The sequence below is a fragment of the Triticum dicoccoides genome, chromosome 5A, assembly GCF_002162155.2.
Source record: "Triticum dicoccoides isolate Atlit2015 ecotype Zavitan chromosome 5A, WEW_v2.0, whole genome shotgun sequence".
NCBI lineage: Eukaryota > Viridiplantae > Streptophyta > Magnoliopsida > Poales > Poaceae > Triticum > Triticum dicoccoides.
Genome location: NC_041388.1, coordinates 200,171,513 through 200,243,601, shown reverse-complemented (window position 1 = coordinate 200,243,601; position 72,089 = coordinate 200,171,513). Strand labels below are relative to the sequence as shown.

The 72,089-nt window shown below is 49.4% G+C and overlaps 1 long non-coding RNA gene across 1 annotated transcript; it reads left to right on the top strand.

The window, feature by feature from the left end:
• Window positions 1-34,740: 34,740 nt before the first annotated feature.
• LOC119297134 lies at window positions 34,741-36,334 on the top strand. The gene is made up of 3 exons (XR_005145543.1): window positions 34,741-35,076; window positions 35,156-35,609; window positions 36,218-36,334. It is a non-coding gene; the product is annotated as an uncharacterized LOC119297134 (long non-coding RNA).
• The last annotated feature ends 35,755 nt before the right edge of the window (window positions 36,335-72,089 follow it).

Genomic DNA, 72,089 nt, shown 5'->3' with positions numbered 1-72,089 from the left:
ATCACCCCAAGAATGGATTATGTATTTTGATGGTGCTTTTTCCCTACAAGGTGCAAGAGCTGGCGTGCTACTTGTTGCCCCCTTCGGGGAGCACTTGAAGTATGTAATCCAAATGCACTTTGCCCGGGAAGAAGCCACCAACAACACAACCGAGTATGAACGGATCCTTTTCGAGTTCGGGATTGCAACAGAATTGGGAATCAAGAAGCTGGTCATTCAAGGAGATTCACAGTTGGTGGTGAGACAAGTCAATAAGGATTATCAAAGCCCATTGATGGAAGCTACGTTGAGGAAGTATGGAGGTCGGAGGAGCGCTTTGACGGGTTGCAAACAGAGCATGTACCCCATGTGGAAAACAGCATAGCTGATCACCTGTCAAAGTGTGCTGCACAGAAGCTTCTTGTGGAACTAGGAACTTTTGTTCTCCACCTGTGTCAACCCTCCGTATCACCAAACACAATGGCCCAGAAAAGGAGAACGTTGGACTATGGCCTATCCCTATCGAGCCATCCGCTCCCGACACAGACCATGCCGTAAACAACTCCTCACAGCCTGTCGGACCACCCCCTCCAGCCGGGCTTACGGACCCCGCGAACAAGGCTGGAGTGCCGGTTGTCCTTGTTGCCAAGCCTCAGGCTCCAACTTTTGCAAGGCACATCATCCGCTTCCTCCAAACCGAAGAACTCCCTAGCGACCCAGATGACGCTAAGAAAGTAGCCTGGAGGGCCAGTATGTATCAGTTTGTCAATGACACTTTGTACAGAAGGAGGCCAAACAGTGTGAAGTTGAAGTGTGTCTGCCGGGAGGATGGTAAGGAACCGCTGGCTGAGATTCACAGAGGAATGTGTGGCTCACACATTGGATCAAGGGCATTAGTTGAGAAAGCATTCCGGCAAGGATTCTATTGGCCCACAACCCTCCAAGACGCAGTTGAGCTCATCACGACATGTGAAGCCTGTCAGTTCCATTAGAAGAAAACACACCTATCTGCACAAGCTCTTCAGACAATCCATCTGTCATGGTCATTTTCAGTCTGGGGGCTTGATATCCTTGGCCCCTTCCTTCGAGCAATCGGGGGCTTTGAATTCTTGTTCATTGCCATTGACAAGTTTACAAAGTGGCCGGAAGTGACTGCCATGCGGAAGGTGACAACGCTGTTCTACTTGAGGAGAACCGTCTCCGGGCCGCTACGCGTGCTGCATGCTATCAGCAAGCCCTGCGTCGCTATCACAGCCACATGGTTCGTGCCCGGTGTCTTGTGGAAGGTGACCTTGTCCTTAGCCATGTTCAGTCCGCCAAGGGTACACACAAGTTATCACCGAAGTGGGAAGGCCCTTACCGGGTACGACGAGTCTCCAGACCCAACGTAGTCCGTCTAGAGACCGGAGATGGCACACCATTGCAAAACTCATGGAACATTGAGCATCTCCGTAAGTTCTATTCGTAAGGCGCAGATGCAGCCGTGCCCTGCCCGGCAGCCACCCATTGTACATGGCATTGCCGAAGTTGCATGTAACCCCTTGTACAAGTCGGGGCGATTACCCCGTGCAAGAGAAAATAAAGAAGCGCTGAAGGGGGCCCCAACTAAGATTGCATGCATGCACAAGCACACCCAGATCATTGCATAAGCATTTTGTGAGCACTTGCAATTGCATATAGATAAGGTTGCATCCTGCATTCATTCTCATCTACATGGAGTTACAGGTTCTTGCCATGAACTTGACTTCGACAAAGGACGAGAAGATTGCACGGCACGGCGATCCCCAACAAGTCAAATAGATAAGTTCACCTCTTGTCCATTAGTATTCTGTAAAGCTACTTTGCATAAGAAAACCTCGCCTCCCTGTTTGAAACTTAGGTGCTCCTATCCATGACTCGAACGTTGATTCGGTTAGGGTGGTCGCAATAGACTTTGGGAAAAGGAGTTGGCGGGGGGCTGGCCCCTCTGTCTGTTCCTCGGCAGGCAAAGTTCTCTGGCAGACAAAGAGGGTGCTGGCAGGATATCTTGCCGGGGAAACTCGTTTATTCTATTAAAGAGGCACTTTGACTCTGCATGTACGTACACATGCATGAGTTCCCGACAAGATTCATCTTTTTCATTCATATGTAGTTGCAAGTACAAGCATTATAGAATACAAATATGGACTTGAGAGATTACATTATTTGAATTAAAATTTGGCAAGTGTCTACAGATTTAAGATTGAAAAAACATAACTGCTCCGCGATGCCCTTTCTTGTCCCTCTCCTCCTAGGTATGGCCGTTGAAGGTGAGGAGGGCAAAAGGAGCGTCAAGGCGAAGGCCCGGCCCCTCTCATAAGGCTCTAGGAGAGGTAGCCCGGGGGCAGCAGAAGCACGAGGGAACGCCTGGATGGAGAGAACGATGGAATGCAACTCCGTCAACCACCGTCACCAGGTCCAGCAGGACTCAGCAGGGCTAAGAAGCTGCAGCCCAAGAGGAAGCCTGCCGGGGTCCGGCTGGAAGACTGCTGGAGGAACCCGGCAGCACCATCCACACCTCTGCATCCAAGTCCCCGGCAAATCACATTGCTGGGAGGAGATGCGGATGTAAACGATGGTGCTGCCGTCTGATGAAGATGGTGCGGGCGACGATCAGCCAGAGTCCGAGTCGTCGCTGCTTCGCCTGCTCCGTCGTCATCACCATCACTGTCCTCCTCGTCACTTTCGCTCGAGGAGGAGCTTCCATTGTCGGTCGAGCTCTCCACGCAGCACCCTAAGTGGCCTCCCGAGCGCCCAAAGATCTTGACGGAGAGCAGGCCGCTCTCCATTAATTTGAAATGGAGAATGTGCCCCTTCAAAAAGCTATGAGCATGAGCAAAGGTCTTCCAGCCGCAACAGAGGTACATGACATGAGGGGCAGGGATGTCGACGTCAACCCTCGTGCTCCCATATCCACAGCCCCTCATGTGTAGCCTCAGGGCACGCGGCTGCTCGAGCTCCATCTCCCGTGCAAAGAAGGATGGAAGACGAAGGCGACTACATAGGGGCTTATATAGCCTAATGATGAACTCTCGAGGATCGTCCCCGACATGGCCTTCCATCGGGGGTGGAGCCACCGGCGGAGGCACCACCGGGGTGCCGTCCTGTCCTCCTCCTCCTCCTCGAGCACCGTGGCAACCACGGCCACACCCCCTTCCTCCCCTCCTTGCGGATGGCTCCACTACCTCAAGATCCAGGAGAGGAGGGGCGCGCTGTCGAGAAGAAGCCCTCGTCGCCGCCACCGGAGCTCCACCACACCCTCGGCCTCGCACCATGACTAGATAAGAAGGATTACAGAAGAGAAGGAGGAGTGTGTGCTAAAGAACACTGTCCCAAGCTTTTTATAGGGAAACGGAGCAAGGGGCTGACCCCTCCTATAGGAGACGGCCGCCCCTATCCTCCAATATGGCCTCTCTGCACCCATTATGGCTCTAGGGCCGAGGCCGCCCCTCTGCCCCAACCATCGACACTCGGTTTTTCATCTACAACACTCCTCCCTGTGTCCTCTGCATCCACTGCCTACCATGCCCAATGCATGCGGAGCACGTTGCAAGGTGCGTGCAGAACGGGGGGGCTAGTGGGATGGCAGTTTTCGCCCCATGATCGTGGGGCGAGGAGAATCTGAGGGCCACGTTCCAAGTTCTTCCACGACACCATGCACCACGCGCGTGGAAATTGGAAACCACCCCCAAGATCAAGACTAATGAAGCAGCAACGGAAAACTTCAAAGGGGCCAACCCCTTCAGCAGCCCTACCTGTGCACTTATTAGGCCCTACCCCGCCGACGCTTCGCAACGTGATCGGGGCAGGCCCGAGGGCTTCTGTCGGTGCAACAGACCTCGGGTATGTTTCCCAACTATGCATAGGCACAAGATCAAGATTGGAGTACCAGCTTAAGTCGGAGGTTGAAGAAGCAAGAGACTTGAAGAACCAACATGCAACTCAGAGGGATCGAGATCGAGCCAAAGGAACATGATATCGGTAAGAGAAGGGCCTCCCTCGCCGTGCAGGAGAGCCCGGCAAGGGGCCAAGCCACCTCCAGAAGCAAGCAGCCAAGGCTCCCCGGCAGCACATGCCGGGGCTTGCGGGGCCTGAACCACCTCGCCAACCACGCAAGTATGACCCACGTCGTCAATCAGTGCGGTGTCAAGCCGCAAGGTGATTAAGTGGTAGCATTCGCCACATGGCAGCCATCTCCTACGGAAGAAACCCATAGGTGACACCCGTCCAGCATGTGTCAAGAGAGCAGGCGCGGAGCTGGCAAGATAAGCCCGGCAGGCCTGTATGGGCAACTAGTGATGTGACACTGAGCGGTGCATTTAATGCACCCTGCCAGCCCGTAGAGTTAGGTATGATAGCACTATTTGCTATCATATCAGTAGGTAATGACTATTTTGCCACTATGGTGACCCCTTAATCTATAAAAGGAAGCCCATGGCAGTCGTAGAATGGGGTCAGAGGATTGGAAACTTGACAAAACCCAAGCCGCCATACGCTTGTGGTCACCGTAGCCTTGAGGCGTGCCTTGCCGGGCCAGTGTACCACACACCACCATGTTCATTTCCACCATCAATCCACCAAAGCAGGAGTAGGGTCTTACGCCTCACGACGGCCTGAACCTGGGTAAATTGCTTGTGTGCTCTATGCAGTGCTACCGCACGCTGTTCTGCTCTTTGGTGCAACGTGACGTCCCCCGCCGAACCAGGAAGGGGCCGCCCGGCCCCATAGGTGGCTGCAGATATCCCGCGACACCCAAGCTCTTCAGACAATCCCTTTATCATGGCCATTTTCAATCTAGGGGCTCGATATCCTCGGCCCCTTCCCCGGAGCGATCAGGGGCTTTGAATTCTTGTTCGTTGCCATCAACAAGTTTACAAAGTGGCCGGAAGTGACTGCCGTGAGAAAGGTGACCGCTCAATCAACTATCAAGTTGTTGAAAGAGCCGGTGTGTCGTTTTGGAGTTCCGGCAAGAATCATTACCGACAACTGCGCCCAGTTCATGAGCCGCGCCTTCATGCAATATGTTCATGCCCTCGGATGCAAGATCTCATTTGCCTCTGTGGCACAACCCCAGAGCAATGGAGAAGCTGGGAGGGTGAACGCTGAATTGTTGTGGGGAATCAAGACAAGAACCTTTGATATGCTGCAGAAGCACGGTAGGAGGTGGATCGAGGAGCTGCTAGTGGTTCTCTGGTCCCTCAAAACAACACCAAATCGAGCCACTGGGCAGACTCCCTTCTCCCTGGTCTACGGGGCAGAAGTAGTTATCCCCACGGAACTCATTTACGGGTCACCTCGAGTGCTTGCCTATGATGAAGTAGCGCAAGATCAGTACCAGCATGACGACGTTGTGCTACTTGAGGAGAACCGTCTCCGGGCTGCTACACATGCTGCACGCTATCAGCAAGCCCTGCGTCACTATCATAGCCGCAAGGTTCATGCCCGGTGTTTTGAGAAAGGCGACCTTGTCCTTAGGCGCGTTCAGTCTGCCAAGGGTACAAACATGTCATCGCCGAAGTGGAAAGGCCCTTACTGGGTAGTACAAGTCACCCGACTCGCCGCAGTCCGTCTGGAGACCAGAGATGGCACTCAGTTGCAAAACTCATGGAATATTGAGCATCTCCGCAAGTTCTACCCGTAAGGCGCGGCTGTCGGGCCCTGCCCAGCAACCACCCTTTTGTACAGGCCTTGCCTCAGCTGCATGTAACCCCTTGTACAAAGCCAGGGCGATGACCCTGTGCAAGAGAAAATAAACGAAGGATTGTGGGCCCCCCGACTAAGTTGCTTGCATACATGAGCATTCCAAGAGCACTGCATAAGCATTTCATGAGCATTTGCATATGCATATAGATAGGATCGCATCCTGCATTCATTCTCATCTGCATGAAGCTGCAGGTTCCTGCCATGAACTTGGCTTCGACAAGGAGTTGAGAAGATGGCTCAGCACTGCGATCCGCGACAAGCCAAACAGATAAGTTCTACCTCTTGTCCATTAGTGTTCTGTAAGATATAACTTGTGCATGAGAGAACCTCACCACTCTTTTTAGACTTAGGTGCTCCCATCCTTGAATTGAATGTTGCTTAAGTCAGAATGGTCGCAGTGGTCTCTGGTAAAAAGAAGTTGGCGGGGGGCTGGTCCCTTCACTTTTGCCCGATAGACGCAGTTCTCCGGCAAGCAAAAAGGTACCGGCGGGATAGCCTGCCGGCAAAACTTGTTTGTTTACACTAAGGAGGCATCCCACCTCTGCATGGACATATACATGCATGTTTGCCCAACAAGGTTCATCTTTTTCATTACTATGCAGAATACAAGCATAAGCATTACAGAACACAAAAATGGACTAGAGAGATTACTTTATTGAATTAAAATTTGGCTAGTGTCTACTGATTTAGGATTGAAAAAATATAAGTGCCCCGTGATCTCGTCTTTTCGTTTTCCCTCCTTCAGGCACTGCGGTGGAAGGAGGAAAAGGCGATAAAAGGGCACCAAAGCAAGAGCCCATCTCGGTCCCATCGCGACCCACCCAGCGCAGCCTGACAAGACCGGGAGTGGTGAGGCTGCGAAGGAGGGGTACAGAGGACATGGTGGTGCCCTCTGGTCACCACCTCCAGAGCCAGCAAGAAGCCCCGGCTTGAGCACCGGTGGATTCATCCACCAAAACTCAGCTGGAAGAGTACTGGAGGGGAGGCGAAGGTGCCAACAGAACATCCCTCCCCGGCCATCACCCTAGGAGGCTGGTGATGATGATGCCGGGGAGGGAGGGGAAGAACGGGAAGATGAGGCGGCATGTCACCGGCCGGAGGCGAAGGCATCCACTCCATCGTACTCCGACCTGACCCCCTGCCACCCACCTTCTCCATCTTCCCTCGTTTTCTCCTCACCACCGTTGCTCCCGAGAAGCACCAAGACCCCCGTCCGGCACCTTCTCCGGGGAAACAGCAAGCAGCTAAGATGTCCAGGGGGCTCGAGGCGCACCACTCCCCACCTCGACAGGCAGGAAGGCGCGCCTCTCGTCGACATCAACCCCAAGACCTCCGGGAGGAGCAGTGCTGGGATTCCCAACGATCTCCAGCCCTGCCTCCTGGGCGGTCCCCGAAGACGCCAATAGATTCACCACAGCAAGGACCAGGCTCACTCCCCCAAGCACCATCACCATCATTTTGCAACACTAGCCTCGACCAAGAGCCCGGGGCTGGCCCCAGGCTCTTCTCTTGAGCATAACCAACAAGAAGCAGGAAGCAGAGGAGGGCGAGCACATGGAGGGGAGACTCCGCCCTTCCTTCGCCCCTCCTTTTATAGGTAGGCCGGGGAGGGGATCTGCTCCCTCAACGGGCGGCCACCGTCCTCCTCCACCAATTCAAGGAGACCGGGCCCTCGCCTTGATGCTCTTCCATGCCACGCGCCTCCGTTACCTACCCCGCGCGATGCATGCCGCATACATGGCTAAGGATAAGGGCGTGGTGGGAAGAGTGAATTGGCAGTTTCTACCCCGTGTATTAAAGTCATTCACGGGCCATTACAAGAGTGGCCCCACCACTATTGGCGAAAAGCCTCCCTTGCTGTGAAGGAGAGCTTGGCAAGGACCGGGCCACCCCCGGAAGAAGACATCCAAGGCGTCCTAGCAGTGCTTGCCGAGACTCGCGGAGGCAGAACCACCTCACCCAACCACTCCGCCACGGGCCACGTTGTTAATCAGTGCGGTGTCAAGCCGCAAAGTGACTAAGTGCTAGCCATTCGCCACATGGCGGCCTCTTTCTACAGGAGATGCCTACAGATGACACCCGTCCTACAACGTGTCAAGCGAGCAGGCGTGGAGCTGATGAGATAGCCCGGCAAGGATTGCCGGGCACCCAATGATGTGACATTGAGCGGCGCATTTAATGTGCCCTGTTCGCTTGCAGAGTTAGGTATGATAGCACTGTTTGCTATCTTATCAGTGCATATTGACTACTTTGCCATTGTGGTAACCCCTTAATCTAAAAAAGGAGGCCCATGGCAACTGTAGAAAGTGTTAGAAGGTTGGACAACTCACACCCCCATACACGCGTAGCCACTACCGCCCCTGCCGGGCAAGTGTACTACGCTCCACCACCTCTCTTCCACCAACAATCCACCAAAGCAGGCGTAGGCTTTTATGCCTCACGGCGGCCTGAACCTGGGTAAAATTGCCCGTGTGATCTCTGACGCGCTTCCCCACGCCGGTATGCTCTTTGTGCAATGCGACCTCCCCCTACCAAACCAGCAAGGGGCCCTTCTGGCGCCATAGGTGGCCATGGTTTCCCGCGACAATGAGCACATGGAGGCATACCTTGAGGAGGTACACAAAATTGAGAAATGATTCTTAGGCTTGGAATTGCAGCACGTGCCATGCGGCACGAACAAGGAGGCGGACGACGTCGCCAAGAGGGCATCCCAGCATCAACCTCAGGAGCCTGGTGTCTTTGAGGAGCAGCTCTTCAAGCCATCAATAGCTCCCCTCGCAGCGGGACCAGCATGGCCTCAGGAGGAGCTTTCCCCGGCGCCCCCTCGGGCGCACCAGCTTGTGGCCCAACCTCAGGGCCCCGCCTGCTCCTTGCGCTCGAGCCTCAGGAGGGGTGCTGGTCCGAGACGGAGGAAGACACGGAGCGTGTGGCCCGCCAGGCCACTGCATACTACATCAGGGACGGTGAGCTCTACCGAAGGCGCCCGAACGATGTTTCTCTATGATGCATCTCTAGGGAGCAGGGATGCGAGCTGTTGGCCGACATACATGGCGGGGACTGCGGGCATCACTCCTCGTAGCGTATCCTCGTGGGCAAGGCGTTCCGCAGCGGATTCTACTGGCCCACAGCACTCAATGATGCCACTGACTTGATAAGATCTTGTGAGGCCTGTCAGTTCCATGCCAAGCAGATCCACCAGCCGGCTGAGGGTGTCCAGACCATCCCGCTCTCGTGGTCGTTCGTGGTCTGGGGGCTAGACATCCTGGGCCCGTTCCCTTGAGCGCCCGGGAGCTACCGCTACCTCTACATCGCCATAGACAAGTTCACCAAGTGGGCGGAAGTGGAGGGCGTCCGCACCATCCCAGTCGACTCGACCGTCAAGTTCGTTAGGGCCTCGTGAGCTGTTTCAAGGTTCCTAACCACACCATCACTGACAATGGCTCACAGTTCATGAGCAACCTTTTCAGAACATATTGTGCTAACCTTGGAACACATATATGCTATGCTTTTGTGGCACACCCGCAAAGCAATGGCCAGGCTGAGTGCGCCAACGCAGAGGTCCTAAGGGGCCTCAAGGCGAGGACCTTCAAGCAGAAGCTCGAGGCCTGTAGTAGGGGATGGCACGATGAGTTCCAGTCTGTGTTGTGGTCCATCCGCTCCACCACAACCAAGCCCACCGGCAAGACTCCATTCTTCCTCATCTACGGAGCCATGGCGGTCCTCCCTCACGAGGTCAGGCATCGCTCCCCATGGGTCTTGGTGTTCGACGAGGTGCGCCAGGACACCATGCGGGGGATGGACCTCATGTTGTTGGAGGAACGTCGCCGCCAAGCCTCGCTCCGTGCAGCGAGGTACCAACAGGTGCTGCAGCGGTATCACTATCGTAGCATCCGCTCCCGGACTCTCGAGGTGGGTGACCTCGTCCTGAGGCGGGTGCTCTCCAGGGAAGGGCTTCATAAGCTCTCACCCATGTGGAAGGGCATGTTCAGGATTGCCCATGTCTCCAGGCCTGGTGCTGCACGCCTGGAGACGTAGTACAGGGTCCGCATCCAGAACGCCTGGAACATCCAGCACCTATGGAAGTTCTACCCATGCCCAAGGCCCAGTGCCTGTGAAGATCTCCGCTCGTGACTCTCTCAAATAATAATGAGTTGGGGTTGTACACACCCCGAAGTCTCTTGAGTGCCGCCCCTGGGCCTCACGGGGGCTCCCACCCACGTCCTAGTGGAGGCCCCATGCTCCGCGCTGGTGGGAAGACAAGAAGACTAGACTAGGTGCCGGACACGGCTGCACTTTTGCTTTCTTTCTGTAGCTGGTTTTCGACTTCTAGAATGAAATTTGGAATTTTTGTGTCTTTTATTCGCCAGGGTTGGGAAGTTTCTTTCTTTTCTCTCCCCATAGTGTTCGCCCTTTGAAACCTTGTTTTAGGAAGGGTGACAGTTGCCCGTCGCTCTTCCTCACGCATCCCGCGCATGGGGGCTGGGTACGGTGTGTGTGCCTGGGCTCGCCTACGCCACACCTCGCCAAAACCTTGCTGCCCCAGCTTTGGTGCCTTAATCCTCATGGGACGCTCTCAAACGAGCTCACGGGCAGGCGCGCCCTTTCGAGTCCATGCCTCCGGGCATGGCGACATGGCATTCTAGCCGCAATTAACCCATGCTTGGGGGCTTGCGCGAGGTATGGCACCTCATGAGGTTTTCTAACCCTGCAGCCACCTGGGACCTCCAAGGGTTCGACCATCCTCGAGTTTCCAAGAAGGAAGCCCTTGGAAGATTCTCCTGAAAGGGCATGCTCTCCCGGCATGGGAGTCTTCCGCAAGCACATCGATAAAAGTCACCCTAACCACACCCAGTAGTAGCACGGATATCACGACATAATATAAAAATAATGAGCATAGCATAACGGTGCAAGCGCCATGGTTCGTTACACGCCCCAACATGGCATTCTACTTTTTTGATGCAGGAGAAAGAAAGAAACAAAAGTAAGCTACACGACTGCAGCGGCTCCTGAGGCCTGGATCCAGCGACGCTCGAGCTCAGTCGGAGACTTCCTCCTGCTTCACCGGGGCATGATGGCGATGCGGCTCATTGTCCTTCCCGGTCCAAGCCCGGTGGCATGGTGGCTCATCGTAGTTGCCATAGCTCTTGCTCTGCCCAGAAGAGGAGCCTCCGCTGCTGGAGGCGGCGCGGCCATCGCCAAGGGCAAGCTCACCGCCAGCGGCGACGCCGATGTTATTGTCCTTGTCGCTCTCCGGGCAGCACCCCATGTGCCGGCCGTCTCCCCTGAATAACCTGACATAGAGGGTTGCGATGCGGTCATACCTGAAGTGGAGGGTGCACCTCTCATGGAGGCCACACATGCGGGCAAATGATTGCCACCCGCGGTTCAGGAACACATTGCCAGCAGCGGTAACTTAGACATCCACCCATGAGGCCTTGCTGCAGTAGCCTTCATCCTACATCCAGAGGCCACCGGGCCCTCCGGTCGGCAGCGCGCTCACGAAGGAACGCGGAAGTTGGAACCAAATGCCCACTGGCCTCCCCGACCACACGACGAATTCTGGAGATGTGTCGGCCGAGTGGGAGCACGGCCGTGGTGGCCGAGCGAGCGCTTCCCCCAATCGCTGAGGTCGCACCATGCACGGCAGCTCCTACCACGAGAAGAGGCACCACCACGGCTGCCAGAGGCAACACCGCCCGTTGAACGGGCGCCCCCGCGCCCCCGAGGGGCCGCCGCCGGAGTCGCCGCGTGCTTTCGGGGCCGCCCACGACCTCTCTTGGGCAGCAGCGAGCCTGGCCCCTCCTTGGGGGCCTTCCCTTTCTCCTCCGCGGAAAACCTCCTCACCGGTGCCATGGATGCATTGACAAGATGGCGGGACAAGAAGGAAGAAGGAGGAGCAAGCAGCGAGAAGACAGAGATGGGCAGGGGGCTTCCGCCCCCTTAATTTATAGCCAGAGGGAGGCCAACTGCCGGCCTCTCACGATCCCCAGTAATGATGATTTTTTGCATGCAGCAGGGTGTTGTCAAGTCGAACGGTTGCCGAGGCAGCGTGGGGAAGTGGAAGCGCCCACGTCCCATCAAGCGCCACGCGTTGACTCGGTCCGCGGGTGATTGGGGCCCGCGGCGCTTCGCCCTTGCCCCTTGGCATCGACAAGACGAGACCCTCCCGAGGGGCCAAGCCTCGCGAGGCGGACGACGTCAAGACCCCCGGAAGGAGCGGCTTCATCAGGCTGGCTCCTGAGGAGCGGAGATTCCTATGAAAGCGCCCATCTGATGAGGTCCGGATGATGCAAGCCATGACGACCAAGGCCACGCGGGCACCAGCGGGCGCAATGCGGTAGGTTTCCTCTTTGGTGCTAAGGAGGCAAGCACAAGCGTGAAGTCCCAAGGAATCACCCAAAGGTTTCCATTCCCGTACAACAAGACCAAGAGTGCCAGGATGGATGTCATCGCCGAGCCCACCACGGCGTCACGACCAGAAGCTTTGCAGGAGAAGACCACCTTTCGTCACGATAAGATGTTGTCGCTGTCCTAGGAACGGGGGTACCCAGACTTACCTGCCTGCGGCCCACGGTGTGGCTCCACCAGCGGCCTGGTACGGCCCATCGTCTACAACAACAACTGAAGACCCTCGCGAGGGGCCAACCCTCGCGAGCCAGACGATGCCAAGACCTCCCTGGGGGTAGCCTCACTAGGCTGGGTCCCGAGGAGCGGAGATATCTATGCAACGAGCACCTCGCGAGGTTCACGTGACGTGAGCCATGACGACCAAGGCTAGGCGGGCTCCAGCAGGCGCAGTGTACCAGTTTCCTCTTTGGTGCTAAAGAGGCAGGCACAGGCGAGGAGTCCCGAGGCATCAGGCAAAGGTTTCCTTTTTGGTGCAACAAGACCAAGGCCAGCAGGACGGCAGGATGGAGGTCACCACGGAGCCCACAACAGCGTGACCACCAGAGTCTTTGGCAGGTGAAGACCACCTTTTGTCAGGATAGCTTGTACTAGTTGTCTCCCTTCAACTCGGCCGTTGTTGGATCCCTTCCCGCCTTACATTTGGAAAGAGGACCGGCCTCTATAAATAGGGCTGACCAGCACCATAGCCAGGGGATGATATTCGTACCATCCGCACACACACTAGCTCATCGAGCTCAAGAACACCTCTTAGTTCATCCATTGTACTAGTTCATCCCTAGACCTCGAGGCAATCCACCACCACCACCACACTGGACTAGGGTATTACACCACAACGGTGGCCCAAACCAGTATAAACCTCTGTGTCCCGTGTTCCTTGGGTTCGTCGAGCTAGGCCTTGAGATCGTTGTGCGAGCGAGCGAGCGAGCTAGAGAGCGAGAGAGAGTTCTTCGTGCGCACCCCAGTGTTCGATCCTTAACGGTTTGCCGGAACCCAGAATCCGACATTTGGCGCAGTAGGTAGGGGTGCGCCAAAGCCTTTCCTCCATTGATCCATGCTCCACTACTCCGCCGCATCCATGGCTGACGCTCGCCGAGCCCTTGCTGAGCACCGGGCCACCCTTGCCGCTCGTGTCGCTCAGACGACACCCGTCGGCGGACCTCCCCACCGTTCCCCATCACTCGCTGCCAACGCTGCCACTGGCCCGGCGGTGAACGAGTAGCAAGCTTCATCGCTACACCCCTCTGTGCGGCGGAATGGACGCACCGCCACCCCGTCGCTGACTCCGGCCGGCTCGTCGTCCTACGCTCGTCGTGCGGCCATGGATGCGCAGGCCGCGTTGCTCATGCTACGTGAGCTCCTACACTACCGCCCCATCTACGACCTCTACGAAGACTAGCTGGACCACATCGTCGAGCTCGTCAGCGCTGCTGGGGGCTCCCCCGCACCATCCCTCTCGCTGCCTCACCCACCTCCAGCTGCGGGCGATGTGGCCCATGGCGCGCCTCCGCCACCTCCGCATCAAGAGGTCACCCTCCCACCAAGACGCGTGGTCCCGTGACACGACCCACCTCGCAGGGCACCTGCACATCAAGAAGGAAGCTGCCAAGAAGTCCCTCGGCTGCAACAAGATAACGCCCCCGCGCTCCCAACACCACCGCGTCAAGACCGTGCACCGCCCGCGGTGGCGGCGCGCGGATACCAAGACCAGGCTCCGCCCCTGCAACGGGCTCCAGTGACTATAGCAGGCTGCCGTGCCCTCACTCCTGAGCTGCATAGCGTCGTCATGGCGAACTAGTTTCCCATGGCCCTCAAGGATGGCGCACACTCGTGGCTCCTCAGCGTTCCTGCAGGATCGATCTCCTCCTGGGGCGAGATGCGCGAGCGCTTCATCACCAACTTCCAGGGCACTCCCGATCGCCCCCGGCCGCGGGTGACCTGCGGCGCATCAAGCAGCAGCCAGGGGAAACCCTGCAAAAATACATCCAGCACTTCAACAACGTTTTCCTCAAGATCCCCAAGGTGATGGACGAGGCCATCATCTCCATGTTCTCTGATGGCGTATGCTACAGCAAGATGAAGGAGGAGCTCACAATCCACGAAGACCTGTGCACGGCTCTGGAGATGTTCAACATGGCAACTAAGTTCCCAAGAGCTGAGGAGGGGCGTCTCTCCCTCCTCGTGCTCCTAGCTACCGACCCAGAAGACAAGAAGGCCAAGGGCAAGGATGTGAAGCGTAAGGGAGCGGTTGTGCTAGCGGCCGAGCTAGAGATGAAGCATGGTCGCGATCACCTGGAGTCTTGGAAGGGCAGCCGTCAGTTCTGCGCCTTCCACAACATGCACAACCACAACACCAATGAATGTCAAGAGCTCAGGGCTATCCGCTATGGGCATTTCGGTCAATGCCCCGAGCGCAACGATCGAGGCTACGGACGAGGAGGAGGACGAGGTAGAGGACGCTGGGATGACCGCGGCCCTCGCCAGGAGTGGCGTGATCAGCCTCGTGAGGACTGCTGGCAGGACCAGCCTTGTGAGGGTGCCTGGAGGGACCAACCTCGTGAGGACCGACCTCAGGGCAAGGTTGGCCTCCCTCCGCTGCCGCCACCACCAAGGAGGAACGACGACCATCATCAAGACGAGGGGGCTATGGGCTTCCAAGAGCCGCACGCCATCGCCTGCATCCTGGGTGGCGCCGAGGCCCCAGCCTCCCAGTACATCTTCAAGCAGTTCGCCAGCGAGGTGAACGCGACGCTCCCCAGGCTCAAGGCCACGCGCCCGCTCAGGTGGTCCAAATGTGCCATTACCTTCAGCTTGTCAGACCAGGTCAAGTGCGTAGCAACTACCGGTGCCCTTACGATGCTTTGTTTACCCATCATCAGCAACGTCCAAGTCACCAAGACCCTCATCGATGGTGGTTCAGGGCTCAACATCCTGTCCATCGAGACATTCGACCGCCTCCAAGTGCCATATGATTAGCTACAGCCTACCAAGCCCTTCTCAGGAGTGACTGACGACTCTACCACCCCGATAGGGCAGATCTGCCTCCCTATCACCTTCGGCACCCATGATAACTACCGCACCGAGCTTATCGACTTCGATGTTGCCCACATCCGCCTGCCGTACAAGGCCATCCTTGGATACCCAGCCTTGGCCAAGTTTATGGCAGTGACCCACCACGGCTACAATGTCCTCAAGATGCTAGGGAGCGGCTACGTCATCTCAGTCGCCTGCGAAGAGTAGAACTCGGTGTGCTCCCTTGAGCGCGCTTACCAGGCTGCGGCGGCCGAAGACCCAGACAACGAAGGCAATGTATACCCCCCTGAGGACATTCCCAATAATAATAATAATAAGAAGAAGCTGCTCCACCAAGGACCTCAGGAGGGCGGTGTCTCCAGTGGCACCACCTCAGGACCTGCACCCGCAGATGGGACGCCTCCCTCCCTCGCATAGGAAGGCGCGCCCAGTGCACCACTCAGGCTAGGCCCGGGGGCTCTCTTCTAGAGGTCCTCAAACCTAGCCAGCGTCACGAGGGAGGAGCTCGAGCACCATGTGGAAGCATGCTTCACCGCACGTTTCCCTCAAGAGGACACAAGGCGTGGAGCGCCTGGTGCTCAGGAGTTCATCACCAAGGCGACCGAGGAGCTTCAAGAAGCAAGGACCATGCACGGCGACCGCCACCCACCACCTAGTGCAGCTCCGCGTCCTGGCGAGGGTGAAGAGATCCGTGTCTGCGTCGACATTCCAGGGCTCAACAGGGATGCATCTCAGAGGCATTTCTAGCCTTCGCGCATTGGTCAGTGCGAGGGTCCACCTCATAGCTATGTTCGCATGCCATTCAGCTTGACGAACATAACTATCACCTTCCAGCGCCGCTTGCGGTGCATTCTAGTGGCTCAGGAGGCCAGGCATCACGCAGTCCTGGTAGAGAGGGTGACGGTTCTTCATGATCCAACCGGGCCCCAGAGCCTCCCGAGGCTCAGGACCCTGGCGACTCGTGAAGGACAACTTCTTCAGCATGCATCTTCAGCTACTCCAACACCTCTCCAACAACGGTATCAGGTGACTCTTTCTAGTTCATTCAGTTGGGAGCGCCCCTCAGGCAACATTATCCCCAGGTCGCATGGGTTTGTCCCTACGACGCGCATCCTTTCGCATCTTTAGCTTACTCAATTGGGGGCACCCCTCGGGCTGCATCATCCCCAGGCCGCTCGGGTCCGTCCCAATGGCATGTATCGTTCTTGCATCTACCCGAACTAGCTTGCTTCCTTGCATGAATTACTTTATGATCATTGCTTACATGATGATTGTTCATCGCAGCCTCCTGCGTTGCTGATCGTTCACTTGCTCATCCCGCAACGGGAGTCTCACATGCTGGCACGACGCTTGTGCTCGGGTCCGTCCCTGCAACACTGATAAACCTGTGTGATCAAGCTCTGGCTCGCGGCCCGCTCTGCGCATGTCACCTCACCAGATCCATAGTGCCTTTATCTTCTCACGGAAGGAGCAATGGCAGGGCGGCAAGCGCGGCTATGGGCTACTCTCTCTCGTTGCACTAACCCGCAGGAATCTCCAGAGCCTAGCTATAGGTGGCCCTGCCAGCTGCTCCCTTTCATGCTTTTAGCTTGGGCGTTAAAGGGAGGGCTCCTGAGCATCGCACCTCAGGAGCTCTTACTGACACTCCAGCCCTCGCCCCTGGCCTTGACCATGACATCGCGAACTGGCATACCAGCGGCGGCAGAGCTTGCTCGAGGTCGGGACCCGAGGATGTAAAGCACCCAGGAGAGTGTGTAAGGGGGGAAGCTAGCATGGATACAACTTGGAAGCATCGCCATCAGCGGCGCATGAGTCGGGCCCCATGCAAGGAATCGACCTAGAATCGCTAAGATAAGTCACGTATCCAAGGCAGCCCAGCTCACGACTTAGGATTTTCGTCTCCTACAGCCTTGCTCCGGCAATGTCGCCTTCCTTTTCGACCTTTAGGGTGCTTCTTGCACGCCAAGGGGGAACTCTTGAGCATCGTGCCTCAGGAGCTCTTACCGGACCTCGGGTCGCTCACCTCCTGGCCTTGACCACAGCATCGCGACCTGGCATAGCAGCGATGACTGAAGCCTGCCCGGGGACTGGGACCTGTCGGCGTAGAGCACTAAGCTGCCGCGAGGACGAAAAGGGGGAAGAATGCTGGAGAAAGACATGCAATCATGAATTTCATAATAGGAATAACATCGCTACAAAAGTACTACACATACTTTACACAACCCCACGGGGTTCATCTCGATTTCTTGCAAGGAACAAAAGAAGAAGATTTCCAGGAGCCATATCTATGGGCGTTGCTACCGACGCCATCATCAACAGTGGGCCATGAGGGGTCGGCGCCAACCCCATCCAGCTCAGCGACGATGATGGGCTGACGCTGCCATTGCGCTCCGGGCGCGGCGAGAGCTCGGGGGCATGTAGCTGTCGTCGCTCATCTCCGGAGTCTCGTCGGGCTCGGGAGAGTCGCTGGACTCCCAGGAGCCGTCACTGCTACTGTAGGAGCTATCAGCAGGGCCAATGGTGGTCCTGACACCAGCTGTTGCATCGTCCTGGCGACCCCCTCTAGGACAACACTCCAGGCGGCGGCCTTCCACGTCGAAGACCTTGAAGAACAGTGTGGAGGCGCCATCATACTCGAAATGGATGGCGAGTGCCCCCTATGCGTGATAGACGTGGGTGACCTCGCCCCATCCACGAGTCATGAAGATCTTCCCCGGGGAGACGGCCTCGACCTCTGCTCCAGTTGCCTGGGTGCTGCACTCGGCGTGTTGCAGCCATAGCTCGAGCGGCCCCCTCGGCGGCATCTCATCGGCAAAGAACTACGGGAACTTGATCCAGGTGTGTGGTGGCATCGCCGCCCACACCACGAGCTCGTGCGAGGATCCCTCGGCGTGAGTTCGCGGGGCGGCGGCGCGTGCCACCATGGCTTGGCTACCGCGGCCGTGGCGCGAGCGGCGCGAGGTGCTGCCTCCTCCACCGAAGCCTTGTGCTTAGGCGTACAAGGGCAACGGGTAGCCGGGGGGAGGCCGCTCGTACCATGGCCTCGTCACCTCCTGCCTCGCGACGACGTCACCGGAATGGGCAAACCTCTTCTTTAGCGGAAGAGGCCCCTGCTCCTCACGGGGGGCCTTCCCTTTCTCGGTGGCGGAGAATCTCCTTATCGGAGCCATGGGTGTCGCAGCCAGATGATGAAGTGAGGAGGAAGAAGAAGAAGCTGGCGAAGTGGAGAAAGAGATGAGCGATGGGGGCTCCGCCCCCTCCTCGTTTATAGACTAAGGGGGCCAACCGCCGGCCTCCACGATCTAAGGTAATGATGGTTTTCTTCTGCATGCAGCAGGGTCTCGTCAAGTTGAACGGATACCAAGGCAACATGGGGAAGAGGAGACGCCCACATCCCGTCATTCGCCACGCGGTGACCAAGGCCGCAGGCGGTTGGGGCCCGCGGCACTCCGCACTTGCCCGTCAGCTTCACCTCGAAGCCAAGTTCGAGCGTGCCTTGGGCCCGGGGGCTACTGTCGGCGTCCTGCGAATGGGGGTACCCAGACTTGCCTGCCTACGGCCCATGGCGTGGCTCCACTAGCGGCCTGGTACAGCCCATCGTCTGCAACAACAACTCAAGACCCTCGTGAGGGGCCAAGCCTCGTGAGGCGGATGACGACAAGACCTCCCTAGGGGCAGCCTCACTAGGCTGGCTCCCGAGGAGTGGAGATATCTATGCAAGGGGCACCTCATGAGGTTCACGTGACGTGAGCCATGACGACCAAGGCCAGGCGGGCGCCAGTGGGCACAGTGTACCAGTTTCCTCTTTGGTGCTAAAGAGGCAGGCGCAGGCGACGAGTCCCGAGGCATCAGGAAAAGGTTTCCTTATCGGTGCAACAAGACCAAGGCGAGTAGGATGGCAGGATGGAGGTCACCATGGAGCCCACAGAGGCGTCACCACCAGAGTCTTTGGCAGGCGAAGACTACCTTTTGTTAGGATAGCTTGTACTAGTTGTTCCCCTTCAAACTCGACCGTTGTTGGATCCCTTCCCGCCTAATATTTGGGAAGAGGACCAGGGCCTCTATAAATAGGGCAATCCACCACCATAGCCAGGGGATGATATTCGGACCATCCGCACACACACCAGCTGATCGAGCTCAAGAACACCTCTCCTCAGGAGGTAGTTCATCCACTGTACTAGTTCATCCCTAGCCCTCGAGACAATCCACCACCACCACCACACTGGAGTAGGGTATGACACCACAACAGTGGCCCAAACCATTATAAACCTCTGTGTACCGTGTTCCTTGGGTTCTTTGAGCTAGGCCTTGAGATTGTCGTGTGAGCAAGCGAGCTAGAGAGAGAGAGAGAGTTCTTTGTGCGCGCCCAAGTGTTCGAACTTTAAGGGTTTGCCAGAGCGCAGAATATGACAGACATACTACTTGTCTCCCTTCAAACTTGGTCATTGTGGGATCCCTTCCTGCCTTCATTTTGGAGGAAGAGGACCAAGGCCACTATGAATATAGTTTAGCCACCACCATAGGGGGGATCCGTATCCGATCCAACCAAAACCATCACTAGCCTACACCAACACAAGAACTAACCTCCTGAGGCTTATCTTCCTCTGTACTAGCCCTCCGCGAGGCTAATCCACACCAAAGCAGGAGTATGGTATTACACCGCAAGGTGGCCCAAACCTGGGTAAACTGCCTTGTCTGTTTCCTTTCCCGTGCATCAAACTAGGCCATGAGAGCAACAAGTTGATAGGCTGGGAGATCGAGTTCTTCGCACGCACCCTAGAGTTTGAACTTTCCATGGGTCTACGGATCCCTTAATCCGACAGTATGTCTCTGTATAAAATGGTTTATGGAAAAGCATGTCATTTACCTCTTGAATTTGAACATAAAGCTTATTGGGCAATTCAAGAGATCAACTATGATTTCAAACTTGCCGGCGAAAAGAGGTTGTTTGAAATTAGCTCACTTGATGAATGGAGAACCCAAGCCTATGAAAATGCAAAACTGTTTAAAGAAAAGGTTAAGAGATGGCATGATAAAAGAATACAAAAGCGGGAATGTTAATGCATGTGACCAAGTTTTGCAATACAATTCTCGTTTAAGAATTTTTGGCAGAAAACTTCTCTCCAAATGGGAAGGACCCTACATTATCGAAGAAGTTTATTGTTCCGGTGCTATCAAGATCAACAACACCGAAGGCACCAACCCGAGGGTGGTGAATGGGCAAAAAATTAAGCATTATATCTCAGGTACGCCTATAAATATTGAGACTAATATTATTCATTCTATAACACAAGAGGAGTACATAAAGGAAACTTTTCAGAATGCTCTAGAGCCCTCAAAAATGAATAGGTATGTGATATGGTAAGTAAACTGACTCCAAAAGTTCCATAAAAGCAATTTTACTCTGTGTTGGAATATATGATTTTTTTTGAAAATAATAAGTAGTCCGGAAAGTGCACGAGCAGGCGAGAAGCCCTGGGGCGCACCCTAACCCACTGGGCATGCCTCCCGAGCTTGTGGGGCCCTCGTGTGCCCTCTGGATTCCGTTTCTTCATAGACTACTTGTTTTGCACGGTAAAAAGTCATTATATAAACTCCCAAAGGTTTTGAACATTGTATCACGACAATATCTCTTTTCTTGTTTCGAGCTATTTTTCTGACAGACCTAGATCGCCATGACAATCCCAAGTTCACCCAATGACAAGTTCTATGAGAAGGTCATCATCCCCTACCTTCCGGAGGTGATGAAACACCCTCAAACCATTGAGATGCGTTGGGGGTGCTTCACATCCGGGGTGTTCAAGGGCCAAAGAAGACCGGAAGCGCGGAGACCAGGCTCAAAGCAATGGAGCAGGAGATCTTCAGGTGCCAAGGTATGGTGGGACACAGACTCAACACCAACCACTCCATGATCATGAAATTCACCCGTGATCACAAGCTGGACACCAATAATATTGGAGAGGCCATCTTCAAGCTTCACGAGCGAATTGAGCACCTCCAAGAACAGATCTATGACCTACAAAACCAAAACTGTGAGTATGAGTCCAGATTTAAGAGGCTGAGTTTAGGTGTAGATTTCAGGATTCCAGAGACTCCTTCATCCTTCTATGATGGGGAGCCTATGACTTGGAAGACGGAGGATAAGCCCCCCACATCATGAACTTCATCATCACCACCTCCAAAGGAGACTTGAGTACACGGGTATGGGCACTCCCCTTGGCTTGTGCCAAGCTTAGGGGAGGTGCCTCAGTATCGTATCACCACCTTTATCATTACCATTTATCTTAGTTCGATCTTTTTGGTTAAATCGTGATCTAGTAGAATAAAAGTTTTAGTATGATCTAGTCTTTATGTTTTTGCTTCGTGATCTATCTATGTAATCGAGTATGAGAGTTATATTATAAAGATTAGTTTTGAGTTGAGTGCTTTGCTTTCTTGCTTTGATTTTAGAGATGAAAAAGAATAAAGTAAATAAAATATCATATACCAATCTTACGAAGAGTGATGACTTCACATATTAGAAGTATAATGTATGAAATTTATTGAAGGTTGACAAACATAGTTTTGGTCATGGTTGCAATTAATAAGAAGTAATAAAGAAAGAGAAGTTTCACATATAAATACACAATCTTGGACATCTTTTTATGATTGTGAGCAATCATTAAAATATTATATGATAATAAGTTGATGTTAGACGAGGAAGGCACCTTAATGAGTTGTGTTTACTTCTTTTAGAATATAAGTTGTATTGGCATGGATCCTCCAACATGTGGAGCTTGCTTTCTCCCATGCTAGCCAAAAAAATTCTGCACCAAGTAACTAGTTGTGCATACAGAACTTTTAAACCCAGTTTTTCCATAAGAGTCCATTATACCTACCTATGGATTGAGTAAGATCCTTCAAGTAAGTTGTCATCGGTGCAAAGGAATAAAAAATGCTCCCTAAATTTGTATGCTCTTTTAGTGTGAGGAAAATAATCGTTGTACGAACTTGTGAAGGGGAAGAAATAAAAGAGACAGACTCCATAATAAAGGTCACTATCACAAGTGGCAATATAAAGTGACGTTCCTTTGCACTAAGAGTTTGTGCATCTAAATAAAAAGCGCATGACAACCTGTGCTTCCCTTCGGCCATCAAGGGCCTATCTTCTATTTTAATTATCTACCTTTATGCAAGAGTCATGGTGATCTCCACCATTCCTTTTTAGCTTTTCTCTTCTTGGCATGCATCATATGTTGGGAAGTTCTAGACACACATATCTAGTCGAATGTAGGTGATCATGAGTTATTATTGTTGACATTACCCTTGAGGTAAATGGTTGGGAGGCAAAGTTATAAGCGCCTATCTTTCTATGTGTCTGACTGAAGCTTTGATCTCATAAGTATCACGTGAGTGTTAGAAATTGTTAAAGATAAAATGATCTCATAAGTATGTGAACTTGCTAAATAAAAAGCTCTCATATGGACTCTTTCTGACATTACGATAAACTGCAATTGCATCAATGCCTAAGATAATAGTTTGTTAATTTTCAATGAATTTTATGTTTCATACTTTACCATGTGAATGAATTATCACTTTAGAATAAGAAGTTATATGACAATATATTGTTGTTCTAAATATGATCATGATACCCTCATGTCCGTAGTTTGTTTTATCGACACCTTTATCTCTAAACATGTGATAATGATTATCGATTTTGGCTTTCGCTTGAGGACAAGCGAGGTCTAAGCTTGGGAGAGTTGATACGTCCATTTTGCATCATGTTTTGATGTTGATATTTATGGCATTATTGACTGTTATTACACTTTATGATACAATTCTTATGCCTTTTCTCTCTTACTTTGCAAGGTTTACATGAAGAGAGAGAATGTTGACAGCTGGAACTCTGGACCGGAAAGGAGAAAATCTGATATACCTATTCTGCACAACTCCAAATGTATTGAAACTTTAAGAATTATTTTGGAATATATAAAAAATATTGGGCGAACAAATACCAGGAGGGGACCTGATACGTCTCCAACATATCTATGATTTTTGATTGTTCCATGCTATTATATTATCTATTTTGGATGTTCTATATGCATTAATATCCTATTTTATATTATTGTTTGGACTAACATATTAACCCAGAGCCGGGTGCCAGTTTTTATTTTTTCCTTGTTTTTGAGTTTTATGAAAAAGGAATATCGAACGGAGTCCAAACAGAATAAAAATTTCGCAATGATTTTTCTTGGACCAGAAGACACACGTAGGACTTGGAGATGAAGTCAGAGGAGTCCCGAGGCGGCCACAAGCCTTAGGGGTGCGCCCTAGGGCGGCGCCATGTGGGCTTGTGGGCCCCTTAGAGCTCCTCCAACCCTAATTCTTGGCCTATAAATTCAGAAAGATTCCGAAACCAATAGAAGCGTCCACGAAAATACTTTTTTGCTGCCATAAACTTCTGTACCCATGAGACACAATCTTGGGGCCTTTTCCGGCACCCTGCCAGAGGGGGATTCGATCATGGAGGGCTTCTACATCAACTCTATTGCCCTTCCGATGAAGCGTGAGTAGTTCACCACAGACCTACGGGTTGTTCTCCTCGATGTTCTTGGAGATCTATCTGATGTAATATTGTTTTACGGTATGTTTGTCCAGATCCGATGAATTGTGGATTTATGACTAGTTTATCTATGAATATTATTTGAATCTTCTCTGAATTATTATATGCATGATTTGATATCTTTATATTTCTCTTCGAATTATCAGTTTGGTTTGGCCAACTAGATTGGTTCTTCTTGCAATGGGAGAGGTGCTTAGTTTTGGAATCAATCTTCCGGTGTCCCCACCTAGTGACAAAGTAGGCGTAGCGAGGCATGTATTTGTATTGTTGCCGTCAAGGGTAAAAAGATGGGGTTTTCACCATATTGCTTGAATTTATCCATAATGTCATCTTACTTAAGGCGTTACTCCGTTCTTATGAACTTAATACTCTAGATGCATGCTAGATAGCGGTCGATGTGTGGAGTAATAGTAGTAGATGCAGAATCATTGCCTTGGATATGCGCTTTTCTAACAATTGCTCGACAGTAATTTTTTCACTCATCGTATTATTTTCCTTTAGGAGAGAAGCCTCTAGTGAAACCTATGGCCCCCAGGTCTATTTTCCATCATACATTTTCAGATCTATAAACCAAAAAACCCAAAAATACCTTGTTGCAATTAATTTACTTTTACTTTGTTTGACGTCTTAGTAATATTTTATATCTATCTCTATCAGATCTCACCTTTGCAAGTGACCGTGAAGGGATTGACAACCCTTTATCGCGTTGGGTGCAAGTGTTTGATTGTTTGTGTAGGTGCATAGATTGGATACTTGCTTGTATCTCCTAATGGATTGATACCTTGGTTCTCAACTAAGGGAAATACTTATCTCTACTTTGCTGCATCACCCTTTTCTCTTCAAGGAAAAAACCAACGCAAGCTCAAGAAGTAGCTGGAAGAATTCCTGGCACCGTTGCCGAGGAGATCTACATCAAGCCTACCAAGTACCCAGCATAAACTCTCATCTCTTGCACTACATTATTTGCCATTTGTGTCTCGTTTTCCTCTCCCCCACTTCTAAAATGATTTCAGAAAAATACAAAAAGATTTGCCTTTTTATTCGCCCTTCTTCCGTTCGTCTTTTCGTTTGCTTTTTGGTTGCTTGTGTGCTAGATTGCTTGCTTTGTCATGATGTCTCAAGAATATACAAAGTTGTGTGACTTTTCCAACACTAATAATAATGATTTTATTAGTACTCCTATTGCTCCCGCCACGTGTCATGGGAATGGATCTGATAGTAGAGATAGGGGGTACGTAGGAGAGGGCAGAGTCCTAGCTACGGCGAGGTTGTACACTCAGATTTACGAGTTCAGGCCCCTCTCAGAGGAGGTAACATCCCTATGTCTCGGTGCCACGGAGGCTCTGTAGATTGGAATGTTGAGTTATAGGGGGTGTGAACCCTTGTGCAAGAGGGGAGGGGTAGCTTATATAGAGTACGCCGACCCCTCACAACCCTCGGTTACACAGGGGTTCAATGAGAGAGTAAAGTCACGTACGTTACTAGTAAGGCCCATATTTAATGACCTTTAAGGTGACGGAGTGAATGCCTAACCGTTGCCATCCAGAGGTGGTTCTAAGTCTCCTGTCCTTTGAGTGGATTCTTGTTTCCCGAGTGAATAACGACGGTCGAGTGGAATTGGTATATCCGAGTGGATCTTCTGTTGAGTGGATCACACTCCATGAGGATTCCAGCTGATATCTTCTGTTTAACTTTGTAGGCCTTGTCCTCTTGTGCAGTGTCTTTAGGTAGGGCATACAGGCCAGACCCACGACCCTACCCTAGGTACATGTCATCGTCATTAGCCCCCGAATGGATCGAGGACCGAGTGAAGAAGGATTGAAGTTGACTTCGACCTGACTCAATGTCTCTGAGACACCTTGGAGGTTCGACAGTATGTTAATAATTTACCCCTTCGTTAGTTGCCTTGATCAATTCAGGCCTCGGGATTTTCCGAGTGAAATATGTAACATAGTATTGGGCAGATTGGATTTGGCTATGTTTGGCGCGATCGACTGATTCGCTAGACCCAGATTTCACGGGATTCGAAATTGGGAGAAGCGCACGAGTGGGGAGCAGCACAGTAAACGGGGCAAGTGGGGAGGGACTCCTCGATCCTTGTGCCACCTTTTTTGCTACGTATCGGGCTAGCGCTCGTTATGGGATGTGCTGAGATTGCATGGGACCATGAGCCAGTCACTCGGACGTGCGGGTATATAGGACGATGCAACTGATGTGTGCAATAGTGCCCACCATTTTTTCCTTGCTCCTCCACCCCTCTCCCTCACCCCTTCCAGCATAGCGCCGCTCCGCTCGTCCTTGTCGACTATCGCAGAGATGGCGAAGGACAAGACGAGGTCCCTGGAACGCGTGAAGAAGACGACGACCAAGGAGAAGAAGACGGCTAAGGGGTCGACCTCGCGATCCGCTCTGCTACCGTGCTGGATCCAAGAGGATTGGATCCCCTCGTCGGTCTCGGAGGAGGATTTGGAGGGGCTCGCAGCTGACGACCTGATTGCGCCTGGATCCTGGAGGATGCCGGAAGGAGAGTTCGAGCCTGCGCCGCGCGATGGAGAGCGGGTTCTCCTCAAGACTCATGTGGAAAGAGGTTTTCTCTGCCTCCGCATCCAATCTTTCACAGATTCTTGAATTTCTTTAGTGCTCAGATCCATCATTTTCCTCCAAACACCATCTTGTACCTTGCTGCATTTGTTTCGATGTGTAAAAACTTCCTTGGATGTCACCCTCATTGGGGCCTATTAGAGCACATCTTCACTTGTCGATCTCATTCGGTTAATAAAGCCAATCCGACTAATGAGAGGACCCATGTGATCCAAATGTGTGGAGGATTGGGAATCCAAATGAGGGGTAGGAGCTCTTTTCCTCCCATGACCTTTCCTGAGTCGGTTAGGTGTTGGCAGTCGACCTAGTTTTACTACAAAGATGTCCCGACCCTAGGCCAATCGACTGGTCTTCCTCCTTTCTCTCTGGAAAGACTCTGCACCCCTCGTTCATTGACTGTAGAGGAGGAGGAGAAGGGTGAGGTGGCTATCCTAGTTGACGCAGTCGTAGTGCTGGTTCGGGGCGGAGTGACAGGCATGGATTTGTTGGAGGTGTTTCTTAGTCGATGCATCCAGCCCTTGCAAGCTCGAGACCACCCTATGTGGTTCTACTCAGGTACATAGGACACTTCCTGGACCCACCCAGAGGAGGTCAAAGAGGATATAGTGGCGCAGTGGCTTCGGAGCATTACTGGAAACAAGGACAACCCGCGCGGAGCAAAGCGGATCTTGCCATTCGACGTCGAGCACCTTCCAGGGGATGTAGGACAAAACTTGTCGAGTGTTTCATCTTTTACTCTCCTGTACGCAATCATATTGGAAACCGGCGGATCTTTATAATTTGTATCTTGCACGTGTTCACAAAGATGTACTCGCCCGTGCCGAACGGGGAACAGTTCGCTGGAGGAGGAGAAAGCGAGGGCGGGAGCGCTGATATTGAGTACACCGACAATAGTGAAGATGACAGCAATGACTCCGGCGACAGTGAAGAAGTCGAGTCACCGCCACACACTGAGCGCCGCACCAAGCAGACACAAGATCGTGCGACTGTCCAAGGTAGATCTACAACATCGTGTGCCAGGACCCAGAAGTGCACTCAGACGTCAACTCCTGAACCAGCTGAGAACACTACTACGCAGGCCAAGGTCGTTCCACCTAAACCTCGGAAGGCTTTGCCCCGGATCAAGGTTACTGTGCCTATCGCTTCGACGTAAGTGCTTCTATTGCAGACCGTTTCACTTCTTGTCGTATCTTTGCAGACCTTCATGTTTTTGTTAACCGAGTGAAATTCTGAATATCAGGGCGGGTACCTCTGCGACATCTCAGATGGAGATCGATGACGAACGCTCGGACGTAGTGTAACACCCCGAGAATCATGCTGCAGTAACTGCACACTAATGGTGCCAAGTCATCATCATTATGCCCATAAGAAAAACAATTAAGAAATACTTCAACCTCGAATTCAATTTTAAGTTAAAGTCAAATATTAATTATCCAAGTAGCAAAACATAAGTGTTCATAATATTACAAAAATTCCCAAACCTGTTATAAAAATAAAACCAACATTATTTGAAACTCCAAAACGCCCTAGATAATTTTGAATGACCACACAACAACCATCCATCACATTGATATTCATAAAGAAATTCAAATGAAACTGTCATGCCACCAAACCTTTTGTGGCAGTGCAAAAATATTGATTAGTAATTGTTTTGACAAGTTACACTTTTTTTTCAAAATTCATTTGGTGCACTAAATAAATGCAACTCCGTGGTGGACTAATAAAACAGAAAAAAAGGAAGGAAGAAAGAAACAACTACAGTGCGCTGGGCCCTAGTGGCCACAGCACACAGCCCAGCACGCACAGCGCAACAGCCTAGCCCAACTACCCATGTCTCCTTCTTCCCTGTTCATCACAGGCGCCGTGGACTCACATGCCGCGTCCATGGTTTCGATTGCCACACGTCAGCCATCCGGTCCTCCCCGGCGACCACAAGACCTTCCCTCACCCCCTGCTGAAACCCTATCCCCCTCATTCTGCTCTCGCATTGTTCTTTCTCTCCTGCAAGAAGCCAAGTCACCGTCGCCGTGAACCCCGTCGTCCTTGCGCCCACCCAGCTCCCCGATGCCTGAGAATTTGTCCAACTACTTCTCCTTCCTCGCTTACGTCGACTGCATGGTGGGATTCGGCCTCAGAGCCCCTGCAACGAGTGGATCGAACTTGTCTTCCACCTCGACACCCAAAGCACGCTGTCGTCAAATTCGTCTCTGTCGAACCCTCCCCGACCATGCCGTGTACTCCTCTCCGACTGCTGTGAGCTGCCCTTCAGTTTCCCCTACTCCCCATGCTCGTTTTCTTCCCGTAGTGTTGCGCCCGTGATTTTGCCGCACCACTATCCGCCAAGATCAGGCCTCTCTCCGCGCGCACCTTCCCCATGGTACCCACTACCTGGCCTCGCCTCCGGCTGGCGCCCAACCACACGAGACCGCGCTCACCCCTCCCCGGTCCATTCCCTGGCCGCGGCTACGCGCGCGTCCTGGCTGTGGTGTAGCCTACTGCTGCTCCCGCCTACGCTCTGCCGCCCAGCTCGCCCCTGTCCGCATCCGACCATGCACGTTGTCACCTGACCACGCCCTACACAGCGTGAGCGCCCATGCCCCGTGCCCTATGCTTGTAATATAAAGCTTGTATTATTTTAATTTTTGTCTGGAATTGTGTTGTGATATCTTCCCGTGAGTCCTTGATCTTGATCGTACACATTTGCGTGTATGATTAGTGTGCGGTCAAATCAGGGGCGACACAAGTTGGTATCAGGGCCGACTGCCTGTAGGAATCCCCCTTCCCCACTCCTTGGCCGAAGTTGAGTCTAGTTGATGAAAATTGTTTTACTAACATGGCTATGCAGCCCATGGGCCCACGACACCATTGGGTGGTATTAGGATCTTTTATTCCTTGTCTATACTCTGGGACTCCGGTCTCTCTTCTATTCGGGTTAACTGAATTTTACTAAATCTAACATTAGGATCTCGTGAACACTTTCACTTGGAGAGCAACTTATTACCGATGATTGTCTGTTGCACCAGAGGATTCCGAGGTTACTCTACGATGTTCTCCCGAGACACTTGTACCCACCGCCTTTGCAAATACCATACCACTGTTATATCCTTATTGATAACTGCATACACCTGCCATTCTTACATTCAATCCCATTTATCTTCTCATGCATCCTGAGTCTGAGGTATCCTGATGCCAATCGGATCTGAACCTCGGTCAGATATGATGGTTGGAACATTTTCCAAGAGTCATGAAAATGGTCTTTATATAACCCAATAAGGTGATGTCATGCCTAGCGCCCCTGGCGGGAGGACCTATTGTTATAGTTTCCTTATTAGCAAGGTTATCCATTATTGCATGAGGAAATTGTAAGACTTATTCTACATGTTGTTCCTGATGGGTCCTTCCTGTATGCAAAGTCTGACTTTTTGCTTAAAGACCATGTCAATGCTATCTCGAAGCATGTCTGTGGTAATCCGATTTTCAATAAGAACATTTAAAGCACAATGCTAAATTTTCCTTATCCATTGTCCAAACACCTTTGTATGGGTAATATCATGAGATTCCTCCCCCCTTTCCAAAATGGTTTTCTACTTTCTATCCTGTCATGGATATCATGCTCTGATTGTCCTTGTGAAGGATAACCCTGAAATATGTGTTTAAACACATTTTCCTTTCCATTGTTCTGTTCAATCTGGAGATCACCTTTTCCTTTCCATTGTTCTATTTAACCTTTATGGTGTTCTATATGACCTAAGCAGTAATATTCTTCTGCTTATGTAAACACCTAGGTGTACAATCGTGTCGGTAAGACCTTGTTACTATTGTTGATAACATTCTGGTAACTACCGATGGACGAGAACTTTGCCTACAGGTCTGCCTCGTTTCAATGAGCAGGAAAATGGTTCTCTTCACCCCTCGCCCTTGGTACCGACGTTGTTGCCGACATAACTGACAGGTCATCCTCTCACATGCCTTGCTATCATTACCGTGCAAAATATCGCTCCCCTTTCTACCTTTAACCCACATGGTGGGCCCATCACCCATAGTTCCACATGATCGAAACCTGACTCTCCTGTATCCCCTATTTCCAAACGTATTCCTCATGCTTGGCTTCGTATATAGATCACGAGCCACCTTCCGAGTGATCATCAATTCTGGTATCAGACGCAATACTTATTCTCATGGCCCTGAAACCCCTTTCACCTTCTGTCTAGGCATTGAACGATTGCCTGGCCGATTCCTTATTGTACCTTCTTACTTTGCTCTCGATGTTTTCCTAAGTTACAACTCTAGAGATACCTTGGGCCAAAATCCTTGAGCTAATTACCGAATGTCAGACCATGTAGACATCTGTCCTTGTAGTTTTCCCTCATATCCTTTCATAAATACAATGGAGTTCCTGAAGGAAGGGTGACAACTTTGTCATGATGACCTGAAGCAAAGAAATGAAGACATCAATGTAATGGATCGACCTCTTTGAGATGAGCAACCAGGACCGAGAAGATTCGTTAGAATTTCATAATCAGATCTTTCTCCCTTACCCCACCTCCTAAAAATCTCGAGATGAGATTTCTTGTAGTGGAGGAGATTTGTAACAACCCGAGAATCATGCTGCAGTAACTCCACACTAATGATGCCAAGTCATCATCATTATGCCCATAAGAAAAACAATTAAGAAATACTTCAACCTCAAATTCAATTTTAAATTAAAGTCAAAATATTAATTATCCAAGTAGCAAAACATAAGTGTTAATAATATTACAAAAGTTCCCAAATCTGTTATAAAAATAAAACCAGCATTATTTGAAACTCCAAAATGCCCTAGATAATTTTGAATGACCCCACAACAACCATCCATCACATTGATATTCATAACGAAATTCAAATGAAACTGTCATGCCACTAAACTTTTTGTGGCAGTGCAAAATATTGATTAGTCATTGTTTTGGCAAGTTCCACTTTTTTTCAAAAGTCATTTGGTGCACTAAATAAATGCAACTCACTGGTGGACTAATAAAACAGAAAAAAGGAAGGAAGAAAGAAACAACTACAGTGCGTTGGGCCCTAGTGGCCATAGCACACAGCCCAGCACGCACAGCACAACAACCCACCCAACTACCCCTGTCTCCTTCCATCTTCATCAGAGGCACTGTGGACGCACATGCCGCGTCCATGGTTTCGATTGCCACACGTCGGCCATCCGGTCCTCCCCGGCGACCAGAAGACCTTCCCTCACCCCCTGCTGAAACCCAAGCCCCCTCATTCCCCTCTCGCATTGTTTCTTTCTCTCCTGCAAGAAGCCGAGTCGCCGTCGCCGTGAACCCCGTCGTCCTCGCGCCCATCCAGCTCCCCGACGCCTGAAAATTTGTCCAACTACTTCGCCTTCGTCGTCTACGTCGACTGCATGGACGGATTCGGCCTCGGAGCCCCTACAACGAGTGGATCGAACTCTTCTTCCACCTCGACACCCAAAGCACGCCATCGTCAAATTCGTCTCCGTCGAACCCTCCCCGACCACACCGTCTACTCCACTCCGACCACTGTGAGCTGCTCTTCAGTTTCCCCTACTCCCGATGCTCGTTTGCTTCCCGTAGTTTCGTGCCCTTGATTTTGCTGCACCACTATCCGCCACGGTCGGGCCTCGCTTCACGCGCGCCTTCCCTGTGCTACCAACTGCCTGGCCTCGCCTCCAGCTAGCGCCCGACCACACCAGACCGCGCTCACCCCGCCCCGGTCCATTCCCTGGCCGCGGCTATGCGCGCGTCCCGCCTCCGCGGGGTTGCGCCCCGGCATGCAGCCGCCCACTCCTGATGGCTGCGCTGCAGCCTACTGCTGCTCCCGCGTACGCGTCTGCCGCCCAGCTCGCCCCTGGCCGCATCCGGCCGTGCACGTTGTCACCTGACCGCGACCAACACAGCGTGAGTGCCTGTGCCCCGTGCCCCGTGCGCGTCCCTGGCAGCGCTGCGTCCCGCTGCTGCTCCTGTCTCGCGCGCATGTGCGCCATGGCCTCACCTTGTTGTTCCTCTTGTGTCGCTGCTACTGATGCCCGCCACTGCCCACTACTTCTGCTGTCAGTAGCTGCCGCTACTCTTAGTAATTGCTTGCTACTGCTGCGTACTACTGCTGCTGCTATGCTACAGTAACATTCAGTTACTGTAGCAGTAGCTAGCTTTTGTATTTCTACAATGACTAGCCCACTAAACAACCCCTAAACAGCGATAAGATAGGTCCTAACATGGGTAAAAATTATATGAACGGAAAGTAGATGTAACAAGCTTCATTTTGTTCCATTGTACCTACTTCAGATAATGCGTGGATTAATTCCGATGGAAATGGCAAATATCTATGTTCTGTTAACGGGAAGAACTGAAAAACAGATTCTGAAATTGACATCCAATAGCACTTTTCAAACAAATATTTAAGCAATCAAGTGGACAATAATGTAGATGGACCTGAGACTGCCATGTAGATCACAGCAGAGTGCCAGATTTGATATAAGGCACTAATTCAAAGGATGTATGGAATGCTAGCAATAGCCTCTGCAAAACAACTAAGTGATGTTTAAAAGTGAGGACTTAGCCAATTTTCAGGGATTCCAGAAAATGCTTAAAACTTCGGAAAATTGTAGAAATTCATCCGTAGCTCAGATCGAAAAACTTTGTACATTAAAGTTGCTCAGAACGACGAGACGAATCCGAATACGCAGCCCGTTCGTTTGGCACACATCCCTAGCATAGCGAACATGCAACTTTCCCCCTCCAGTTCATCTGTCCAAAAATGTGAAACACCTGAGATACTTTCCCGGATGTTTTCCCCCGTCGCCGGCATCACGTCCTATCGCGTTAGGGCACACCTGGCACCGTTACTTGTCATGTCATGCATCGTTATGCATCTGTTTGCATTGTATTCATTGTTTCTTCCCCCTGTTCTCTCCGGTATACTACGAGACTGACGCCGCTGCTGGTGCCCCGATCGACTACGTTGTTGACAACCCTTCCTTCTTGCCAAAGCAGCCAGGCAAGCCCCCCCTTGATCAACCCGATATCGCCTATTCTTCTCTCTACTGCTTGCATTAGAGTAGTGTAGCATGTTACTGTTTCCGGTTAATCCTATTCTGTTGCATAGCCTGTCACTATTGCTGCAGTTGTTGATACCTTACCTGCAATCCTGAATGCTTAGTATAGGATGCTAGTTATCATCAGTGGCCCAACATTCTTGTTCGTCTGCCATGCTATACTATCGGGCCGTGATCACTTGGGAGGCACGGGTATATACTTATACATAATATGCGATACAGGTGGTGACTAAAGTCGGGTCAGCTCGTAGAGTACCCGTAGGTGATTCCGATGAGGGGGCTGAAAGGACAGGTGGTTCCATCCAGGTAGTGGTGGGCCTCAGTTCCCGACGGCCCCCGACTATTACTTTGTGGCAGAGCGACATGGCAGGTTGAGACCACCTAGGAGAGAGGCGGGCCTGGCCCTGGTCGGCATCCGTGGTTACATCAATTAACACGCTTAACGAGATCTTGGTATTTGATCTGGGTCTGGCCACTGGCCTATACACACTAACCAACTACGCGGGAACAGTTATGGGCACTCGACGTCGTGGTATTAGCCAAAGCCTTCTAGACATCAGCGACTGAGCGGCGCACGCCGGGTTGGACCGCGTAAGGCAACTTCCTTTGTAATGGAGGTTGCTAGGTCTGCTCACCGGCCGTGTACGCAACGTGCGGGTGTGTAATGGACGATGGGCCTAGCCCCCTGCGTGCATAGGATTTAGAACGGTGTGCTGACCTCTCTATTAGGCCTAGGTGGGGCTGCGATGTGTTGATCTTCCGAGGCTAGGCATGACCCAGGAAAGTGTGTCCGGCCAGAGGGATCGAGTGTGTTGGGAAATGTGGTGCAACCCTGCAGGGAAGTTTATCTATTCGAATAGCCGTGTCCCTCGGTAAAAGGACGACCCGGAGTTGTACCTTGACCTTATGACAACTAGAAACGGATACTTAATAAAATACACCCTTTCAAGTGCCAGATACAACCCGGTGATCGCTCTCTCACAGGGCGACGAGGGGAGGATCGCCGGGTAGGATTATGCTATGCGACGATACTTAGTTAACTTACCATCTACTCTCTTCTAGTGCTTCAAGATGGAGGCTGCCAGAAGCGTAGTCTTCGATAGGACTAGCTATCCCCCTATTATTCTGGCATTCTGCAGTTCATTCCACATATACTACCCCTTTCATTGATACCAATGCATATGTAGTGTAGTTCCTTGCTTGCAAGTACTTTGGATGAGTACTCATGGTTGCTTTGCTCCCCCTTTTCCCCCTTTCTATACCTGGTTGTCGCAGACAGATGCTGGAGTCAAGGAGCCAGAGGATCCCGAGGATGATTCTACGTGGACTTCGACTTCGAGGAGTAGTTAGGAGGTCCCAGGTAGGAGGCCTTGCCTTTTCGATCATTGCTACTTTTGTGCTAGCCTTCTTAAGGCAATCTTGTTTAACTTATGTCTGCACTTAGATATTATTGCTTTTCGCTGACTCTTGTATTTTTTGAGCTTATGTATTCGAGCCCTCGAGGCCCCTAGCTTGTAATATAAAGCTTGTATTATTTGAATTTGTGTCTAGAGTTGTGTTGTGATATCTTCCCGTGAGGCCTTGATCTTGATCATACACATTTGCGTGTATGATTAGTGTACGGTCAAATCAGGGGCGTCACACGCAGCCACTTCTCGGGCAGGTATAACCTACTCACACCTTGTTCTATTCCTCTATTTGTTCTGACGGTCGACTGTGATCTGACTGTCGAGTGACCGCAGCGCCAACCAACGTCATCACCCTTCCAGACGACGATGAGGAGGAACCTCCGAGAAGCAGAGGGGGAGGAGGCAGGTCGACTCCCTCATGAAGGTTGATAGGAGAACACCTTCAGGTTAGACATCTCATACGCCGCCTGAACTTGCCTTTCAAGAGCCTGGTGGTTCGTCTCAGACCGGTGCTATCGCTACTGCTCCACCATCAATTACTCTGCCATTGGTGTCAACTCCTCCAACCTTTGAGCCTGCTGGCCAAACTCAAGCGCCAATTCTTCTGACTGCATCGTCAGCTCCATCGCCAATTGTATTCGCTCTGCACCATGTTCCATAGGACCAGACCAAGGCCAGCAAGGAGGCTACGATCCAGGCCGGTTTGATGATGCAGCGCCCAGAGGAGGTGTATGAAAGCATCAAGCTAGATTATGATGTCAGCACAACCATTCAAGCTAATGTCCTTGTAAGTATGATAGTAAGTTGATTTCCGATTGGATTTTCTCTGTCTTGATTCTGCTGAACTTGTACACCCATTGGATGTTTTTTTCTTTTGTCCTGTGTTCCATCCACTCAAAACGGTCGGGCCGCGCTGAGTGGGGAATCGATCCAGTGGGGGCACGCTGAGTGCACCCACAGGGTGTAGTCCCCGAGGCTGCCATCAAATGTCTGATTCGGCGGGGGCCTTAGATTTTTTTTGCTTGAAGCTCCTCCACTCGGGTCGGGCAGGTCGTACCAAGTGGGAAATTGATCCAGTGGGGGGATGCTGAGTGCACCCACTGGGTGTAATCCCCAAGACCGTCGTCGAATGTTTGATTCGGCGGGGGTCTAAGAACAAGTTTTTTTGACTCTTTCATTCGGGCCGGGCAGGCCGTACCAAGTGGGAAATTGATCCAGTGGGGGCACATTGAGTGTGTAGTCCCCGAGATCACCGTCGAATGTTTGATTCAGTGGTGGTCTGAGAACTCTTTTGATAGTAGCAATCTGGATTTGCTCTTCTCCTCTCGGAAGTAGAGGACCTGCTTTTGAGAATCTTTCTCTTCATCGACTGAATTGTTTTTTTGTTGATCTCAGAAATCTTGTGAACTTGGGACTCAGTATGTTGCCCTAGAGAGGGAGAAGATCCAACTCCAACTGGATCTAGAACTCTCCAAGAAGAATTTGAAGGATGCTCAGGATGAAGTGAAGACCATGGGAGGTAACACTTTGCTGACTATGTGCTTTGTCATTTCTTCTTTTTGTCCTTTCAACCGAGTGACTCCACTCGAACAAATGTGCGTAGTGAAAACCGCCAACTCCAAGCATGACTAAAGAATGTTATTTCTTTAGACACTGTCGGTGTCAAAACCGGCAGATCTCGGGTAGGGGGTCCCGAACTGTGCATCTAGGCTGGATGGTAACAGGAGGCAGCGGACACGACGTTTTACCCAGGTTCGGGCCCTCTTGATGGAGGTAAAACCCTATGTCCTACTTGATTAATATTGATGATATGTGTAGTACAAGAGTAGATCTACCACGAGATCAGAGAGGCTAAACCCTAGAAGCTATCCTATGGTATGATTGTCTGTTGTGATTGTTGTCCTACGGACTAAAACCTTTCGGTTTATATAGACACCGGAGAGGGTTAGGGTTACACAAGGTCGGTTACAAAGGAGGAGATATACATATTCGTATTGCCTAGCTTGCCTTCCACGCCAAGTAGAGTCTCATCCGGACACGAGACGAAGTCTTCAATCTTGTATCTTCATAGTCTAACAGTCCAGCCAAAGAATATAATCCGGCTGTCCGGAGACCCCCTAATCTAGGACTCCCTCAGTAGCCCCTGAACCAGGCTTCAATGACGATGAGTCCGGCGCGCAGTATTGTCTTCGGCATTGCAAGGCGGGTTCCTTCTCTGAATACATCACAGAAGAATTTGAAAACGAGGATAGTGTCCGACCCTGCAAAATAAGTTCCACGTACCACCGTAGAGAGAATAATATTTTCGCAGATCTAATTTGCTGGCTTATTTTGTCAGCATGACGTTATGTCATGGCCCGGTGATTATCTAAACCGTTTCCTTTAACTAGCCCCGCAAATAACGCGAGGCAGTTTTTCGACACGTCTTGTCAAAGCAGAGATCGTGTCCCGTTATTACGGGATTCTCATCAATACGGGCGTGGGTAACCCAACCGCGCCATCAATTATGGCGCTTGGGAGATAAGCGAGTTTTACCAGGCAAGTGGGGACGCTCAGCTTCATCCGCCCATATAAAGGGATAAGGATTCACCTTTCTACCCACGCCTTCTTCCTCCTTTGCTCATCCGATTTCGCACACTCGAGCTCTAGCGCCCAAGTCCACACTTCCCACCTCAACCTTCTCCAACCATGTCCGGAGCGGGAGGCAGGTGGATGGTCTCCTCCGTCACGGAGGGAGACATCAAGAAGCTGCGCGGAGCCGGATACTTAGCCGCGAACATCGCGCATCGGCTGCCCGCTGTGGGGCAGGTCGTCCCTACCCCGGAACCTCACGAGAGGGTAGTTTTCCTTCACCACTTCCTCCGGGGACTAGGGTTTCCCCTCCATCCATTCGTCCGTGGTCTCATGTTCTACTACGGGCTGGACTTTCATGATCTGGCCCCGAACTTCATCCTCAACATTTCGGCGTTCATCGTCGTGTGCAAAGCCTTCCTCCGCATTAAGCCCCACTTCGGCTTATGGCTGAAGACCTTCAATGTCAAGCCGAAGGTGGTGGGCGGCCGCTAGGCGGAGTGCAGAGGCATCATGCTGGGCAAGATGCCCAACGTAACATGGCTCGAGGGCTCCTTTGTGGAAACCATAAAGGGGTGGCAATCGGGGTGGTTCTACATCACCGAGCCGCGCGACCCTGTATGGGCAGCGGCCCCCGAGTTCCGATCCGGCATCCCCACGCGGCTCACCTCCTGGAAAGAGAAGGGCCTGTCCTGGGGTAGTTCGGAAGAGCTGACCGGACTCCAAACATGTATTCAAAACATGGTGAACAAGAAGCTCAGGCTTGTCAACATAGTCCAAGTTATGCTCATCCGCCGGATCCTCCTGTGCCAACAACGGGAGTTCAACTTGTGGTAGTTCGACCCGGCGCAGCACCGAACTCTGAACAGGCTCTTCGACACGACTCATGAAGATGCCTGGAGGGTGCTGTTCAAAAGTGCCGAGGGTCCCCCTCCTATTACCGAGGATCGCGGATTCAGCGTGAAGCGCCAAGCCAGTGCGGTAAGCTGCTTTACCTTTCACAGGATACTTGTTTTTTATAGATTGACTCTATGCGGGATCTAAACTCCCGTACCTTTGACAGGACTTGCAGAAGATGGCCGGACAGATCGACTATCCGGCTCCTTTGCCCGAAAGCCCCGCTGACGCTCTTCTGGCGAAGATGTTGACTCTGGCCCCTTATACGGTGCCGGAGAAGACCAAGAAGGCCAAGGGAACCCGAAAGAGTCCCCGACGCCAGGCGTCGTCGGACTCACCGTTCGATGACTTTGCGGCGCACTCTTCCCCCGAAGACGAGGAAGAAGAAGAAGATGCTCCCCCACCGACTGGGGGAGACAGGAAAAGGAAGGCCGCCCCAACCGGGGAGGCCGGAGGGTCCAAGAAGGGAAGGACTCTCCTTCCAGACAGTTCCACCGCCGCCGACGAAGGCGGAGACGAGAGATTTCCCAGGGCCAAGCCCCCGGGAGATCGTAAGTGTTCGGATACCAGAGTAACTCATGGAATTCCTTTGTCGCACTATTTTCCCTAATCAGCGAGCATAATTATGCAGGCCGCCATGAGCCAATATCGAGGTATCATCGGACGGCTCCTTGGGCTTGTCGGACATGGATAGCGATCCAGTCCCGACCGCCACCTCCCCCCATCATGCCGACAACGCCGAGGTGTTGTCTCAAGAGGCATCGGATCGAGGGGAAACAGTCCCGGAGGCGCCTCAAGGCGACCTTCCGGATTCCGACAGCCGAGGGGACGGGGCCCCTGAGAGCTCCGAATTTGGCCCTCAACCGAACACCGCACCAGACCCTCCAGCGGTTCCGGGCTCAGGCAGGCGGCCTCCTTCTAAGAGGGGCAAGACGCTTGTGCTGCACATCTCTGTCCATCCAGAGGCACCAGACAATCTGCTGGAAGCGCTTCGCAGCGCTTCGATCAACGAGGAGCACCGCACTATCATGAGTGTGGTGATCCAGAAGGTTTAGTCCACTAAGAGCGGATTGACTGAACCCTGTTGTAACGCCCTCGATGCGGCTATATCTCCCACGTGTCGAAGCACGACTTAGAGGCATAACCGCATTGAAAGCAATGTCGCAAGTGAGGTAATCTTCACACAACCCATGTAATACACAAGGGAAAGAGATACATAGTTGGCTTACAATCACCACTTCACACAATACATGAATAAAGCATTACATCAACCAGATACAATCAAGGTCCGACTACGGAACCAAAATAAAAGAAGACTACCCCAAGTGCTACACAGATCCCCGATCGACCCCAACTGGGCTCCACTACTGATCAACTAGAACGAAACAACACAAAGGATAAGATCTTCATCGAGCTCCTCCTTGAGCTTGGTTGTGTCATCTGCACGATCCAACGACACCTGCAAACTGGTTTTGGAAGTATCTGTGATTCACAGGGACTCAGCAATCTCACACCCTCGCGATCAAGACTATTTAAGCTTATGGGTAAGGTAAAAGGTATGAGGTGGAGCTGCAGCAAGCGACTAGCATATATGGTGGCTAAACATACGCAAATGAGAGCGAGAAGAGAACGCAAGGCACGGTCGATAAAACTATGATCAAGAAGTGATCCTAGAACAACCTACGTCAAGCATAACTCCAACACCGTGTTCACTTCCCGGACTCCGCCGGAAAGAGACCATCATGGTTACCCACGCTGTTGATGCATTTTAATTAAGTTAAACTTCAGGTTTTCTACAACCGGACATTAACAAATTCCCATTTGCCCATAACCGCGGGCACGGCTTTCGAAAGTTCAAAACCCTGTAGGGGTGTCCCAACTTAGCCCATCACAAGCTCTCACGGTCAACGAAGGATATTCCTTCTCCCAAGACAATCTGATCAGACTCGGCATCCAGGTTACAAGACATCCTCGACAATGGTAAAACAAGTCCAGCAACACCGCCCAAATGTGCCGACACATCCCGATAGGAGCTGCACATATCTCGTTCTCAAGGCACACTCAGATGAGACATCCTACGAGTAAAACTAACCCTCAAGTTGCCCCGAGGTGGCCCCGCAGTCTACTCGATCGGACCAACACTCACAGGAGCATTGGCCTGGGGGGGTTTAAATAAAGATGACCCTTGAGTCCGCGGAACCCAAGGGAAAAAGAGGCTAGGTGGCGAATGGTAAAACCAATGTTGGGCATTGCTGGAGGAGTTTTATTCAAGGGGAACTGTCAAGGGGTTCCCATTATAACCCAACCGCGTAAGGAACGCAAAATCCGGGAACATAACACCGATATGACGGAAACTAGGGCGGCAAGAGTGGGACAAAACACCAGGCATAAGACCGAGCCTTCCACCCTTTACCAAGTATATAGATGCATTAATTAAATAAGAGATATTGTGATATCCCAAAAAAATATCCAGGTTCCAACATGGAACAAGCTCCAATCTTCACCTGCAACTAACAACGCTATAAGAGGGGCTGAGCAAAGCGGTAACATAGCCAAACATCGGTTTGCTAGGACAAGGTGGGTTAGAGGCTTGGTTTAACAATATGGGAGGCATGCTAAGCAAGTGGTAGGTATCGCAACATAGGCATAGCAAAAGAGCGAGAAACTAAGCAAGCAAAGATAGAAGTGATTTCGAGGGTATGGTCATCTTGCCTGAAATCCCGCAAGGAAGAAGAACGAGTCCATGAAGAAGACAAACGGAGGAAGTCGAACGAATCCTCACAACACGACGTTACCAGATTACCGAGAAGAAGTACACCGGAAAAGGAAGCAAACAACATAGTAAACAACCACCACATAAGCATGGCACAATGCGCAAACAAGTATGATGCATGTCCGGTTTAATGAGGCATGGCATGGCAAAGTGGACAAGCAATTCTACAAATTAAGTGGAGCTCAATATGCAACGAGTTGCATATTGACGAAAACACCACATGAATTATTTAGTTCTCTCTCGTTTATGTACCCAACAAGATTAAATGTTGTTAGCATGGCAAGAGGTGAAGCATGAAGAAACTATCTAATCTAGGCAAGTTTAAATGAGGCCGGAACAACAAAACAACAAGTCCAGAAACTCCTGATGTGCATAATAATGAATTAGGTACTGTTTTTCCCTAAACACAATTTCAGGGTTGTTAAGCATGCAAAGTGATGCCACCATGTTAAACTAGGCATTTTTCTACCCCATTTACATATAAAGTTTATTAGAAACCGATCTACGGTTATTTAGTTATGAATTAGTCATCTTAGCATGGCATAGGAGCAAATTAATGCAAACAGCGGGTTAAACAATTTGAACATGGATGAAAGTGACATATTACGAAACTAGACACAATTTTAAGCAAGTTTCATATATTAAGTTTTTACATATGATGCATAGTTTGTGAGTTATTAAATGAATGAAGTATGAGGGCTTTTCTATAAAACAGGCAGCCTCTGGTTAAAATGGCAAAATTCACAGGACCAGGAAAAAAACAATATGGGCCGAAACTTGTTGGACCCAACAGGAGGAGGAAAAAAAGGAGGGGCGCTGCTCACTTCGCTCCAGGGAGCTGGGCCTTGGCGCCTGTGCAAGGCCGGCCTTGGTGGATCGAATGAGGGGATGGAGGGGGCATGGTCAACGCAGGCGATGGGCTTGACTGCTGGTCGTCTCCTCATATGGATGCAGAGCAACGGCGACAGAGGGGGTTCAGGGAACGGCAGCGTGAAGCAGAGGAGCGGCGGGGATGGCGAGGCTCGGCGCGGATCCATGGCGTCGAGGCGCGGGGTTCGCTGGACGGAGTGGACCAGGCTGACCCCATCCTGATCAAGTGGTAGAGCGGCTCGCTGGCGGAAGCTCGAGGTCAGGCGTTCATGGCGGGACTTGGGGTGTTGTTGAAGGCTCCGGCGACGGGGACGACGGGAGGCGTCAGATCCGGGGGGGAATCCATTCCCGGTGACAAGATGACCTGGCGCAGCGCGGGCTTGGAGATCCGGGCGGCGACGATGAGTTCCAAGGCGGCAGGGGCCTCCTGCTGGTCCTCGGAAGGAGCTTGTCTCCCTGTGTCGACGAAGAGAATGGGGAGGCTGCAGAAAACGAAGGACGATGGCGCGAGGTGGTGCGGCAGCGAGGCTGATCCGACGCGGATCCAAAGGGTGGCGACGAGGACAATCGGCGGCCATGGTAGGTCGGTTCCCTGTGAAGAAGAAGAGAGCAAGGGGAGAGTTGCGCGTAAGAGAGAGAGAAAGAAGGAAGGGAAAAGAGCAGGGGGAGGAAGGGCGCAGGGCACGGCCTGGTTCGGTGGTGGTAGTCGCCGTTGGCGTCTGGTACTCGGGCAAAAATCTAGGGAGTAGTCTAGGGTTGCCACTATATATAGCAAGCCGGATAGGTTTAGGGGGTATAAGGTCCCTCCGATCGTAATCGTACAGACGGGAAAAAATAGCTTAGATAGCCCAAATATGGAAACGGTGATATTTTGTAGATGTTTGGGGATTTTCTGAGTCCAACGGTGACAACTGCCCAGGTCGGGTCCGGGGAAGTTTCGGACGCGCATGTGAGGGGGTCGATGCACCGTGCAAGGAGGGGTTTCGAGGCCTGGCGGTTGACAGCGGACTATGCAGAAAGCTTTGGAATGAGAGAAGAGAAGAGAGAGAGAGACCCGACGACTGTTTCCGGAGACCGAAAACGTCCGACGTTAGACCGGCTATATTGCCGCTATAGTTTAACGGTTGGGCTTTCAAACGAACTCCGAATGCGATGAAACTTGACAGGCGGTCTATCTACACTATAATAAGACCACACGCCAACTTTCATCCCATTCCGAGAACATTTTCCGGCCACTTATAAAATAATAATCCGGACATGCCGCGGGCGCGTGCAAGTGTGTCTGGGATCAAAACGGACAACGGAGGGAACGAGGAGGCCGGGACGGATGAAAGTTTTGAAAACATGATGATGCAATGCACATGATGACATGAAAAGATGCAACACGCAAGAAAATGACAAGCCAACAACAGCAAATAAGCGGAGGACACCTGGCACATCGGTCTCGGGACGTCACAACACTCCACCACTACGAGAGGATCTCGACCCGAGATCCTAGGGATGGTACCGGAGGGGAAAGGAAGAGGAAGAGGTGAGGTGAAACTATGTTGCTTATTTGACAAATGAGTGAAGCCAAAGAACCTTGCGAGGTTGAACAAATTCGAGACAAGAATACAACGAAGGTGAACAAAGTCGAAAACACTCTGTTAGAAAAGAGAGACAAAGAACATTACGGAAACCTTGAGATTGCAAGGCTAAGAATGACGAGCGCAAAAGATAAGAAGGAATTGAGACCACTCTAGTTGAAATGAGATAAACAAAGATCAAAGAAGAATAATCTCGGGCAGAACTCCGGTTGAAAAGTGATATGAAGCTTGATTAGATAAAAAGAACTTGAGCAGCGGGCACACACTTCGGCTAAATGGATAAGCATGAAAAGAATAAGGTCCTGACAATCCGAGAAGATGGGTTGAGGAGAGCAACATCACAATGCCAACGGAACAGAAGAATAGAAGGTAGATAGTTGAAATAAAAGAATGGAGAATAAGATGCCAACTTCTGCCACAAAAGATCTTGAAAAGGCATCCTTAGGCAAAGGGTCGAACGGAGTTATTGGAAAACAACAACGAAAAGAGTAAGCTTGTAGTGGGCTTATGAAAAACATCTCAAAACTACGAGTTGAAATTCTGCCACTAACGAAAATGATAAATTGGATTGATATGAACAATGAGACGAGAAGATTATTTCACCGGGAGGATAAATGAAGAACTTGGGTCATTGATAAACACCATAAGAGCAACAATCCTTAAAGGAAAGCTTTAGGTGGAATATAACCCAAGATAACTCCAACGAAGAGGTAGATGGATTTAAAATACCTCATTCTTAACAACATGTGATTCATGAAACATGAACTCAAATTATCAAGAATGACCTACTACCACCTCAATGATACGGTAGAAAGAATTGCACTCCGGATTACAATATGAAGAAAGCTTGAGCCCCTTAGAAATGAATCTCGATGAAAAACTTCGAGAAGGAATTAAATCCTTTATCAACCATCATGTAAAGCCTCCTTGAAGAACTCCGGTAAGAAAAGAATGAACAACCAAAATGAAGGATAAAAGAATAAGGTTGAAGCCTTGCAATGATTTAGATGGATCTTTGTTATGATATAATGCGGAAACCATGGAACTCCGAAAAAGAAAAGATGAAACAATTGAAACCGAGAATTGATATGATGAACCACTCCGGAAAACAGGAATTGAATAAACTCGATGAAACAAGAATAATAATTACATTATGCTTATCCCTCATCAATTAAAATTGATGACAAGCAATGGATTTGGCATACTACTTATCCTAGAAGAAAGGATTAAGATAGATATCGCGCCAACTAGAGAATGCCTTCAATGAAACACCGGTGGAATCGAAACAACGAATGAATTGACATGATAACGAAAGAAGAGGAATCTTGCACGAACCACCGTAAGAATTAAAATGACCGAAGGAAAGATAAAGGAACACTGGGAAGAATTATGAAATGAACGAGGATACTTGAGAGAATTTAGATAAAAGTGAACGAAGGGATCACGAACTGATTAGAGAATATTGAATGATGCACTGATGAGATTTGGAGAATGATAGCTGAAGGCTGAGAATGAATAAGTCTTCTGAAATGATGGGCTTCAGATAAACAAACTGAAAAGACTCCTGAATTACTCCGGATGGGTGAAAAGAATTCTCAATCAAAACAATTATGAGGGGATGACAACAAGCTAGAATCACGAATCTTGAAGATAATGTAGCCGGATTGAGAGAAAAATCTTCTTCGGTCTTCAAAATCCGAGAATGACGACGAGAAACACCACCATGATAATTGATGAGAGACCCCGGGAGAATGAAAGCAAAGAGGTTGAGCCAACAATGAAAAGAGTTTGAAAGATCTTGGGAAAAGACATTTGACTGATGATGATTCATTCTTACATCAAACTTCAAAAAGAATTTAGGATAGCTTTGGGAAAATTAGAAGAGTCAGGTAAGATCCTGGGAAAAGACCCGTGGGTTAGGGCCCACTCAAAAGAAACGCCGTTGAAACGATTTAAAAGAGAGAAAGCACCGGTTGAATTAAATGACTTGAATGAGGGAACATCCTCGAAAGAGCTTGAACGAAAGCAGAGTGTAAGCACGAATCTTTTGAGATATCTTTAGCACTCCGGAACAATTGAATAGCGAGAAGTGGATGATTAAGAGGTGCACCGGCATGAGAAAGCATTTGAAATAAGGAAAAGAATATGATCAAACACCGAAAGCTTGAATTGAATCCACCGGAGAAGAAAAGAATGGAGAATGATGAACTTGAAGCTCCATTAGAATCTTCATGAGCATCACCGGGTAAGAACATGAAGGAAAAGAATGGAGAGACTTCACATGAATCAAAGGATACTTGATTAAGAAATCTGAGTCCTTGAAGAAAAAGGGTGGGTGGGCGGGAAAAAACAAAAGCAACTTGGAGACGGATGAAACAAACACCGTTGAGAAGAACTGATACTTGATCTTGTGGATGTTGAAATGTTCGGATCTACTTGAAGAGAAACACACCGGTAAAAAGGATTGACATGACAAACTTGATGATCGAGAAGGATTAGTATTCACATAAGAGTATGAGAACATCACTTGGGGAAGGTATGGAGTCAACATTTGACTTCGAAGCAACTCGAATACCACAACTCAAAACAAAAACAAAGGATTGGCTTGCAGAATAAGCCGGAACAAACATATGATAGAGATTTCACCCGAAGTTTTCGTGGTGGGGCCTACACGGGCTCGATCGTACAGCACCATCATGTACAAGGCAGTGCACATGACATACGAAGCGTCCCCGAGTCGGCATAGCCAAGGACTCTTTAAGACACAACGAGACCATTGTAAAACCAACCGTGGATAGGCGGACCACTAGACATCGAACGCCAATTTCATATCATACATCTGTCGGAAAATTTTCCTAAGAGCTACTTGAATTCCCACTTATAAACTCCCGAAACTTTTCGGTTATGCAATCAGGTGTTGGGGATACAGGGGATGCATAATATCTCACCCAAAACTAGCAAATCCTACATCCAGCTGTATCCATCCTTCAACACATAACCAAGAAAACTTCGGAAATCGTTTACCTCAACCTTCAAAAAGCATCCGTTATACGAGTTATGGCAATACTCCCGAACTCCCGCCCCAATACTGGTTGGCGTCGAGGTTATCTCAACAACAACTGCATAAAAGAGATTTTCGATGTCGGCGAAACTAAACTCAGGTATTCCAAAACTGCAACGATAAAATTGTGACGACAACACCTCGGAGCTTAACTCCCCGGGACACTGCCACAACCCCTAAATGACAGGAGGCACCAAGAACAATGTTCTCATCACAAAACCATCGGAACGATTCCAAGATACCCGTGTGATCCTAAATTTCTTTTAGTGAAATTTGAGAAGAGAAGAGTCAAAACTCTACGTCAGGATGCCTCACCAGAGCAACGAAGGGACTGAGGAGTAAAAAGAAGTCCTAACTCTCTGATATATATAATTCCTAAATGACTCAAAACATTTCTAGACTCAATAACGCCAGCGATTCGATCAAGCAGGGGGCTCCTAAGGTCAGGGAAGGCTCTGATTACCAACTTGTAATGCCCTCGATGCGGCTATATCTCCCACGTGTCGAAGCACAACTTATAGGCATAACCGCATTGGAAGCAATGTCGCAAGTAAGGTAATCTTCACACAACCCATGTAATACACAAGGGAAAGAGATACATAGTTGGCTTACAATCGCCACTTCACACAATACATGAATAAAGCATTACATCAACTAGATACAATCAAGGTCCGACTACGGAACCAAAATAAAAGAAGACTACCCCAAGTGCTACACAGTTCCCTGATTGACCCCAACTGGGCTCCACTACTGATCAACTAGAACGAAACAACACAAAGGATAAGATCTTCATCAAGCTCCTCCTTGAGCTTGGTTGTGTCATCTGCACGGTCCAACGACACCTGCAAACTAGTTTTGGAAGTATCTGTGAGTCACAGGGACTCAACAATCTCACACCCTCGCGATCAAGACTATTTAAGCTTATGGGTAAGGTAAAAGGTATGAGGTGGAGCTGCAGCAAGCGACTAGCATATATGGTGGCTAAACATACGCAAATGAGAGCGAGATGATAAGGCAAGGCACGGTCGATAAAACTATGATCAAGAAGTGATCCTAGAACAACCTACGTCAAGCATAACTCCAACACCGTGTTCACTTCCCGGAATCCGCCGGAAAGAGACCATCACGGTTACACAAGTGGTTAATGCATTTTAATTAAGTTAAACTTCAGGTTTTCTACAACCGGACATTAACAAATTCCCATCTGCCCATAACCGCAGGCACGGCTTTCGAAAGTTCAAAACCCTGCAGGGGTGTCCCAACTTAGCCCATCACAAGCTCCCACGGTCAACGAAGGATATTCCTTCTCCCAAGATAATTTGATCAGACTCGGCATCCAGGTTACAAGACATCCTCGACAATGGTAAAACAAGTCCAGCAACACCGCCCGAATGTGCCGACAAATCCCGATAGGAGTTGCACATATCTCGTTCTCAGGGCACACTCAGATGAGACATCCTATGAGTAAAACCAACCCTCAAGTTGCCCCGAGGTGGCCCCGCAGTCTACTCGGTCGGACCAACACTCAGAGGAGCACTGATCCAGGGGGGTTTAAATAAAGATGACCCTTGAGTCCGCGGAACCCAAGGGAAAAAGAGGCTAGGTGGCGAATGGTAAAACCAATGTTGGGCATTGCTGGAGGAGTTTTATTCAAGGCGAACTGTCAAGGGTTTCCCATTATAACCCAACCGCGTAAGGAACGCAAAATCCGGGAACATAACACCGATATGCCAGAAACTAGGGCGGCAAGAGTGGAACAAAACACCAGGCATAAGGCCGAGCCTTCCACCCTTTACCAAGTATATAGATGCATTAATTAAATAAGAGATATTGTGATATCCCAACAAAATATCCAGGTTCCAACATGGAACAAGCTCCAATCTTCACTTGCAACTAACAGCGCTATAAGAGGGGCTGAGCAAAGCGGTAACATAGCCAAACATCGGTTTGCTAGGACAAGGTGGGTTAGAGGCTTGGTTTAACAATATGGGAGGCATGGTAAGCAAGTGGTAGGTATCGCATCATAGGCATAGCAAAAGAGCGAGCAACTAAGCAAGCAAAGATAGAAGTGATTTCGAGGGTATGGTCATCTTGCCTGAAATCCCGCAAGGAAGAAGAACGAGTCCATGAAGAAGACAAACAGACGAAGTCGAACGATTCCTCACAACACGACGTTACTGGATTACCGAGAAGAAGTACACCGGAAAAGGAAGCAAACAACATAGTAAACAATCACCACATAAGCATGGCACGATGCGCAAACAAGTATGATGCATGTCCGGTTTAATGAGGCATGGCATGGCAAAGTGCACAAGCAATTCTACAAATTAAGTGGAGCTTAATATGCAATGAGTTGCATATTGACAAAAATACCACATGACTTATTTAGTTCTCTCTCGTTTATGTACCAAACAAGATTAAATGTTGTTAGCATGGAAGAGGTGAAGCATGAAGAAACTATCTAATCTACGCAAGTCTAAATGAGGCCGGAACAACAAAACAACAAGTCCGGAAACTCCACATGTGCATAATAATGAATTAGGTACTGTTTTGCCCTAAACACAATTTTAGGGTTGTTAAACATGCAAAGTGATGCCACCATGTTAAACTAGGCATTTTTCTACCCCATTTACATGTAAAGTTTATTAGAAACCGAGCTACGATTATTTAGTTATGAATTAGTCATCTTAGCATGGCATAGGAGCAAATTAATGCAAACAGCAAGTTAAACAATTTGAACATGGATGAAAGTGACATATTACGAAACTAGACACAATTTTAAGCAAGTTTCATATATTAAGTTTTTACATATGTTGCATAGTTTGTGAGTTATTAAATGAATGAAGTATGAGGGCTTTTCTGTAAAACAGGCAGTCTCTCGTTAAATGGCAAAATTCACAGGACCAGGAAAAAAAATATGGGCCGAAACTTGTTGGACCCAACAGGAGGAGAAAAAAAAGGAGGGGCGCTGCTCACTTCGCTCCAGGGAGCTGGGCCTTGGCGGCTGTGCTGGGCCGGCCTTGGTGGATCGAATGAGGGGATGGAGGGGGCATGGTCAACGCAGGCGCTGGGCTTGACTGCTGGTCGTCTCCTCGTATGGATGCAGAGCAACGGCGGCAGAGGGGGTTCAGGGAATGGCGGCGTGAAGTAGAGGAGCGGCGGGGATGGCGGGGCTCGGCGCAGATCCATGGCGTCGAGGCGCGGGGTTCACTGGACGGAGTGGACCAGGCTGACCCCATCCTAGTCAAGTGGTAGAGTGGCTCGCTGGCGGAAGCTCGAGGTCGGGCGTTCATGGCGGGAGTTGGGGCGTTGTTGAAGGCTCCGGCGACGGGGACGACGGGAGGCGTTAGATCCGGGGTTGGGGAATCCATTCCTGGTGACAAGATGACCTGGCGCAGCGCGGGCTTGGAGATCCGGGAGGCGACGATGAGGTACATGGCGGCAGGGGCCTCCTGCTGGTCCTCGGAAGGAGCTTGTCTCCCTGCGTCGACAAAGAGAATGGGGAGGCTGCAGAAAACAAAGGACGATGGCGCGAGGTGGTGCGGCAGCGAGGCTGATCCGACGCGGATCCGAAGGGTGGCGACGAGGACAATCGGAGGCCATGGTAGGTCGGTTCCCTGTGAAGAAGAAGAGAGCAAGGGGAGAGCTGCGCATAAGAGAGAGAGAAAGAAGGAAGGGAAAAGAGCAGGGGGAGGAAGGGCGCAGGGCACGGCCTGGTTCGGTGGTGGTAGTCGCCGTTGGCGTCTGGTACTCGGGCAAGGCGGCGCTGGTCGATCGAGGTGCTCGGGGACGAGCGAGTAGAGGAGGGGATCGATGGATCTGGTAGGCTTGGCACGGAATGCAAGGAGTAGGAGGGCATCAGGTGGCGGCGTGGATGGACTGATGGGACAAACGGGCTAAAATCTAGGGAGTAGTCTAGGGTTGCCACTATATATAGCAAGTCGGATAGGTTTAGGGGGTATAAGGTCCCTCCGATCGTAATCGGACGGACGGGAAAAATAGATTAGGTAGCCCAAATATGGAAACGGTGATATTTTGTAGATGTTTGGGGATGTTCTGAGTCCAACGGTGACAACTGCCCGGGTCGGGTCCGGGGAAGTTTCGGACGTGCACGTGAGGGGGTCGATGCATCGTGCAAGGAGGGGTTTTGAGGCCTCGAGGTTGACAGCGGACTGTGCAGAATGCTTTGGAATGAGAGAAGAGAAGAGAGAGAGACTCGACGACTGATTCTGGAGACCGAAAACGTCCGATGTTAGACCGGCTATATTGCCGCTATAGTTTAACGGTTGGGCTATCAAACGAACTCCGAATGCGATGAAACTTGACAGGCGGTCTATCTACACTATAATAAGACCACACGCCAACTTTCATCCCATTCCGAAAAGATTTTTTGGCCACTTAAAAAATAATAATCCGGACATGCCGCGGGCGCGTGCAAGTGTGTCTGGGCTCAGAACGGACAACGGAGAGAACGAGGAGGCCGGGATGGATGCAAGTTTTGAAAACATGATGATGCAATGCACATGATGACATGAAAAGATGGAACACGCAAGCAAATGACAAGCCAACAACAGCAAATAAGAGGAGGACACCTGGCACATCGGTCTCGTGGCATCACACCTGTGCCAGCCTTCTAACAGGCTTTGAGGTAAGTGTTTTAAAATGTAGTAGAAAAGCCGAACAAAGGATCAAATAATATCACAGGAGTCTAATATAAGTATGTCAATATGCGTATGCAGGCTTCACTGCTGGCGTCCGCTGCACTGACTGCGGAGGTGGCCGTACTGAAGCAGGACCTCGAGGGGTCCAGGAAAGAGCTCGGCCTTGCCAAGAGGTAGCTCAAGGAGAACAGGGGTAAGTGATACCCAGTCTATAGATATGTGTATATAAAATAGGACGCAATTGCAGAATGATAGGATCATCGTATGTTTGCCAGGGGCCACGACCGAGGTGGCGACCCTGAAGCAAGCGCTAACCAAGGCCGAAGATAAAGTGGCCAAGGAGCGCATCGAGCGGGAAAAAAAGAGGCTCGTGTGGGCGAGGTGCAGCAAGAGCTCCAGGCTCTCGTGACGAAGCACGAGGCGTTGGAGCTTGACTTAAACACGCGAGAGTCTGAGCTTGCCGCGGCCCTTGAGAGCGTGAAGAGTGCCAAGGCCGAGGCCCAGAAGGCCTTCCAGGAGATCGACGCAGTGAAGAAGATAGCAGCGGGTAAGGCATTCTATATGCAGAGCAAGCATGTAAAAGTAAATTACCGATTACTTACCCGAATTCAGAGCTCTCCAGGAGCATTCACAGATTTGCCCCACAGCGTGTCGGATGCCGCACAGTTTTACCAGGCCGAGGAGGGAAGCTCAATGGAGAAGCTGTTCTGGTCTCAGTATACTGGGACCGAACACCCAATGCCTCTGAGCGACCAGCTAAAGCAGCTGGTCGAGCTGCACAAGGCGGCCGAACAGGCCATGAAGGGCCTTATAGTCCGGCTGTGGCCTGGCGACGTCCTTCCGAACAGCTACTTCGGCCTGGTGAGGCGGCTTGTGGATGCCTGCCCACGGCTGGAGGTCATCAAGAGGTCTGTCTGCATCAAAGGTGCACGCCGGGCTTTCGCCCGTGTGAAGGTGCAGTGGGCCAAGCTAGACGTTCTGAAGCTGATCAAGGAAGGGCCGCCGCAGGGCAAGGAGCATCGCACCCCCGAAATTTATTATGAGGGTGTCCTGAAGGGTGCCCGTCTTGTAGTGGACGAATGTTCAAAGGATGTAATATTTGAGTAAACTTGCTCGTGTGATCCTGTATGATGAAAACTTGTTTCATATGCGCTATGCAATGCTTGTGTGAATTTAAAATATTACCTTCTGTTCAGCCGTTTATCCAATCTGAGAGATGGCTAGTCCTCGGCTTCTGCCCCCAAGCCGCGAGTGCTGGGGTGTTCGGGATAAACCTGAGCACTCTTGTTCCCATATTTGGGACCTTTGAGGGAGGTGCTCAGCACAACGAACAAGGCAACCAGACTAATAATGCTTTATCACTCTCACTTAGCCATAGAATTCTATAATTTTAAATTTCGGCGAAGCCCCTGGTATTCGGAAGGCCGAATTCGCGGCGCGATACACGCCTGTAAGCCGAACAGGGCCGACCCCTCGCCCTAAGCGGCATAAGTCTTTAGGGACTCGAAAAACCTCGCCGAACAGCGACCAGTCTCTTACCTTATCATGACAGTCAGTTTTAGCTTTCTCTACTGAGGTGCTAAGCCCGGCAGAACCGGGGCACAATCGCAGTAGTTCTCCTAGCGCTACCTTAGCCGATAGGGCGGAACGTAAGGTACCAAAACATAGGGGCCGGGCAAACCCAACATTTGACCAAAGACATGATTCGGAGCAGATGCATATAATGCTATAAGTTTGGGGTGCCGCACTTGTGAAAGTGTTCAGACTTTTCACACCATATTGTGGGGTACGTAAGCCCCTGGTGTATTGGCCGTACCAAAGTGTACGGTTGCAAGGCGTCATTAATGAACACATAGATATATATATATATATATATATAACAAGAATGCAATAATAGTCGTAATGTCATGCATTGTTTATTAAAAAATTGCATTAAAGCAGAGTGATACAGATAGTGCGATAAGCAAAGAGTAGGACTATGTCCCTTCCAAGGGCGAGCTGAGGAATGATATTAAATCGAATATTTCGCTCGTTACTGTAATCAACCTGGGAGTTCCATGGTATGACATAGTTGTCTGCCTCCTTGGTTGCTGCATCATGTGTTCGGAAATAGTGCTGCCGGACAGTGTTTCCAGAGATTAAGGTCCTGAAAAAAAAAAGAAAAATAACCAAACGGGAAGCCCCTAATGTGGTTTAAGCCGTGTCTTGGGGCGTGCAGCAGTTGTGCCCCCCCTCCCCACCTGTGCCCATGGTATTTTTAATGCGTAATTATGTACGCGCGGAACGAGTTTTGTTGTTTGGCTGGGACTGGGGTGGGGGCCGCATTGCTACGTGAGCTCATATTGCGCCAGACGATCTATTTGCCGGTTTCTCCGAGCGCGCTTGAAGGTGTCCGGGTTTTGAAACGCCGAACTGGTGGATTGCCTTGAAAGGCTGTTTTGCGCTTCTGCTGCAAGGGCCGCGGTGTGCTACTCTGTTCGGAGAGAGCGCTCTGTGTTTCCATTGACTGTAATAACTCCGCGAGGTCCTGGCATCTTGAGCTTGAGGTATGCATAATGCGATACCGCATTGAATCTAGCAAATGCGGTTTGCCCGAGCAGCGCGTGATAACCACTGCGGAATGGGACTATATTGTAGATTAACTCTTCGCTTCGGAAGTTATCCGGGGATCCGAAGACCACTTCCAGTGTAATTGAGCCTGTGCAATGGGCCTCTACACCTGGAATGACGCCCTTAAAGGTTGTTTTTGTGGGTTTGATCCTCGAGGGGTCTATACCCATTTTGCGCACTGTGTCCTGATAAAGCAGGTTCAGACTGCTGCCGCCATCCATAAGGACTCGAGTGAGGTGAAACCCGTCAATGATTGGGTCTAGGACCAGTGCGGCAAATCTGCCATGATGGATACTAGTGGGATGGTCCCTGCGATCGAAGGTGATCGGACAGGAGGACCAAGGGTTGAATTTTGGGGCGACTGGCTCCAGCGCATATACGTCCCTGAGCGCACGCTTCCGCTCCCTCTTGGGGATGTGGGTTGCGTATATCATATTCACCGTCCGCACTTGCGGGGGAAACCTCTTCTGTCCTCCAGTGTGCGGCTGCCGGGGCTCCTCCTCGTTATCGCTATGCGGCCCCTTGTCCTTGTTTTCGGCAATTAACTTGCCGGCCTGCTTGAACACCCAACAATCCCTATTGGTGTGATTGGCTGGCTTGTCTGGGGTGCCGTGTATTTGACACGAGCGATCGAGTATACGGTCCAAGCTGGACGGACCCGGCGTACTTTGTTTGAATGGCTTTTTCCGCTGACCGGGTTTAGAGCCTTTGAATCTGGCATTGACTGCCGTATCCTCAGTATTTTTGCTGTTAATGCGGCACTTATATTTGTTGCGACGTGACCTGCTATTGCCGTCCTTGGTATCTGAGGTACCATGGTTCTTTGATATGTTATTATTGTGAGCCAGCCAGCTGTCTTCTCCCGCACAAAAGCGGGTCATGAGCGTCGTGAGAGCTGCCATAGATTTCGGCTTTTCCTGACCAAGGTGCCGGGCTAGCCACTCGTCTCGGATGTTGTGCTTGAAAGCCGCTAAGGCCTCCGCATCCGGACAGTCGACAATTTGATTTTTCTTTGTAAGAAACCTAGTCCAGAATTGCCTAGCCGACTCTTCTAGCTCCTAAATTATGTGGCTCATGTCATCGGCGTCTGGTGGTCGCACATAAGTGCCCTGAAAGTTGTCGAGGAATGCGGCTTCCAGATCTTCCCAACAACTAATGGAGTCCGCTGGCAAGCTGTTAAGCCAATGCCGCGCTGGTCCTTTGAGCTTTAGTGGGAGATATTTGATGGCGTGTAAGTCATCACCATGGGCCATGTGGATGTGGAGGTGGAAGTCCTCAATCCATACTGCGGGATCTGTTGTGCCGTCGTATGATTCAATATTTACAGGTTTGAAACCTTCTGGGAATTGATGTTCCATTACTTCGTCTGTGAAGCATAAGGGGTGTGCGGCGCCTCTGTATTGGGCTATATCGCGACACAACTCGAATGGGTCTTGCCCGCTGTGTTCGGCCAGGCCGGATTTGCTTTTACTTTATCCGGCGTGATGTTTATCGTCTCGCACACTGGTGCGTCGTCGTGATCCGTAGATCGATCTTGCATGCTTTGCTTTGTCCTCAAATATGTCTCACAGGTCTGGCGTATCTCCCCATGCCTTTTTATTTGAATGGCGTCGAGGTGGAGGCTGAGCTTTTGGCTGGAATGCCTCTCTATCGCGGCCACGAGGTGGCTGATCAGCCGTATCATACGCTTCTTCCTCCAGTCGGGGTAGTAACCTGCACTTTGGGTAATTCTTGGAGGGGCGCTCGAGTTTATATTCCTCGGCCGCGAGGACTTCAGTCCATCTGTCAGCTAGCAGATCTTGATCAGTTTGAAGTTGCTGCTGCTTTTTCTTCAGGCTATTTGCCGTGGCCATAAGCCAGCGCTTGAAACGCTCTTGTTCGACGGGATCCTCTGTGACGGCGAATTCATCGTCGCCGAGGCTTGCCTCGTCTTCGGAAGGGGGGATATAATTGTCATCCTCCTCCTCTCCGTCTGCCGCTCTCTCAGGAGAGCTGGCTCCTTCATCCTCCTGCTCTAAATCTTGCTGGAGGGGATTGTTGTTGTCTTCGTCACTATCTGGAGTGTTATTATCTCCTGTGTCGGTATCACCACTTTTGCTTTGGCGGGACTTAGAGCAGCACCGCTGACGTCGGTGCTTGGGTTGTGTAGCGCCCCGAGACAGATGTGCCAGGTGTCGTCCAGTTATTCGCTGTTGTTGCTTTGTCATTGCTTGCGTGTCATGCATTGCATATCATGTCATCATGTGCATTTCATTTGCATACGTGTTCGTCTCATGCATCCGAGCATTTTCCCCGTTGTCCGTTTTGCATTCCGGCGCTCCGTTCTCCTCCGGTGGTCATTTCTACCTTCCTTTCGTGTGTGGGGATTAAACATTTCCGGATTGGACCGAGACTTGCCAAGCGGCCTTGGTTTACTACCGGTAGACGCCTGTCAAGTTTCGTATCATTTGGACTTCATTTGATACTCCAACGGTTAACCGAGGGACCGAAAAGGCCTCGTGTGTGTTGCAGACCAACACCCTTCCAATTTGGCCCAAACCCTCTCCGTCATCTAGAGCGTTCGATCACGATCGCATGGCCGAAAACCACACCTCATTTGGACTCTCCTAGCTCCCTCTACCTATATATAGCACTTCCCCCGAATTTTTCGGATCTTTCCCTACCCTAACCCTAGTCTCCGTCCTCCTCCAGCCGCCGGACGTGTCCGACCGGGCCGGACATGTCCGCTCGCCGCCGCGCGCCCAACCGGATCCTGCCATGTGGCGCCGCCGCTAGCCGCCTCCCGCCGAAGCCCGCCGGGCCCGTGGCCGGCCCTCCCCGTCGCAGATCCGGGCCGCGCCCGCGCGCCCCGGCTCCCTCTTCTTCCCCGACCGTGGTGCCCCGCTCGCCATGCCGCCTTCGTGGGCCGCCGCCGCCGCAGTCCGGCGAGCGCGTGCCACCACCTCCATCCACCGGCGCCGCCCATCTCCGCCCTCGACCGCCGGCGACCTCCTCCGCCCCGCCGCCGCAGTCCGGCCTCTCCCCAGCGCCCTCCACCGGACTGACCCTCCCGGTGACCCCGTCCTCCTCTCCGTCAGGTACTCCGGTGATATCGAGCTCTTCCGGCGAAGATCCAGGCGAACCTCGTTCGGCGTGCCCGAAACCCTAGATCCGTTTCGGGAGGTGAAATTTCTACTAAGTCCCCGAGTTTTCCATGTTTCAAATGCCCATGTTCATCGTGCCGTAACTTTGCACCCGTAACACCGATTTACGCGTGTAGAATATCAAAATGTTCGTCTCAGAGAGTACATCATTTCATCTCATTGCATCATTTTACTTTGAGTTCATCCTGATTCCCTAAATGCTGTTGGAAGAGAGCTATTTGAGTTAATTGTCAGATCTGCTGCTCCAAATAGCTATTTGTCATTTTTGCCATGATTAATGTGTGCATGATATGCCCCTGAGCTCTACATGAGTTTTGTTATATGCTTTGCCATCTTTACACAGCCATCCATGTATTTTTGTTATGTATGTGGTGACTAGCACAAGCTTGCAAAGTAGTGCAATCGTTAGTGCTGATTTCAGGGACTTAGCAATTCCACTAAGTCCTTGATCTGTTTTTATCAATATGCCATATGTTCATGTTGTTTCCTAGTGATCCGTGCCTCTTTTGAGGATGATCAATAAGGGTGTTTTGTTAATCTTGTAGTTCTCTATCCATCCATGCCTTTGTTTGCAATTATGGAGCACCCTAGCTTGAGTCAATCGAGCTCTACTTTTGCTATTTCGTGAATCTGGGCAGATTGTCTACTTGTTAGCGATTTTGCCGAGGATGTTGTAGTTGATCCGTGCATGCTATGTTGTTGTTCTTGCCATGTCTAGCTTATATAATGTGTATTCTTGATGGGTGTATTCTTATATTGTCATGCCTTGCTCTGTAGTGAGTGCATCGAGCTCACTAACATGCCTACTTGATATCTGATTTGCATGCTCCAGTTTTTCACTAAGTCTGTAATCTGATTATGTTTTTTAGCCATGTTCACATGCCTGCAATTGTATTTTGTGATCCCTTTTGGCTCATGGTCAGTAAGGGACTTTTGTTAAGATCTTTGAGTAGCTCCATGCCATGCCTTGCTTTGCCATGTTAAGTTCCTATAGCATATAGTTTTCATGCTCCAAAGTGTGCTACCTGATCTGAAATTCCAGGCTTGTGTTAATTTCACTAAGTCTGAAATCTGTTTACCAATTGCACTTTTGCCATGCTTGTTTGAACCTGTTAATGGATGAATTGGCCGTAGCCCAGTGTTCATCTTTTGTAAAGCTTCATAAGTGGATCCCTGCCATGTATTTTATTGCCATGTTTGAGTGCTGTAGCATAATTATCTTGTTGCATTTAGATGGCTACTTGCTGTTTATCGCAGACCAGTGCCATATTTGTTTCGCGTGCCATTTCCAAACCGTGCATCCGATTCCGGCGATCTTTATATCGATTTCAACCGAAATCACCTCACCTTTCCAGTGGCACTTTGGATTTCCAAGTTGAGGCCAGGTTCAATCATTCCTTGCAAATCATTCATATGCATCGCATACCGCATCCCGCATATCATACCATGTTCATGTGTTGGTTTGTTTACTATGTTGTGTGCTTCTTTCCGGTGTTGCTTCTTCGGGTTGGTTCCGATAATGTCGTGTTTGTGAGTACCCGTTCGGCTTCGTCCGTTTGTCTTCTTCATGGACTCGTTCTTCGTCCTTGCGGGATTTCAGGCAAGATGATCATACCCTCGAAATCACTTCTATCTTTGCTTGCTAGTTGCTCGCTCTTTTGCTATGCCTATGCTGCGATACCTACCACTTGCTTATCATGCCTCCTATATTGTTGAACCAAGCCTCTAACCCACCTTGACCTAGCAAACCGTTGTTTGGCTATGTTACCGCTTTGCTCAGCCCCTCTTATAGCGTTGTTAGTTGCAGGTGAAGATTGAAGTTTGTTCCTTGTTGGAACATGGAGATCGTTCCTTATTGGAACATGCTTATTTGTTGGGATATCACAATATCTCTTATTTAATTAATGCATCTATATACTTGGTAAAGGATGGAAGGCTCGGCCTTATGCCTGGTGTTTTGTTCCACTCTTGCTGCCCTGGTTTCCGTCATATCGGTGTTATGTTCCCGGATTTTGCGTTCCTTACACGGTTGAGTAATAATGGGAACCCCTTGACAGTTTGCCTTGAATAAAACTCTTCCAGCAATGCCCAACATTGGTTTTACCATTCACCACCTAGCCTTTTCTTTTCCCTTGGGGGTCGCGCGCCCAAGGGTCATCATTATTTTAACCCCCCCGGGCCAGTGCTCCTCTGAGTGTTGGTCCAAACCGGGCATCCTGCGGGGCCACCTCGGGGAAACTCGAGTTTGGTTTTACTCGTAGCTTGACCTATCTGAGTGTGCCTTGAGAAGGAGATATGTGCAGCTCCTATCGGGATTTGTCGGCACATTCGGGCGGTGTTGTTGGATTTGTTTTACCCTGTCGAAATGTCTTGTAACCGAGATTCCGAGTCTGATCGGGTCTTCCCGCTAGAAGGAATATCCTTCATTGACCGTGAGAGCTTGTCATGGGCTAAGTTGGGACACCCCTGCAGGGATTTGAACTTTCGAAAGCCGTGCCCGTGCTCGTGGTTGTAGAAAACCTGAAGTTGACCTTAATTAAAATACATCAACCGCGTGTGTTACCGTGATGGTGTCTTTCCGGCGGAGTCCGGGAAGTGAACACGGTGTTGGAGTTATGCTTGACGTAGGTTGTTCTAGGATCACTTCTTGATCATAGTTTTCTCGATCGTGCTTTGCCTTCTCTTCTCGCTCTCATTTGCGTATGTTATCCACCACATATGCTAGTCGCTTGCTGCAGCTCCACTTCATACCTTTTACCTTACCCATAAGCTTAAATAGTCTTGATCGCGAGGGTGCGAGATTGCTGAGTCCCCGTGGCTCACAGATACTTCCAAAATCAGCTTGCAGGTGCCGATGAGTCCGTGCAGTTGACGCAACCAAGCTCAGGAGGAGCTCGATGAAGATCTTGTCCTTTGTGTTGTTCTGTTCTAGTTGATCAGTAGTGGAGCCCAGTTGGGGTCGATCGGGGACCTTGTCGCTTTTGGGGTTCTTCTTTTATTTTGGTTCCGTAGTCGGACATTGATTGTATTTGGATGTTGTAATGTTTTATTCATGTAATTGTGTGAAGTGGCGATTGTAAGCCAACTATGTATCTCTTTCCCTTATGTATTACATGGGTTGTGTGAAGATTACCTCATTTGCGACATTGCTTTCAATGCGGTTATGCCTCTAAGTCGTGCTTCGACACGTGGGAGATATAGCCGCATCGAGGGCGTTACAGGTTGCTTCTTGGAGGGGTCATCCTCCGCTATCTCGTCGCCATTGCCTTCGTTGGGTGTATCCACCATGTATATTTCATATGACGAGGTGGCTTTCCAGTGCCCTATAGGCGCTGGTTCATGTTCGTCTCCTACATCGTCGTCCATACCGTCAATGTCTTCGGAGTCGAAGTCGAGCATGTCGGTTAAATCATCGACAATGGCTACAAAGTGGGTGGTGGGTGGGCGTCGAATTTCTTCGTCGTCTGCATCCCAATCCTGTTGGCCATAGTTCGGCCAGGGCTCTCCTGACAAAGAGAGAGACCTTAGTGAACTCAGAATGTCGCCGAAGGGCGAGTGCTGAAAGATATCTGTGGCGGTGAATTCCATGATCGGCGCCCAATCGGATTCGATTGTCAGGGGCACGGATGGTTCTGAGTCCGGAAAAGTGTCCGGCACCTTGGAGTCACGGGCTGCGCAGAGGGTTAGGCAGGTGTTCGGCTCAATCGCCATTGAGACTGCAGCCCCTGAGGCGGTGTCTAACCACCCATCCTCGATTGGCGCAGTTGGCTCCGAGCTAAGGGTCGGAGCTGATGCGGGCGCGGCCTCCGGGGTACTGTTCGGCGGCAGAGCTAGGTCATACCCATCGTGACAGTGCGGCGCGCCCGGCTGTGGCTCGAATCCGTCGAAGATCAAGTCTCCACGGATGTCGGTCGTGTAGTTCAAACTTCCAAATCTGACCTAACGGCCAAGGGCGTAGCTTTCAATCTGCTCCAGAAGGCCAAGCGAATTAGCCCGCAGTGCAAAGCTGCCGAATACGAAGATCCGTCCGGGGAGAAAAGTCTCACCCTCGACCGCATCGCTATCGATGATAGTAGGAGCCATCAGGCCTAACGACGATGACACAGAGGAACTCTCAATGAAAGCACCAATGTCGGTGTCAAAACCGGCGGATCTCGGGTAGGGGGTCCCGAACTGTGCGTCTAGGCTGGATGGTAACAGGAGGCAGGGGACACGATGTTTTACCCAGGTTCGGGCCCTCTTGATGGAGGTAAAACCCTACATCCTGCTTGATTAATATTAATGATATGGGTAGTACAAGAGTAGATATACCACGAGATCAGAGAGGCTAAACCCTAGAAGCTAGCCTATGGTATGATTGTCTGTTGTGATTGTTGTCCTACAGACTAAAACCCTTCGGTTTATATAGACACCAGAGAGGGTTAGGGTTACACAAGGTCGGTTATAAAGGAGGAGATATCCATATTCGTATTGCCTAGCTTGCCTTCCATGCCAAGTAGAGTCCCATTCGGACACGAGACGAAGTCTTCAATCTTGTATCTTCATAGTCTAACAGTCCGGCCAAAGAATATAATCGGGCTGTCCGGAGACCCCCTAATCCAGGACTCCCTCAGACACTATGAAGCAGGCACTATAGAGGAAGGATAATGAGCTGGCGGGGTGCAGAAGGTGGCTCGAGAGAAGACTGAAGCAACTAAGAGGAAGCTAGCTTTAGTCGGTAAGCTTGAGGAGGAGAATGCGACTCTGAAGACTGTTGTTGATGATGTGAAGAAGGAAGCTGCGCAACTGAGAAAGGAGAAAGTTTTCTTGACTAACAAGGTGGACCAACTTACTCAGAAGAGCGACGAACTGGAGGTTTACTTGGGAGGCCTTGCAAAGAAGATGTACATCATGCTTGAAGGTATCCTTCTTCGTCCGAGTGGATCCAAAATACTTTCTCTCCTTGCAGCGAGTTCTGTCAAAATTTTGAGCAGGAAACCGAACAGATTGAACCAGGCTTGGACCCCACAAAGTCACTTGTCAAAGATGAAGCCACAATGAATGTACTGCGACTTGAAGCTCGTCTCGACAACTTCTTGGGGTATATTGCTCGACTGAAGGTTGCACTGACATGGATAGACAAGGAACTGTGGCCAGAGGACATACTTCAGAACGACCTCGAGTCACTGATGACTCCACTCAATGAAATCCCTGGTCGAATGCAAGCGTGGAAGAAATCAGCTGCTCGTTGTGGAGCCGACGTTGCTCTCTCACTCGTTCGAGTCCATTGCAAAGATGCCAAAGTAGAAAAGCTGAAGGCCGTCTAGGTGGTGAACACGAAGAAGCTCTAGTTTGAATCCTTCACGAAGACTTTTATTAAGGCAGCCACTCACATAGCTGATGGCATTGACCTGGACACCTTCGTCGAGCCAGCGAGTCCTCCTCCTGCCGAGTGAAGAAAAACTTAATGACTTGAATCTATTTGCCACGAAATGCCGAGTGATCTTGTAACCATTAAACTCTTTCGGGCCTGACATCCTAGTACTTTTGCTTATGATTCTGAACTTGATGGATTTATCCGAATATTGCTTTCCTGTTTGCAGAATGCTTTGTGTGAACGGATTTTTTTTAGTTTAGGCAAAACTGGTTCACGGCTAAGCCCCCGAGTGGGAGGAATGCTCACCACTCGAAATAGTTTTTTAACTTAGGCGAAACTGGTTCGCAGCTAAGCCCCCAAGTGGGAGGAATGCTCACCACTCGGAGTAGCTTTCTTAACTTAGGCGAAACTGGTTCGCGGCTAAGCCCTGAGTGGGAGGATTGCTCTCCACTCGGAGTAGTTTTTTAACTTAGGCGAAACTGGTTCGCGGCTAAGCCCCTGAGTGGGAGGATTGCTCTCCACCCGAAGTAGTTTTTTAACTTAGGCGAAACTGGTTCGCGGCTAAGCCCCCAAGTGGGAGGATTGCTCTCCACTTGGAGTAGTTTTTAACTTAGGCGAAACTGGTTCACGGCTAAGCCCCCGAGTGGGAGGATTGCTCTCCACTCGAAGTAGTTTTTTCAACTTAGGCGAAACTAGTTCGCGGCTAAGCCCCCGAGTGGGGGGATTGCTCTCCACTCAGAGTAGTTTTTAAACTTAGGCAAAGATGGTTCATGGCTAAGCCCCCGAGTGGGAGTATTTCTCTCAACTCAGAGTAGTTTTTTAACTTAGGCAAAACTGGTTTACGGCTAAGCCCCTGAGTGGGAGGATTGCTCTCCACTCGGAGTAGTTTTTTTAACTTCGGCGAAACTGGTTCGCGGCTAAGCCCCCGAGTGGGAGGATTGCTCTCCACTTGGAGTAATTTTTTTAACTTAGGTGAAACTAGTTTGCGGATAAGCCACCAAGTGGGAGGATTGCTCTCCACTCGGAGTAGTTTTTTGACTTAGGCGAAACTGGTTCGCGGATAAGGCCCCGAGTGGGGGATTTGAACACATGCTTATGCGAGAACAATCATTAAGAGACTCCAGGAATCATGTCTTGATAAACAATCTAACAAGTACTCTTATTACATCCTGACAATCCGACTATCAAGTATAAAAACGACGAAGAAGATCTGCGTTCCAGGAGTGCGGCTCATCTTTCTTCCGAGTTAAGTTGTAAAGGTGATAAGCTCCATTGTGAAGCACCTTGGTGACGATGAAAGGTCCTTCCCATGCAGGGGCGAGCTGATGCGGTCGCTGCTAGTCCACTCGGAGCACTAGGTCTCCTTTTTGAAATGCTCGACCCTTGACATTCCTTGCATGGAATCGACGAAGATCTTGCTGATAAACAGTCGACCAAACCAAGTCCATCTCTCGTTCTTCCCCCAAAAGGTCAATGGCGTCTTGGCGTGCTTGCTCTGCCTCAGCCTCTGAATAAAGTTCCACTCGGGGTGCATTGTGAAATAGATCGCTAGGTAGCACAACTTCAGTCCCATACACCATGAAGAAAGGGATTCGGTTAGTGGATCGGTTAGGAGTGGTCCTCAATCCCCACAGAATAGACGGCAGTTCAGTCACCCAAGCTCTAGCTGCGTGTTCAAGGTCGTGCATGAGCCGTGGCTTCAACCCTTGAAGGATCAGACCATTTGCTCTTTTAGCTTGAGCATTCGACTGTGGGTGATCAATAGATGCGTAATCTACCCGAGTGCCTTGGGAAGCGCAGAACACTCTGAATTATTTTGAATCGAAGTTTGAGCTATTGTCTGTGATAATGCTGTGAGGAACTCCATATCAGAATATCAGCTCCTTTATAAACTGGATGGTTGTGCTTGAATCTAGCTTGGCCTCAATCCACTTGGTAAATTTGTCGACTACCAGAAGCAGATGAGTGAAATTGCCCCTTCCTATCTTGAGGGGTCCAATCATGTCCAATCCCCACATGGCAAATGTCCAGACGAGTGGAATAGTCTTCAGGGCAAATGCATGCTTATGTAACATGTTCACATAGAACTGACATCCTTCACATCGCTGAACGGTTTCCTTTGCGGCCTGATTGGCCCGGGGCCAGTAAAATCCGGCTCAGTATGCTTTGGCCACGATTTTCCAAGAGGACGCATGGTGACCACAGGTCCCCGAGTGGATTTCGTCCAAGACTAGTCGGCCCTCTTCTGGAGAAATACATCATTGAGCTACACCAGTAACACTCTCTCTGTAGAGCTGCCCATTAATCGTAGGGAAAGCCTTGGATCTGCGGGTAATCTGAAGAGCTTCAACTTCATCTTCTGGAAGCTCCTGCCTGAGCAGATATGCAATGTATGGCACTGTCCAGTCGGGGGTGATTACTAGGATCTCCATAACCAGATCAATAACTGCTGGTACCTCAATTTCAGTTGGATTGGCAGGACTTATCGCTTGGGGAGGTTCTTCAGTGGAAGGATCCTCTTGCACTGATGGGGAATGGAGATGCTCAGGAAACACAATGTTGGGGATAGGTTTTCGAGTGGAACCTATTTTGCCAGATCGTCAGTTGCTTGATTCTTGATTCGGGGAATGTGGTGAAGCTCCAAACCCTCGAAGTTTTTCTCCAACTTCCTCACTACATTGCAGTATCCCGTCATGGCAGGTTTTCTGACATCCCACTCCTTCATCACCTGATTGACCACCAAATCTGAGTCATCGTAGACCATCAGACGATGGATGCTGAGTGAGATAGCCATACGCAACCCGTAGAGGAGTGCTTCATGCTCAACTTCGTTATTGGAGGAATCGAAGTGAATCTGGAGGACATAGCTGAGTTTATCACCTCTTGGGGACATCACGACCACTCCGGCACCAGAACCATTCAACATCTTAGGCCCATCTAAGAACATAGTCCAGTGTTTCGAGTGAACTTGAGTCGGCTATTGCTGTTCAATCCACTCGGCTAAGAAATCTGCGAGTGTTTGAGATTTGATTGCCTTCTTCGCTTCAAACATGATATCCAGAGGGAGAAGTTCAATTGCCCACTTAGCCACTCGATCAGTTGCATCTCGATTGTTCATGATCTTAGACAATGGAGCATCTCCAACGACTGAAACCAAGTGGTCTAGGAAATAATCTGCAACTTTCTTTGCCGTCAAATAAATTCCATAACAAGCTTCTGGTAATGTAGATACCTCTGCTTGGAGGGAGTCAAGACTTCAGAGATATAGTACACTGGGCGTTGAACTTTATAAGCCTTGCCTTCCTCTTCTCGCTCCACTATGAGCACTGTGCTAGCAACTTGACCAGTGGCTACAATGTATAAGAGTAGAGGCTCTTTGCTGTTCGAAGCAGCAAGCACTAGCTGGGTGGAAAGCAGGGCTTTGAGCTCCACAAAAGCTGCTTTGTCTTTGGGAGTCCACTCGAACATATCAGACTTTTTCGTCAGTCAGTAAAGAGGCAGTGCCTTTTCACTAAGACGAGAAATGAACCGACTCAGTGCAGCGAGACAACTGGTGAGCTTCTGAACTTCATGCACATGCACAAGGCATTTCATTTGGAGAATTGCACCAATCTTCTCGGAATTGGTGTCTATCCCTCATTCAAAAATGATAAAACCGAGTAGCTTTCCTCCGGGTACTCTGAATGTGCACTTGGACGGGTTTAACTTAATATCATACCTTCTCAGATTGGTAAAGGTTTCTGCGAGGTCAGTCAGTAGGTTGGAACCTTTGCACAACTTAACCACAATATCATCCATATACGCCTCCACATTCTGACTGATCTGAGTGAGCATACACTTCCCAATCATCCGCATGATTGTGGCACCAACGTTTTTGAGACCGAATGGCATGGTGACATAGCAAAAACACCCGAACGGGGTGATGAAGGCCGTTTTTATTTCATCTGGCCCATACGGTCGAATCTGATGGTATCCGGAATATGCATCAAGAAAAGACAAATGTTCACACCCCAAAGTCGAGTCGACTATCCGATCGATGCGAGGCAGCGGAAAATGATCTTTCAGACATGCTCGACTGATATGCTTGAAGTTAATTGATACGTCTCCATCGTATCTACTTTTCCAAACTCTTTTGCCCTTGTTTTGGACTCTAATTTGCATGATTTGAATGGAACTAACCCGGACTTATGTTGTTTTCAGCAGAATTGTTATGGTGTTATTTTCGTGCAGAAATAGAAGTTCTCGGAATGACTTGAAACTTCACGGAGATCATTTTTGGAATAAATAAAAAATATTGGCAAAATAATCAACCGAAGTGACCCACTCCCTGTCCACGAGGGTGGAGGGCGCGCCCTCTGGCCTTGTGGGTCCCACAGACCTCCATCGACCTCAACTCCAACTCCATATATTCAGGTTCGAGGAGAAAAAAATCATAGACAAGGATTCATCATGTTTTACGATATGGAGCCGCCGCCAAACCCTATTCTTCCTTTGGAGGGCAGATCTGGAGTCCATTTTGGGCTGTGGAGAGGGGAAATCGTCGCCATCGTCATCATCAACCATCCTCATCACAAATTTCATGATGCTCACCATCGTGTGTGAGTAATCCCATCATAGGCTTGCTAGATGGTGATGGGTTGGATGAGATTTACCATGTAATCGAGTTAGTTTTTTAGGGTTTGATCCCTAGTATCCACTATGTTCTAAGATTGATGTTGATATGACTTTGCTATGCCTAATGCTTTTCACTAGGGCCCGAGTGCCATGATTTCAGATCTGAACCTATTATGTTTTCATGAATATATTTGTGTTCTTGATCCTATCTTGCAAGTTATATTCACCTACTATGTGTTATGATCCGGCAACCCCGGAGTGACAATAGTTGGGCACTTCCCGGTAATGACCGTAGTTTGAGGAGTTCATGTATTTACTAAGTGCTAATGCTTTGGTCCGGTACTCTATTAAAAGTAGGTCTTAATATCCCTTAGTTTACAATAGGACCCCGCTGCCACAGGAGCGTAGGACAAAAGATGCCACGCAAGTTCTTTTCCATAAGCACGTATGACTATATCCGGAATACATGCCTACATTATATTGATGAATTGGAGCTAGTTCCGTGTCACCCAAGGTTATAACTGTTACATGATGAATGCTATCCGACATAATTATCGATCATTGATCCATCGCCTATGAGCTCGTTTCATATTGATCTTTGCTTCGTTACTTTTCCATTGCCACTTCTACAATTGCTACAAAACTGCTACTGTTACTTTTGCCACCGTTACCATTACTTCCATATTACTTTGCTACTAAATACTTTGTTGCAGATATTATGTCTTTTAGGTGTGGTTGAATTGACAACTCAGCTGCCAATACTTGAGAATATACTTTGGCTCCCCTTGTGTCGAATCAATAAATTTGGGTTCAATACTCTACCCTCGAAAACTGTTGCGATCCCCTATACTTGTGGGTTATCAAGACCTTTTTCTGGTACCATTGCTGGGGAGCATAGCTCTATTCTCTGAGTCACTTGGGATTTATATCTATTAATCACTATGAGGAATCTGAAAGACCAAGGAACCAAGATTTTTCCCTCAACTACGAGGGGGGGGGGGTAAGGAACTGCCATCTAGCTCTGCACTTGATTCTCCTTCAATTTCGAGTAAACTTGCGACACCTACACCTCCTATTGATTCAGATATGTAGCATGTTATTGATGAAGCCACTTCCACTATGCATGATGCTTATGATGAAACTACTTCTCTTCCTGATAATACTGTGCCACTAGGTGAATTTCTTGATGAACAACTTGCTAGGGTTAGAGAGAATGAAATTAGTGAAACTGATGATATTATTGAAACTGAAGATTATGATTCTCCCCCTAGATATGAATTGCCTGTTGTACCTGAGGGTTATATTATGGATGAGGAAACTACTAGAGACTTTATTGCTTGTAATGATAGAGATGATCGTAAGAAACTGTTAGCTAAGCTAAAAGAAAAGTCCTCGAATGCTAGAATGCAATATGACCCTATGTTTGCTACTTCACCTATCTTAGTCATTGATAAGGATTATGAATTCCCTGTCGACCCCGAGTTAATTACTTTGGTTGAATCTGATCCTTTCTATGGTTATGAATCTGAAACTGTTGTGGCACATCTTACTAAATTGAATGATATAGCCACCCTATTTGCTCATGAGGAAAAAAATCACAATTACTATATTCTTAAGTTGTTTCCTTTCTCATTAAAGGGTGATGCTAACTTATGGTTTAATTCACTTGCTCTTGGTTGTGTGCATAGTCCCCAGGATATGATTAACTACTCTAAAAAAATATTTCCCTTCTCATAAGAAACAAGCTGCTTTAAAGGAAATATTTAACTTTGTGCAAATTGAAGAAGAGAGTCTCCCACAAGATCGGGGAGGCTTTTCCAGTTACTTAATGCTTTGCCTGATCATCCTCTCGAGAAAAATGAAATACTTGATATCTTTTATAATGGACTAACCGATGCTTCCAGAGACCACCTGGATAGTTGTGTTGGTTGTGTTTTCAGGGAAAGAACTGTTGAGCAAGCTAAATTGCTATTGAATAATATATTGAGTAATGATAATTATTGGACACTTCCTGAACCAACTCCTAAGCCAACTCTGAAGAAAAGGGGGATTCTATTTCTCAGTCCTGAAGATATGCAAGAGGAAAATAAATCTATGAAACAAAAGGTATTAAAGCTGAAGCTATTAAGAATCTACCGCCTATTGAAGAAATACATTGTCTTGATAACCCAACACAGGTAGTAGAGGCAAACTCTCTCCATAGATTTGATGAAGGAGATATTCCTCATAATAAGTCTGCTAGTCAATGCTTGGATGAGTTTGATAATTTTATTGTTAAACAAGAAAATTTCAATGCTTACGTTAGTAGACAATTGAAGCGTAATGCTTACATGCTTGACCACTTGGGTGATTATATGAGTAGAACTGTTAATGATCTTAAGCTTATTAGTAAATATGCTTCCATGGTTACAACTCAAGTAGAACAAGTACTTAAAGCTCAGGATGATTTTCTCAATGAGTTGAATAATAAGAACAATGATAATGTTGTTAGGGTTATGACTAGAGGTGGTAAAATGACTCAGGAACCTTTGTATCCTTAAGGCCATCCTAAGATAATTGAGCAAGACTCTTAGAGAACTAATACTGATGCACCTAGACCTAGTAATAAAAAGAAAAAGAAAATTGGTAGGACTTTGCATGCTAGTGAACCTGGTAGATACACACCTGCGAATCCCAATGATATTTCTATTTTTGATGCTGAGGCACAATCTGGTGATGAACATGAACCTAGTGGTAATGTTAATAATGATGTTCGTGTTGATGCTCAACCTAGTAATGATAATGATGTAGAGACTGAACCCGATGTTGATCTTAATAACCCACAATCAAAGAATCAACATTATGATAAGAGAGACTTCATTGCTAGGAAACATAGTAGAGAAAGAGAACCATGGGTTCAGAAACCCATGCCCTTTCCTCCTAAGCCATCCAAGAAAAAGGATGATGAGGATTTTGAGCGCTTTGCTGAAATGATTAGACCTATCTTTTTGCGTATGTGTTTGATTGATATGCTTAAAATTCCTCCTTATGCTAAGTATATGAAAGATATTGTTACTAATAAAATAAAGATACCGAAAGCTAAAATTTCCACCATGCTTGCTAATTATACTTTTAAGGGTGGAATACCAAAGAAACTTGGAGATCCAGGAGTACCAACTATACCATGCCCCATTAAAAGAAACTATGTTAAAACTGCTTTATGTGATCTTGGAGTCGGTGTTAGTGTTATGCCTTTCTCTTTTTATCATAGACTTGAATTGAATAAGTTGACACCTACTGAAATTTCTTAGCAAATGGCCGATAAACCAACTGCTATACCCATCGGCATATGTGAGGATATGCCTGTTGTGGTTGCAAATTTTACTATCTTAACAGACTTTGTTATTCTTGATATTCCCGAGGACGACAGTATGTAGATCATCCTTGGTAGACCTTTTTTGAGTACTGTAGGGGCTGTTATTGATTGGAACAAGGCAATGGCACTTTTCATGTTAATGGTAAAGAGCACACGACACACTTTCCAAAGAAACAACCTCAAGTCCATAGTATCAATTCTATTGGAATAATTTCAACTATCACTATTGGAGGTTTTGAATTCCCTCTTCCTACTGTCAAAAAGAAATATGATATTCTTATTATTGGGGACATGCATATCCTCGTTGAGGTAACCTAGTGTTATTCGAAAATTCTCTGGTTTCATGTTATTGGGAAGAAGTTTGTTAATAAGACTTGATCAACCTTGTTAACATATTCCTTTTGATGAGCATGAGATGGATGAATTTAAAAGGCGCAACTCTCTGTACTGAACTTTTAATTCTGTTATTTAGATAAAATAAAGAAAAAATAGTGTTTTCTGTTTGTTTTCTGAATTATCCATGCAATAAAAAATGTCCCAAAATAGAAGTTCTCAAAATGCCCTGAAAATTTAGCATGAGTTTTTATAGAATATTTGAGAATTTCTGGCACTGAGAACACACCAAGGGATGCACCAATGGGCCACAAGGGTGGAGGGCGCGCCCTACCCCCTGGCGCGCCCCCTACCTTGTGGGTCCCATGTGGGTCCCCTCCACTTATTCCAGCACCCATCCACTTCGTCTTCCTCTTGAAAAAAATCATCACATAGCTTAAACTCGTGTTCTTGCTCATTTTTCTGCCATTTTTTTATCTCCTTGCTCAAAGCTCCATTTGCAAAACTGCTTTAGGGGATTGTTCTTCGGTATGTGACTCCTCAAATGGTCCAATTAGCTTTTGGTCTAGTGCTTTATTTATTGCAAATTTTTGCTGCTGCGGTGACCTTGTTCTTGAGCTTGCATGTCAAATTTAGATGGTCCAAAGTAGTTTTGATGCATGATATAGCCTCTAGGCACTTGTAGGAGTAGTTGCTATCAATTTGATTGAGTTTGGTTCACTTTTATTTTTGAGTCACTATAAATTTCAGAAATTTTCAGGGGAAGAAAATGACGAGGAGATTGTTGTTAGTCTCTTCGAGCCGGGGTTCGAAGGAAAAAGAAAATGAGGAGAAGGAGAAGCCCAAGTACAATCTTCCTCGCGCCGCGGAGATTCGGCCGTGTGAATTGCCATGTGATGCATTCTTGGAGGCGGCCGGAATTTATGAGGATTTCTATTATTTGGCTGAGAATGCAGGCATCACCGACTTCCTCCATGACCAGTGTGATCAGTATGTCCTACTCACTAATACTTTTGTGAAAAAAATTTCATTTTCATGCTAGGAGATCACCACCCACGGTAGATTTTTATTTATATGATGAGTATAAGGAGATGACGCTTTATGACTTTTGTTAAGTGTGTAAATTACCTTATGAGGGTAGCGTCGAGGAACCACGTCCTCGGGATGTGGAAGATTTTATTGATGAAGTTACCATAGGGGAAAGGAGAAAGGTGTCGGAAGTGAGAGTGGCTAGTTTACATTTTCCTGTTTTGCGCTACTACTCATTATTTGCTAGGAGATGTTTAATTTGTCGCGGGGAGAGTGGAGGCCTTAGTTCTCCTGACCTTGCTATTTTGCACCATGCTTTACTTCGTGATAGAACTTTTAGTTTAGGTGTTATGTTTGCTAAACGGTTGAGTTTAAACTGTACAAAGGGTCCTATTTTTAGAGGTATCT